The sequence below is a fragment of the Oncorhynchus kisutch genome, linkage group LG2, assembly GCF_002021735.2.
Source record: "Oncorhynchus kisutch isolate 150728-3 linkage group LG2, Okis_V2, whole genome shotgun sequence".
Taxonomy (NCBI): Eukaryota; Metazoa; Chordata; class Actinopteri; order Salmoniformes; family Salmonidae; genus Oncorhynchus; species Oncorhynchus kisutch.
Window position 1 is genome coordinate 69247145 of NC_034175.2, and position 72089 is coordinate 69319233.

Below are 72089 nucleotides of genomic sequence, written 5' to 3' on the forward strand. Positions count from 1 at the left end.
TCCACACAAAGAAGTACTGAGTGCTTCTTGGACACCGGCCGGTCTAAACTCACAATACAGAGCAACATGTCTCTCCCATGTTTAGCTGTGTGTTTGTTTTACACATGGTGTGTGTGTGTTCCATGTTTGTGCAGCCAGGTCACCTGTGATACAGTATTCAACAACAGCCCATGTCTGAGGTAGTCGGGAGATTAGGTGGAAACTGTCCACTGGGGGCGACAGTGAGCTCTGTCACCTTCAAGTAGGTTTCGGTTTTGCCAGGGCGTTTGGTTTTGTTGTGGTTAGGGATGGCGGACAGGCGTAAGCATCTGATTCCAAAGATTGAAAGTTTGAATCCAGTGATAGAAAGTAATTTTTGTTTTAACCTATCCCAAACCTTAATCCTTACCTTAACCATTCTGAGAAAATGCCTAACCTTAAGAATTTGGAGTTAATGCCTGACCTTAACCCTAACCTTAACATTTCAAAACTTAACCCTAACCTTAACAATTCGGAACATAACCCTAACCTTAAATCAAATCAAATCAAATGTATTTATATAGTCCTTCGTACATCAGCTGATATCTCAAAGTGCTGTACAGTAACCCAGTCTAAAACCCCAAACAGCAAGCAATGCAGGTGTAGAAGCACGGAAAAACTCCCTAGAAAGGCCAAAACCTAGGTAGAAACCTAGAGAGGAACCAGGTTTGAGGGATGGCCTGTCATCTTCTGGCTGTGCCGGGTGGAGATTATAACAGAACATGGTCAAGATGTTCAAATGTTCATAAATGACCAGCATGGTCAAATAATAATAATCACAGACAGAACAGTTGAAACTGGAGCAGCAGCACGGCCAGGTGGACTGGGCACAGCAAGGAGTCATCATGTCAGGTAGTCCTGAGGCATGGTCCTAGGGCTCAGGTCCTCCGAGAGAGAGAAAGAAAGAGAGAAAGAGAGAATTAGAGAGAGCATACTTAAATTCCCACAGGACACCGGATAGGACAGGAGAAGTACTCCAGATATAACAAACTGACCCTAGCCCCCCGACACATAAACTACTGCAGCATAAATACTGGAGGCTGAGACAGGAGGGGTCAGGAGACACTGTGGCCCCATCCGAGGACACCCCCGGACAGGGCCAAACAGGAAGGATATAACCCCACCTACTTTGCCAAAGCACAGCCCCCACACCACTAGAGGGATATCTTCAACCCCCAATTTACCATCCTGAGACAAGGCTGAGTATAGCCCACAAAGGTCTCCCCCACGGCACAACCCAAGGGGGGGGGCGCCAACACAGACAGGAAGATCACATCAGTGACTCAACCCACTCAAGTGACGCACCCCTCCTAGGGACGGTATGAAAGAGCCCTAGTAAGCCAGTGACTCAACAATTCGGAACTCAACCCTAACCTTGAAAATGTGGAGTTAATGCCTAAACTTAAGCTTAAACACTTCAAAATGTGATTATTGGAACAACTTCAAAATTTTAGAAACATGGATGAACATCAAATGTTTAATTGACACTGTGACAGCTATTAGTGTTTGTGTGTGTGTGTGTCTGTCTTACCCATATATCCGAGGCTATGTTGACTTTGGCCCCAATCCTATTTTTTCCCTATTTTCCTATTTTGTCCACAATCCTATTAAGCTCAATAGTTTTTGAAGACCTGGGTGTTGGCTTGGTCCACACTCACATAGAGGCAAAAGCAGGAAACTGCTGATCAAAGGAAAATGAAGGGACATTTTGTTGACAACTAAATCAAAAATCCGTTTTTCCTTTTATGTTATAATGAATGTGATTACATGGACAGGGATCAGCACTCCTTCGCTGAGGCGCTTTGTGAATACAGGGCCAATTTTAGAGTGAAATACTAAAAGTGTTGCTAACTAACTTCTCAAAAAGCATGGCCTTCAAAAGAATGGACGTATAATCAGTTAGTGGCTAAGTGATACTCATTCTGAAACACAAACATGTTTTTTATTGAACCAGTGAATCACCCGTCTGCCTCTGTGTCTCAGGTAATTAACACAACCATCCATCTGGGTTTATGACTGGTGACGGCGGGAGAAACATGGCGTAGAAAGTGTTTGACTCTGCCAGAGACATTCTCCTTCTTTCTCTCTTCTCCTCCGCCACTCTTCAATCTGTCTGTCCAGGTCAGGCGTTCTCTGTGACATTGCTGCTGTAAGGTTTTTGCAGCTGACATTTGCTAAACTGGCTTTCCAGTTACACTGTGTCTTGGGTCACAGGCCAGAGAGATGTGATTGGATGGATGCCCGACCCTGACTGAGATGCTATTGGATAGAAACCAACAACCCACAGGTCCTCTCCTGCAGCCTCTGTTTCTGCAGATTTCTCATTTCTTATTCTTCTTAACCCCTGTAGGTCTAAGCCCAAACTACTAAGTTAAAATATGGAATTGTTTAAAGACTGTCATCAAATTGATCATTTAGACATTTGATTTTCAATTATAGGACACCTGTTGGTATAAAAAATATATATACAAAATGTATTTGATGAAATATTGAATTTGGCCTTTACTGCTATAGCCCATAGAAATGCATTGAATAACACATTCATAAATGGCAAAACAGACAATCAAAGAATAAATCATAAGGAACACGGTTTTAAATTGTCTGTCCTATATCTGAGAGAAACAAGAAATAATGTAGACCCATGTTCGGTCACATTATTCGTGGCACATTTTACCCCCTATGCACGTTGTGTAATTTTTAACGCGACACGTAATGGGTTATCTTCAGACGATTCCCCTGAAAGACTCCACTGAATCTTGTGTGAGTCGTAGAACAAAACATTCAACATTGTCACGTTCTGACCTTAGTTCTTTTGTTATGTCTTTGTTTTAGTATGGTCAGGGTGTGAGTTAGGTGGGTAGTCTATGTTCGTTTTTCTATGTTGTGGTTTTGTGTTTGGCCTGGTATGGTTCTCAATCAGAGGCAGGTGTCATTCGTTGTCTCTGATTGAGAATCATATTTAGGTAGCCTTTTCCCACCTGTGTGGTGTGGGTGATTATTTTCTGTTATGTGTCTGTCACCTTACAGAACTGTTTAGTGTTCTCTGTTTAATAAATATAATGATGAACACTTACCACGCTGCGCTTTTGTCCTCGCCTCATTCCAACGACGAGCGTCACAGAATCACCCACCAACCAAGGACCAAGCAGCGTGGTAGTGGGCAGCAGCCGAAATCTCTGGACTCATGGACATGGGAGGAGATTCTGGATGGAGAAGGACCCTGGGCACAGGCTGGCGAATATCGCCGCCCCAAGGCAGAGCTGGAGGCAGTGAAAGCTGAGCGGCGGTGGTATGACGAGGCAGCGCGGCAGCACGGCAGCGCAGCTGGGATGAGAGGCAGCCCCAAAAATGTATTGGGGGGGGGGGGCAAACGGGGAGTGTGGCTAAGTCAGGTAGGAGACCTGAGCCAACTCCCCTTGCTTACCGTGGAGAGAGGTGGACCGGGCTGCCAGAGTCTCCCGTCTGTCCTGAGCTGCCAGAGTCGCCCGTCTGTCCTGAGCTGCCAGAGTCGCCCGTCTGTCCTAAGCTGCCAGAGCCGCCCGCCAGTCAGGAGCTGCCAGAGCCGCCCGCCAGTCAGGAGCTGCCAGAGCCGCCCGCCAGTCCTGAGCTGCCAGAGTCGCCTGCCTGTCCTGAGCTGCCAGAGTCGCCCGTCTGTCCTGAGCTGCCAGAGTCGCCCGTCTGTCCTAAGCTGCCAGAGCCGCCCGCCAGTCCGGAGCTGCCAGAGCCGCCCGCATGTCAGGAGCTGCCAGAGCCGCCCGCATGTCAGGAGCTGCCAGAGTCGCCGGTCTGTCCTGAGCTGCCAGAGAGCCGCCCGCCAATCAGGAGCTGCCAGAGCCACCCGCCAGTCCGGAGCTGCCAGAGTCACCCGTCACTCCATTCGGGGCCCGCTGCTAGGGTCCCCAGTCTGAGGTCGGTGGCGAGGGTCGCCGCTCTAAAGGCGCCACTGAGGCGGGGAAAGAAGCGGGCAAAGACTATGGTGAAGTGGGGTCCACGTCCCGATACCCCCCAAAATGATACCCCCCACGTACAGATACCCCCCAAAATGACTTAAGCAGTACTTTAAAGTATTTTGTATAAGTACTTTACACCACTACATGATAGTTTGAGGGGTTTCAAGTGTTCTCCCAGTTAAAGTGCGGTTATCAGGGTTCAGCAGTGCAGGTATATTCCAAAACTCAAATTGAGGACTATGAACTTCACAGTAGGGTTATTTAGACTATGGCACTTCACAGTAGGGTGTTTTAGACTATGGCACTTCACAGTAGGGTGATTTAGACTATGGCACTTCACAGTAGGGTGATTTAGACTATGGCACTTCACAGTAGGGTGATTTAGACTATGGCACTTCACAGTAGGGTGATTTAGTCTATGGCACTTCACAGTAGGGTCCTTCTTAGTATGACTTCAAAACCTTCCAAAGAATGCCTAGATGAGAAGAACCCTGACTAGATGAGAAGAACCCTGACTAGATGAGAAGAACCCTGACTAGATGAGAAGAACCCTGACTAGATGAGAAGAACCCTGATTAGATGAGAAGAACCCTGACTAGATGAGAAGAATCCTGACTAGATGAGAAGAACCCTGACTAGATGAGAAGAACCCTGACTAGATGAGAAGAACCCAGATTAGATGAGAAGAACCCTGATTAGATTAGAAGAACCCAGATTAGATGAGAAGTACCCTAACTAGATGAGAACCCAGATTAGATGAGAAGAACCCTCACAAGATGAGAAGAACCCTGACTAGATGAGAAGAACCCTGACTAGATGAGAAGAGCTTTGACCAGATGAGAAGAACCCGGACAGGTACTGACTATGTTATGGAGCTTGAGAAACAGATTTCCTTTCTCCTCTCTGAAAAGTGAAATGATCCTTTCGGAGAACTTTGGTCTTTCACATCCACCGGCTGCAGACTGTAGAGCTGGAGCCTGCTAGCTGCCTGGGAACTAGGGATAAGAGTCAAGAAAATGACTCAGTAAAGGAATAACCCACTCACTGCTCCCTCAGGAATCTTGGCGTTCCGACCAAGACCGCTACAGTAAAGTAAGGGACCGGAGTGTTGGGAGTTGTTCAACTGGATTTAAATCACTTATAAAGCTTTAGCGACTATTTCCTCATTGACAACTTCTGAAATGCACTTCTCTTCATTTTCTGACTGAGTATGGCAATGGAAATTATCTGTATAAACTGTAAGAGGCCAAATGTAAGTCTCAATATCATTTAAATGCCTGACTCTAGGCCAAAGCATGTTCTGTTGGCAGTGACTGATGGGAGTGTGAAGTACCACCCATCTCCCTCCTATATAACTGTGTTTTAAACTAAAGCAGAGTCTCAATGACCAGATGGTAGCCTCATAGCCTTGATTTGATAGTCGGACAGACGAAATGAGAGACAGACTGGAGAAATTAGTGGCAGACTGGTGTATCACCCCAGATCCTGACCTCATGTGCATGCCTTCTTTACACAGCTGATGTCACTGATAGTGGGAAGATTTACGTCTCATTTCTGAACATTCAGTCATGAAAGACTAGGCCAGAGGATATGAGGACATGTGAGATAAGTGATTTGTAGACGCTCGTAAAGCAATGTGTCGTATGTTTGCCTTTCATCCAATCATTGTGTGAATGAGAGTCATGCGCAAACCAAGATATACTTCTGCATGTGGTGCCATTTTTGTCATTGGATTTAGAATCCCCATTCACCAGGAAGTCATGTTGTCGTTGTGTAATGTAAACAGAAGTGAGGTCAGAGGAGCACAGATACAGCCTGCCCTCTCTGTTCCACAATGAGGCTCTGTGTCTCTGCGAGACACTGCAAAATATTTACAACTTGGGAAATCAAGTTTTTTATCAAAAAAAAAAATATAAAAAAAAAATGTATGCAGAAAGTGTATTAGAGAGATAAGGGTGGGAGAGAGAGAGAGAGAGAGGGCAGTTGCCTTAAATAAGTCGTTCAGGGTTTTGTAACATAGTGAACGTAAATCTGGGACACTCCATTTGGTAGGATATGTTATGTCCATCATCCATTTTTTGTATGTTATGTTCCGAAATACAATTCATTAGATATGTTACGAATTCCAATTTGTTGTGGCTAACGTTAGCTAGGTGGCTAGGTGGCTAATGCTAACGTTAGCTAGGCCATGAGTTAGGGGTTAAGGTTAGGGTTAGGGTTAGAGGAAGGTTTAGCTAACATGCCAAGTAAACTCAGCAAAAAAAGAATCGTCCTCTCACTGTCAACTGCATTTATTTTCAGCAAACTTAACATGTGTAAATATTTGTATTTCTAACAAGATTCAACAACTGAGACATAAACTGAACGAGTTCCACAGATATGTGACTAACAGAAATGGAAAAATGTGTCCCTGAACAAAGGGGGAGGGGTCAAAATAATAAATAACGTATTCTGGTGTGGCCACCAGCTGCATTAAGTACTGCAGTGCATGTCCTCCTCATTGACTGCACCAGATTGGTCAGTTCTTGCATTGAGATGTTACCCCACTCTTCCACCAAGGCACCTGCAAGTTCCCGGACATTTCTGGGGGGAATGGCCCTAGCCCTCACCCTCCGATCAAACAGGTGCCAGATGTGCTCAATGGGATTGAGATCCGGGCTCTTCGCTGGCCATGGCAGGACACTGACATTCCTGTCTTGCAGGAAATCATGCACAGAACGAGCAGTATGGCTGGTGGCATTTTCATGCTGGAGGGTCATGAAGCAGGATGTGTACCACATGAGGGAGAAGGATATCTTCCCTGTAACGCACAGCGTTGAAATTGCCTGCAATGACAACAAGCTCAGTCTGATAATGCTGTGACACACCGCCCCAGACCATGACGGACCCTCTACCTCCAAATCGATCCCGCTCCAGAGTACAGGCCTCGGTGTAACGCTCATTCCTTCGCCGATAAACGTGAATCCGACCATCACCCCTGGTGAGACAAAACCATGACTCGTCAGTGATGAGCACTTTTTGCCAGTCCTGTCTGGTCCAGTGGGTTTGTACCTATAGGCAACGTTGTTGCCGGTGATGTCTGGTAAGGACCTTCCTTACAACAGGCCTACAAGCCCCGATTCCAGCCTCTCTCAGCCTACTGCAGACAGTCTGAGCACTGATGGAGGGATTGTGCATTCCTGGTGTAACTCGGGCAGTTGTTGTTGCCTTTCTGTACCTGTCCTACAGGTGTGATGTTCAGATGTACCGATCCAGTGCAGGTGTTGTTACACGTGATCTGCCACTGCGAGGATGATCACCTGTCCGTCCTGTCTCCCTGTAGTGCTGTCTTAGTAGTACAGTATGGACATTGCAGTTTATTTCCCTGGCAACCTCTGCAGTCCTCATGCCTCCTTGCAGCATGCCTAAGGCATGTTCACGCAGATGAGCAGGGACCCTGGGCTTCTTTCTTTTGGTGTTTTTCAGAGTCAGTAGAAAGGCCTCTTTAGTGTCCTAAGTTTTCATAACTGTGACCTTAATTGCCTACCGTCTGTAAGCTGTTAGTGTCTTAACGACCGTTCCACAGGCGCATGTTCACTAATTGTTTATGGTTCATTGAACAAGCATGGGAAACAGTGTTTAAATCCTTTACAATGAAGATCTGCGAAGTTAGTTAGTAACATCCAAATATCTTTGAAAGACAGGGTCCTGAAAAAGGGACGTTTCTTTTTTTGCTGAGTTTAGTTGTATGATAGCTAAAAACTATTAAATAGTTGTAAATGGCTAATTAGCTAAAAATATTTAAGTTGTCCGTGATGAGATTTGGGTTGCTAGACATTTGCGTTATACATCGACCCATCCACCCCAACCAATGTTGTTTGCTGTCCTCATACCAAACATCTAGTCTATGAGACAAGGCTTGATGTGAGGGGTTATAGAGTGTTTGTGATTAAACAAGAGAACCAGTTGCATGTGCGTTGGAGGTTCCTAGTTTAAAATGCCTTTGTGCGAAGGGGTGATTCAAGGGGCAGGTTGAATGTTATGTTCACCCAAACGTTCCCAAATAGCATTATCTGTTCCGTATGGTACTATTCCTGCGGGATAACACAAGTTAATCTCTTTCTCCATGGAACATGTCTTTATGTTAACATCATCTTTCATAGGGAAGGGAAGGGAAATGTGCTGAAGCTTTGGGCTTCTTGCTGTCAATTTGTAGTCTACAAATGATTTGTAATTATGTTCTGTCCCGTTGACCATCTGCTCAAGAAAGAAATCGGCACACAGCTGAATCTAGTTGACATACAGTATGGATCGTGTATTTAGGGTTGGGGACAGGTAAGTTAACACATGGGGCAGGTTGATCAACTTTTTAAAAAAAACTCTGATTTTATCAAAGATGTTGATTGATCAAACCCCCATCCAGCCCTTAGACTGCCTCAGGAGCTGCTGGCCGTATGTTTTCATTTTCTCTACAATTACATTTAAGTCATTTAACAGATGCTCTTATCCAGACCGACTTACAGTAATGAGTGCGTACATTTTCATACATTTTTCATACTGATCCACTGTGGGAATCAAAACCAACAACCCTGGTGAAGCAAGCCAACTGAGCTACACGGGGCACAGATCTGAACACAGGAGAAAACCCCAGACACCTGCACTGTGGGAATCAAAACCAACAACCCTGGTGAAGCAAGCCAACTGAGCTACACGGGGCACAGATATGAACACAGGAGAAAACCCCAGACACCTGCACTGTGGGAATCAAAACCAACAACCCTGGTGAAGCAAGCCAACTGAGCTACACGGGGCACAGATCTGAACACAGGAGAAAACCCCAGACACCTGCACTGAGGGCAGGCACTGGAGGGGTGAACGGACTGAACCTATGTGGTGTGCTAGCTAGGAGAATAATAGTATATTGTTGAATATCAATGAATGAATGATCCAGGCTGTGTAATGTTTGAACTGGACAGAACATGTAAAGTTGTATTGGTGACTGTAGTCTGTTTGTCATTTACAAACCCACAGTCTCTAAAAGCCACTGAATACAGAGCATTCATAATACTAAATATGTAGCCCATGCAAAAACACATGCTTGTCTCTTACATCTACGCAGTAGATAGTGTAATGTGAGAGCTCAGGACATGTCCTGCCAAGACCTAAGGGGATGGAAAGAGCACTTTTCCCTCTGTAGCACTTGGCTGAACATCAAGTTTCTACACCTCCTCTGTGTGTGTGTGTGTGTACATGCCTGTGTGTGTGCCTTGGTGATGTGCATATGTGTGTGTTTTCTCCTTGTTCTCTCCCTTCATTGAGCTGGTATTAGGGCCCCATTCACCAAGCCCCAGACATTAGTCTGCTCGAGTGGAGTGGTATATTCACCATGTCCCAGTCAGAGATCAGTACTGTCTCTGTGCCTGGCGGAGGTTAGACAAAGCAGCCAGCCGGAGGGGGACTTGGCACTAGGAGACACTGGGGAGACACTGGGGAGACACTGCAAGGCTGGGGCTCTGAGCTGGCCTGTGCAAACATCCTTAATCCCCCTCAAAGTCAACCTGTCATCCTCCGCAGGCAGTGGCAAGGCTCTTGGAAGAGTGTGTGTGTGTGTGTCTATATTTGATCCTCTTAAAAGTAAACCTGTCACTGTCCAATGTGTCCTCAGTTCACACCAGACAGGAAGAGAGGGTTTCTCACTCAACAGCAGTCCCCTTCTTCTAAAATAGTTGAAGTGGTCCTTCTCACCATCTTCTTTGGGCCTCCTGATATCATTACCAGTTTCATTTTCATTCATTTCATTAAAAATGACGTGGAAACAACGCTGATTCAACCATTGTGTGCTCAGTGGATGGTCTATATTTCTTCTATATATTTGACATTGTTTTAGAAAGTTGTGGTCATGGTGATAAGAAAACACATGAATGAAACATATGAGCATTTCAACACGTAGCCAACATATGTTTGTCTACAACAACTCCATTCAGAATAAACAGCAGCCTACACGCTCGTTGTAGCCTACCCCTTCTCATTTAGCTAACTTAATTCCATAATTTTCAATTCTATTGATTAGAGATCTCCCTCTTCACCTTGCTGCACATGGAGCGTCTGACTGGTGCCAACAACAGCAAGCTACATGCGTGAAACCTGTGTAGGCTACCGGTATCTCTTTTTTATGGGGTGCACGTTATAAAAAACTATGTTCAAAAGTTTGTTGTTTTATTCAATTCATGCTATATATCCTTGTGTGTAGGAATGTCACATAGATCATTTTATTTATTTGAGAGAAAACCTTTTCATTGTTAAATTAGGCCTATGATTTGTTTCCTAAAAAAACAAATACTCTCGCAAGTATTTAAATAGTAACGTCCGTTTGGATATTCTAATAACCGTGCCCATCCCTATGGAACATAGACAACCTCTCACTGCAAATACTTGTGTGTGTGTGCGTGTGTGTGTGACAATTGGCCTGTAGGTTGTTACTGTAGGTTGGTTGGTGGACATTGGGGCCAGTGGTGTAAAGTAATTAAGTAAAAATACTTGAAAGTACTGCTTAAGTCATTTTTGGGCTATCTGTACTTTACTATATATATTTTTTGACAACTTTTACTTTTACTTTACTACATTCCTTAAGAAAATTATGTACTTTTTACTCCATACATTTTCCCTGACCCCCAAAATACTCATTACATTTTGAATGCTTAGCAGGACAGGAAAATGGTCCAATTCACGCACTTATCAAGAGAACATTTCTGGTCATCCCTACTGCCTCTGATCTGACGGACTCACTAAGCACACATGCTTCATTTGTAAATGATGTCTGAGTGTTGGAGTGTGCCCCTGGCTATCTGTAAATTATGTCTGAGTGTTGGAGTGTGCCCCTGGCTATCTGTAAATGATGTCTGAGTGTTGGAGTGTGCCCCTGGCTATCTGTAAATTTTACTTTTACTTGAGTCATTTTCAATTAAGAAATCTTTTTACTTATTTTTTTGTTTTACCTGAAAGCCCTGTTCAACCACTGTAATATGTACCCATACACACACACACACACACACACACACACACACACACACACACACAACACTTATGCAAGTTTTAAGTACTGTCATGTTTTGGGACTGTTCATAAATCCTATCATTATTAGCTGTGTCTTGCAAGATAGTCAGTACTTCTGACCAGTGAGCACAGATCTAACACCGCTGATGTGTGAATCTGTTAGAGTTTAATGATATCTTTCTCAGAGAACCTTTGCTTCTTCCAGGACTGAGAGCACAGACCTAAAATCAGGAATGGATATTTTAACCCAAACTCTTTTTACAGCTTAGAACCACAACACAGAGAGAGTAGGGAGTAGGGAGAGTGGTAGAGAAAGAGAGAGAGGGTCAGAGAGTGAGAAAATAACCAAGAGAGGGAGTGAGAGAGAAAAGAACCAAGAGAGTCAGAGTGAGAAAAGAACCAAGAGAGGGAGTGAGAGAGAAAAGATCCAAGAGAGGGAGTGAGTGAGAAAAGAACCAAGAGAGGGAGTGAGAGAGAAAAGAACCAAGAGAAGGAGAGAAGAACCAAGAGAGAGAGAATAACAAATAACCGAGAGAGAGAGAGAGAGAGAGAGAGAGAGAGAGAGAGAGAGAGAGAGAGAGAGAGAGAGAGAAAGAGAGAGATTAGACATTTGTCCATGTTTGTCAAACTTCGAAGTTGTTCCAAACATCACATTTCGAGGTTAAATGTATGCATTAACTCTGAAATCTGAAGGTTAGGTATTAGCTCTGAAATCTGAAGGTTAGGTATTAACCCTGAAATCAGAAGGTTAGGCATTAACTCTGAAATCAGAAGGTTAGGCATTAACTCTGAAATCAGAAGGTTAGTCATTAACTCCGAAATCAGAAGGTTAGGAATTAACTCAGAAGGTTAAGGTTTGGGATAGGCTGAAAAACAAAATCTCAAAAATAACTTTCCATCTCTTTGAACATGTGACCTTTGGCACCAGAGGCAGATGCTTACTCCCATCTGGCATGCCCGGCCACAACGCCCTAGCAAACCCAAACATTCTAGAAGGTAACAACGCTCACTGTTGCCCCTAGTGGCCCCTACATCATCTCCCGACGACGTCCTCAGACATGGATGGATGTCAAAAACTGACTTATATCACTGGGTGACCTGGCTGGTTCCCTCAGTCTGGGAAGAGAAAGGGGGAGACCTAGTCAGCTGTACAACTGAATGCATTCAGCTGAAATGGACTTTACTAAAATGTGAATGTGTAATACACACACACACACACAAGCACGTGTCACTTATTGCCCTTCCTTGTTCTTCCCCAAATTGGAGACCAGTCCTTTTTTTTGTATTTATCATGTATTTAGAGTTTTTACTTGGCATAATTGAACTTGGTTTGCTGTGTTCTCTTCCTTGTTGTCTGAATGTATTTATTGTAGACTCCACCCCCTTGGCTGTTCGCCTTGGAGAAGAGAATTGGCTGAGGTCTGCCACACTTGGGTCTCATTGACTAACGAGCAATCTGAACTTCTTCAAATGGAATTTCCATTTCTTTCTGGGGTTGTCTGCTAGAGGAGGAGACTACCGCCAAACTGATGCTGCTACAACAACAACAACAACAACAACCAGCCGCCGATGTCCTAGCCGCCGATTCTTCTTGCCAATGTCTAGTCTCTTGACAACAAGGTTGATGAAATCCAAGCAAGGGTAGCATTCCAGAGGGACATCAGAGACTGCAACGTTCTTTGCTTCACGGAAACATGGCTCACTGGAGAGACGCTCTCCGAGGCGGTGCAGCCAACGGGTTTCTCCACGCATCGCGCGAACAGAAACAAACATCTCTCTGGTAAGAAGAGGGGCGGGGGCGTATGCCTTATGGCTAACGTGACATGGTGTGATGAAAGAAACATACAGGAACTCAAATCCTTCTGTTCACCTGATTTAGAATTCCTCACAATCAAATGTAGACCGCATTATCTACCAAGAGAATTCTCTTCGATTATAATCACAGCCGTATATATCCCCCCCCAAGCAGACACATCGATGGCTCTGAACGAACTTTATTTAACTCTCTGCAAACTGGAAACGATTTATCCGGAGGCTGCATTCATTGTAGCTGGGGATTTTAACAAGGCTAATCTGAAAACAAGACTCCCTAAATTTTATCAGCATATCGATTGCGCAACCAGGGGTGGAAAGACCTTGGATCATTGTTACTCTAACTTCCGCGACGCATATAAGGCCCTGCCCCGCCCCCCTTTCGGAAAAGCTGACCACGACTCCATTTTGTTGATCCCTGCCTACAGACAGAAACTAAAACAAGAGGCTCCCATGCTGAGGTCTGTCCAACGCTGGTCCGACCAAGCTGACTCCACACTCCAAGACTGCTTCCATCACGTGGACTGGGACATGTTTCGTATTGCGTCAGATAACAATATTGACGAATACGCTGATTCGGTGTGCGAGTTCATTAGAACGTGCGTTGAAGATGTCGTTCCCATAGCAACGATTAAAACATTCCCTAACCAGAAACCGTGGATTGATGGCAGCATTCATGTGGAACTGAAAGCGCGAACCACTGCTTTTAATCAGGGCAAGGTGTCTGGTAACATGACCGAATACAAACAGTGCAGCTATTCCCTCCGCAAGGCTATCAAACAAGCTAAGCGTCAGTACAGAGACAAAGTAGTATCTCAATTCAACGGCTCAGACACAAGAGGCAAGGGGCAGGGTCTACAGTCAATCACGGACTACAGGAAGAAATCCAGCCCAGTCACGGACCAGGATGTCTTGCTCCCAGGCAGACTAAATAACTTTTTTGCCCACTTTGAGGACAATACAGTGCCACTGACACGGCCTGCAACGAAAACATGCGGTCTCTCCTTCACTGCAGCCGAGGTGAGTAAAACATTTAAACGTGTTAACCCTCGCAAGGCTGCAGGCCCAGACGGCATCCCCAGCCGCGCCCTCAGAGCATGCGCAGACCAGCTGGCCGGTGTGTTTACGGACATATTCAATCAATCCCTATACCAGTCTGCTGTTCCCACATGCTTCAAGAGGGCCACCATTGTTCCTGTTCCCAAGAAAGCTAAGGTAACTGAGCTAAACGACTACCGCCCCGTAGCACTCACATCCGTCATCATGAAGTGCTTTGAGAGACTAGTCAAGGACCATATCACCTCCACCCTACCCGACACCCTAGACCCACTCCAATTTTCTTACCGCCCAAATAGGTCCACAGACGATGCAATCTCAACCACACTGCACACTGCCCTAACCCATCTGGACAAGAGGAATACCTATGTGAGAATGCTGTTCATCGACTACAGCTCAGCATTCAACACCAGACCCTGGGTCTCGACCCCGCCCTGTGCAACTGGGTACTGGACTTCCTGACGGGCCGCCCCCAGGTGGTGAGGGTAGGCAACAACATCTCCTCCCCGCTGATCCTCAACACTGGGGCCCCACAAGGGTGCGTTCTGAGCCCTCTCCTGTACACCCTGTTCACCCACGACTGTGTGGCCACGCACGCCTCCAACTCAATCATCAAGTTTGCGGACGACACAACAGTGGTAGGCTTGATTACCAACAACGACGAGACGGCCTACAGGGAGGAGGTGAGGGCCCTCGGAGTGTGGTGTCAGGAAAATAACCTCACACTCAACGTCAACAAAACTAAGGAGATGATTGTGGACTTCAGGAAACAGCAGAGGGAACACCCCCCTATCCACATTGATGGAACAGTAGTGGAGAGGGTAGCAAGTTTTAAGTTCCTCAGCATACATATCACAGACAAACTGAATTGGTCCACTCACACAGACAGCATCGTGAAGAAGGCGCAGCAGCGCCTCTTCAACCTCAGGAGGCTGAAGAAATTCGGCTTGTCACCAAAAGCACTCACAAACTTCTACAGATGCACAATCGAGAGCATCCTGTCGGGCTGTATCACCGCCTGGTACGGCAACTGCTCCGCCCTCAACCGTAAGGCTCTCCAGAGGGTAGTGAGGTCTGCACAACGCATCACCGGGGGCAAACTACCTGCCCTCCAGGACACCTACACCACCCGATGTTACAGGAAGGCCATAAAGATCATCAAGGACATCAACCACCCGAGCCACTGCTTGTTCACCCCGCTATCATCCAGAAGGCGAGGTCAGTACAGGTGCATCAAAGCTGGGACCGAGAGACTGAAAAACAGCTTCTATCTCAAGGCCATCAGACTGTTAAACAGCCACCACTAACATTGAGTGGCTGCTGCCAACACACTGACAATGACACTGACTCAACTCCAGCCACTTTAATAATGGGAATTGATAGGAAATGATGTAAATATATCACTAGCCACTTTAAACAATGCTACCTTATATAATGTTACTTACCCTACATTATTCATCTCATATGCATACGTATATACTGTACTCTATATCATCGACTGCATCCTTATGTAATACATGTATCACTAGCCACTTTAACTATGCCACTTTGTTTACATACTCATCTCATATGTATATACTGTACTCGATATCATCTACTGTATCTTGCCTATGCTGCTCTGTACCATCACTCATTCATATATCCTTATGTACATATTCTTTATCCCCTTACACTGTGTATAAGACAGTAGTTTTGGAATTGTTAGTTAGATTACTTGTTGGTTATTACTGCATTGTCGGAACTAGAAGCACAAGCATTTCGCTACCCTCGCATTAACATCTGCTAACCATGTGTATGTGACAAATAAAATTTGATTTGATTTGATTTGCCACCAGAGGTGGACCATACATGTGTGGTGGAATACTTCTGTTCAGAATGGCTCCTTGCTCATGTGTGTTTTCCTCTCTATAGCATACCGGACTGGACCGGACCGTGGGCTGGGTGCCACAGACGCTTGACTACAACGGAAGACGACGAGTGGCTGCCAAACAAACAATTCAACCAACAGATGAGCAACCGACTTGAACAATCCTCCAGCAGGTCAGACATTATCTCCGGGACTGATGCTGAGTTCATAACAAAGTGGGAAGGTGATATTTACCACCTACGACTGGGAAAATCCACTTCAACTGACACTATAAACGGGTGATTTTTAAACTGATAATTTTAAATAATTAAACAGGGTAAACACCCATCTGTGTGTGCATGTGCTGGTAGTCCTCTCTCACTGACCTGCCAGGGGTCAATAATGTCTACAAATGGGACATGGAGGTCATTACTTGGAAATAACTTGTTTTTTCCGCATGCACATTGCTATTGAGGGCTTCCAGCATTTTAAAGTAGTCAACTGGGTGAGGATTCCAATGGGTTGGGAGCAATCAGCAAATCTGAGTATTACCTTTATTGGTTTGTAAATAGCTTTAAATGTTACCACACAATACATTAAGCCACTGAGTTCTTCAGTAAGGCCAATGTTTGTCTATGGAGATTGCATGGCGGTGTGCTCGATTTTTATACACCTGTCAGCGACGGGTGTGACTGAAATAGCTAACTCCACTCATTTGAAGCGTTGTCCACGTTCTTTTGTATATGTTGTCTATATCAACTCCATCTACTGTCCACCATACATGAACAACAAAATATTTGGTTCGTAAGTCACCAATATTAGCTTTACACTTTTCAAACGTCAAAAGAAGAAAATGGACTACTTTAAAATAGAGATACAACATTATCTCTATGGCATGGGAGAGTAGACAGGACATACTGGGTGACAAAACCTTACTGCTGTTGATGTGTTAGTGGGGCTCACTGTTGCTTGACTCAAGGTGATTGTACACTAACAGGTGCAACATGTCATTGGCTGCTTCTCTATATTGTGGATAGTAAGTCAACCATGAGACACACGCCAGAGGGCTGTCTGTTTGATACCACCCATATTAAAGCTTTCATGGGGCTGTTGAAAAACAAAAACGTTTCCTTCCTCTTCTGTAGAATGAAACATATGAGAACTCTCCATGCCTTACTCTGTAATTACAACCAACATTCAGTGGAGAATCACTGGGTTTCAGCCCACTACAGAGACTACACACTTTGAATCAGCCTATATCAACCCCGACTGAACCATGTACTTTAATTCCCATCCGGTTTTTAATACAGATGTTACACGCCCACACACACAGTTCACTCGAGTACAGGCTTCACTGAGTAAACAACAAAGATGAAATGCAATCTAAGATGTGACGGCAAGTAGCCCTTTTTATCAAAATAATATACGTTACTTACCAGAGAGAAGTGGCACAGCGAAGCAACAATTGGATCTAAAGTTTAAAATCAATGAATTAGATGGAAAAGAGATGGAACAAAATAAAAGTGAGATTATGCTGTAATAGAAAGTATTATATGAAATGTAATACCGGCATGGCGAGCCGGTAAAATACCACGTACGCTTTAATGTGATTTGTATAATAAAAAGTCATGATTGGTTGAGATAATGGAGGCAGATGAAGATAGTATTCTGGTTGGCTTCTCTCTACTATGAATCCTGTGTTAGAATCAGACTACTCTACTACTGACACATACATACAGTCATCCGGACATCTCATGTTCTACTCAACGACCTGTGTGTGTGTCATGCCCTGACCATAGAAAGCTTTTCATTCTCTATGTTGGTTATGTCGGGGTGTGACTAGGGTGGTTCATCTAGGTGATTTATATTTCTATGTTGGCCTGGTTTGGTTCCCAATCGGAGGCAGCTGTTTATCGTTGTCTCTGATTGGGGATCATATTTAGGCAGCCATTTCAACTTTGTGTTTTGTGGGATCTTGTTTTTGTGTAGCTGCCTGTGAGCAGCCCAGAATGTCACGTTTAGTTTTTCTTCTGTTTTGTTTGGTGAGTTTATTAATTATTAAACATGTGGAATTCTACACAATCTGCGCGTTGGTCCAATCATTTCGACGAGCGTGACAGAAGATCCCACCAACAATGTACCAAGCAGCGTGCCCAGGAGGAAACCCAGGAGTGGAGGACATCCTGGGCGTGGGAAGAGATTATGGCAGGAGACAAAAGCCTGCCATGGAAGCAGGCGGAGACAGCGAGGAAACAACAGCGACGACGCCAGGGTTCGCGGCCACGACACAAGCCCAAAAGACAGCCCACATTTGGTCGGCGAAGTTGAGGGGTGAGTCAGAGACTGTCGAGAAGTTAATGGACAAATTGGAGGAGAGTGAACAGAGGGGAGGGTTAGAGAACTTCGAGGAGTTATTGGACAAATTGGAGGAGAGTGAAGAGAGAGAGCTGTTGGTTTGGCGTAGTATGCACGGCATTCGCCCTGAAGAGCATTAGCTGTCCAATGCCACCTGTGCCAGTTCCTCGCACTTGTCCTGAGAAGTGTGCTAAAGTTCCGGTACAATTGATGCTGGCTATACACACCAGGTCTCCAGTGCGCCTTCACAGCCCAGTACGTCCTGTGTCAGGTCCTCGCACTTGTCGTGCTAAAATGGGTATCTGTCCAGGACGGGTTGTGCTGTATCAGCGCTCCTTGTTTCCAGTGCACCTCCAGGGTCCAGTACATTCTGCGCCGATCCCCAGTGCGCCTTCACAGTCCAGTGCATCCTGTGCTAGCTCCCCGCACTTGCCGTGCGAGGGTTGTCAGCCTCCAACGGCGCTTCATAGTCTGGAACCTCCAACGACGGTCCACGGTCCTGAACCTCCTGAGACGGTCCACAGTCCGGAACCTCCGGAGGCGGTCCGGAACTTCCTGAGATGGTCGGCGGTCCGGAGCCTCCTGAGGTGGTCCAGAGCCTCCAGAGACAGTCGGCGGTCCGGAGCCTCCAAGGGAGGTTCTCAGTCCACAGCCTCCTTGTGAGGGTTCCCAGTCCAGAGTCCACGGCGAAGAACCACGGTCCGGAGTCCCCTGGGAAGGTCCACGGTTCGGAACCTCCTGAGGCGGTCCACGGTCCGGAACCTCCTGAGAAGGTCGGCGGTCCGGAGCCTCCTGAGAAGGTCGGCGGTCCGGAGCCTCCAGCGACGGTCTGCGGTCCGGAGCCTCCAGCGACGGTCTGCAGTCCGGAGCCTCCTGCGAGGGTTCCCAGTCCGGAGCCTCCGGCGACGATCTACGGCCCGAAGTCCCCGGCGACGAACCACGGTCCGGAGTTCCCGGAGACACGATGACCCATGGTCCGGTTCCTCCGGCGACAATCCACGGTCTGGAGCCTCCAGGCGACGATCCACGGTCTGGAGCATCCAGCGATGATCCCCGCACCAGAGCCTTCATTGAAGATGATGACGTATCTGCTAGCGGAGTGGGTACTTCGCCACGCACCGGAGTCACCCCCGGCAGTATATGTATATGTAATTATACAGCACATTTTCCAAAAAGTAGTAGCATTAGTCACGTAAACACAGAAATAAACAAATGGCACATTGGACTCCTAATTTTAAAAATAAGTGGTGCTTTTCTCACCGAGGAGACAAAGTTAAAGAAGTCAGGTTTTGGGGGGGGGGGGGGGTGGTACTGTCACACCCTGACCATAGAAAGCTTTTCATTCTCTATGTTGGTTAGGTCGGGGTGTGACTAGTGTGGGTCATCTAGGTGATTTACATTTCTATATTGGCCTGGTATGGTTCCCAATCAGAGGCAGCTGTTTATCGTTATATTTAGGCAGCCATTTTCCGTTTGTGTATTGTGGGATCTTGTTTTTGTGTAGCTGCCTGTGAGCAGCCCAGAATGTCACGTTTCGTTTTTCTTGTGTTTTGTTTGGTGAGTTTATTAATTATTAAACGTGGAATTCTACACACGCTGCACCTTGGTAAAATCATTTTGACAAGTGTGTGTGTCTGCACTAACATCCCCAGTTCTTCCTCAGAATACTCAGAACACTCTGAGTCAAGATACTGATAGTTTCCTTTCCTATCCTCTATAAAACATGTACGCTGGCCAGCTGTGTGTGCGTGTGTGTGTGTGTCTATTGAAGTTCGGAGTGATCATATTGGGGTACACAGGGCTGGCCCATAGCTGGCCCTGGGAGTTTTAATTGGTTCAGCATCAGTGGAAAGAAAAAGGGAAAGGGTTGGGGGTTAACTGCCTTGCTCAAAGACACAGTAGAGGAATGTTCATCATTCCCAGCTGCTCTCCCCTTCTTCACTACAGTCAGCATCAGGGCTTTGAGATAAAGTTCTATTACTAGGGTGAATAAAGATAGAGAATGGCTTTCTATGTCTTTGTACAGAGGTCAATGATTGTATTCTTGCATGGCTGTAAAGCTGTATTGCTCTGTGATACTGTCTAACACACACACACACACACACACAATGTAGCGGATATTCGGAGGATATCTGAAACAGGGCTAGAACCAACCATCTTGCAGCTACAGGGCAATCATACTACTGGAACTAAAATGGTATTCATATTTTTATATATTTATACACTACCAGTCAAAAGTTTTAGAAGACTCATTCCAGGGTTTTTATTTTTTTGTACTACATTATTCATTGTAAAATAATAGTGAAGACATCAAACCTATGAAATAATATATATCGAATCATGTATTAACCAAAAAAGTGTTAAACAAATCATAATATATTTTATATTTGAGATTCTTCAAAGTAGCCACCCTTTTCCTTGACGACAGCTTTGCACACTCTTAGCATTCTCTCAACCAGCTTCAAATGTAATGCTTTTCAAACAGTCTTGAAAGAGTTCCCACATATGCTGAGCACTTGTTGGCAGCTGTTCCTTCACTCTGCGGTCTGACTCATTCCAAACCATCTCAATTTGGTTGGGGTCGGTGATTGTGGAGGCCATGTCATCCGATGCAGCATTCCATCACTCTCCTTCTTGGTCAAATAGCCCTTACACAGCCTGGAGGTGTGTTGGATCATTGTCTTGTTGAAAAACAAACTGATAGTCCCACTAAGCACAAACCAGATGGGATGGCGTATTGCTGCAAAATGCTGTGGTAGCCATGCTGGTTAAGCGTGCCTTGAATTCTAAATAAATCACAGAGCGTCACCAGCAAAGCAAAGCAAAGCAAAGCAACCCCACACCATACCACCTCCTCCATGCTTCACGGTGGGAAATACGCGGAGATCATCTGTTCACCCACATCACGTTTCACCGAGACAAGGCAGTTGGAAACAAAAATCTTCAATTTGGACTCCAGAACAAAGGACACATTTACACCAGTTTAATGTCCACTGCTCGTGTTTCCTGGCCCAAGCAAGCCTCTTATTATTGGTTGTATTTAGTAGTGGTTTATTTGCAGCAATTAGACCACGAAGGCCTGATTCACACAGGCTCCTCTGAAAAGTTGATGTTGAGATGTGTCTGTCACTTGAACTCTGTGAAGCATTTATTTGGGCTGCAATTTCTGAGGGTGGTAACTCTAATGAACTTATCCTCTGTAGCAGAGACATCTCTAGGTCTTCCATTCCTGTGGCGGTCCTCATGTGAACCAGTTTCATCATAGTGCATGATGGTTTTTGCGACTGCACTTGAAGAAACTTTCAAATTTATTGAACTGATCCGTATTGACAGACCTTTATGTCTTAAAGTAATGATGGACTGTCATTTCTCTTTGTTTATTTCAGCTGTTCTTGCCATAATATGGACTTGCTATTTTACTAAATAGGTCTATCTTCTGTATACAACCCCTACCTGTATACCACCCCTAACACAACTGATTGGCTCAAATGCATTAAGAAGGAAAGAAATTCCACAAATTAACTTTTAACAAGGCACACCTAGTAACTGAAATGAATTCCAGGTGACTACCTCATGAAGCTGGTTGACAGAATGCCAAGAGTATGCAAAGATGTCATCAAATCAAAGGGTGGCTACAGTGCCTTGCAAAAGTATTCGTCCCTCTTGGCATTTTCCCTATTTTGTTGCATTAAACCTGTAATTTAAATTGATTTTTTTATTTGGAATTCATGTAATGGACATACACAAAATAGTCCAAATTGGTGAAGTGAAATGAAAATAAATATAAAAATATTAGAAATGTTGAACATCCCACGGAGCACCACTTAATCCATTATTAAAAAATTTAAAGAATATGGCACCACAACAAACCCATCAAAACTCAAGGACCAGTCAATGAAGGCATTAATCAGAGAGGCAACAAAGAGACCAAAGATAACCCTGAAGGAGCTGCAAAGCTCCACAGCGGAGATTGGAGTATCTGTCCATAGGACCAGTTTAAGCCATACACTCCACAGAGATGGGCTTTACGGAAGAGTGGCCAGAAAAAGCAATGGCTTAAAGAAAAAAATAAGCAAACACATTTGGTGTTCACCAAAAGGCATGTGGGAGACTCCACCAACATATGCAAGAAGTTACTCTGGTCAGATGAGACTAAAATTGAGCTTTTTGGACATCAAGGAAAATGCTATGTCTGGTGCAAACCCAGCACCTCTCATCACCCCGAGAACAGCATCCCACAGTGAATATGGTGGTGGCAGCATCATGCTGTGGGGATGTTTTTTATTGGCAGGTACTGGGAGTCTGGTCAAAATGAAAGGAATTGATGGATGGTGCTAAATACAGGGAATTCTTTAGGGAAACCTGTTATAGTTTTCCAGAGATTTGAGACTGGGACGCATGTTCACTGTTCAGCAGGACAATGGCCCCAAGCATACTGCTAAAGCAACACTCGAGTGGTTTAAGGGGAAACATTTAAATGTCTTGGAATGGCCTAGTCAAAACCCAGACCTCAATCCAATTGAGAATCTGTGCAATGACTTAAAATTGCTGTACATCAGAGGAACCCATCCAACTTGAAGGAGCTGGAGCAGTTTTGCATTGAAGTATGGGGTGAAACCCCCAAGCTTATAGAGACATACCCCAAGAGACTTGCAGCTGTAATTTCTGCAAAAGGTGCCTCTACAAAGTATTGACTTTGGGGGGTGAAGAGTTATGCACGTTCAAGTTTTTCGTTTTTTTTGGTCTTATTTCTTGTTTGTTTCACAATAAAACATGTTTTGCATCTTCAAAGTGGTAGCCGTGTTGGGTAAATAATATTATACAACCCCCCCCAAAATCCATTTCAATTCCAGGTTGTAAGGCAAGAAAATAGGATAAATGACAAAGGGGCTGAATACTTTTACAAGCCACTGTACTTTGAAGAATCTCATATATAAAATAGATTTGGATTTGTTTAACACTTTTATTGGTTACTACATGATTCTATATGTGTTATTTCATAGTTTTGATGTTTTCACTATTATTCGACAATGTAGAAATAGTAAAAATAAAGAAAAACCCTGGAATGAGTAGGTTTGTCCAAACTTTTGACTGGTACTGTGTGTATGTGTGTGTACATATATATACACTGTAATTGAAGTGTTACAGTTGCACATGGACTGATAGTTTGCACTTTTCCTGCTACGTTGTATAGTTCCATACAGAACTGATAGATTATATCTCATCAGGTGTCCCTGTCTGATGAAGAACTATTGCAGCGGTGCACTCACTCACTCGCTCGCTCACTCGCTCACTCACTCACTCACTCACTCACTCACTCACTCACTCACTCACTCACTTGCACGCACGCACACACGCACGCACGCACACACGCACGCACACACCTTTGCAACTTTCATCTTGAAACACTTCTGGAAATATAAGCATGGCAGAGAACCCATGAGAGATGAGGCAGTAAACGTGGCTACAAACCAGGTTGTTCAACCCATGTTGGCAATGAGCTAAGCGGTTGAAAAAACTCCTGTGGGCTAAATTAGAATCGTATAAAGAGGTTATAATGCATTGTAATTATATTTTATGAAGTATACAGAGGGATACATATCATAGTTACACAACTTGACTCTGTGGAGGCTTACAGTAATAATATGTAGCCTACAGTTTAGAGGAGAATAGATGCACTGCCAAAGTCTCAGTCTAAATTTACCACAGCTTTCAGTTCTTAAATGAGCCAAAAGTCTATTGATCTTTAATGCGCCGTGTATTTATTATTGTTGCCATTGAACAAGTCTTACATGGGGAAAGCCCCGGCTATTTTGGAACATTTCAAAGGGAATGGATGTGGGCAATAGAAGCCGTTCCTCATTACAGTTTATGGGAGGAACTTGACATTGAGATTAGCTATGGTCAGTTCTCTTCCCAGAGTGTTCTCTCCGGATGGGTTGCCAGTTGTGACTAAAATCCTAACTTCAAATTGAATTAAAATCAGCAGTAAAAGTAAAATAAATTCATAAATTAGATATTGTATTTTGTGAATCATTTGGTGTTTTACAAGAGTAGTTTTATTCAGAAGGGTTTCCTAAAAGACTGATAGACTACAACATTTCCAGATAAAGAGATTTAGTTTGCAACTGGCAACCCGCTGTGCAGGGGCTGGTGCTGTGTAGCGCTGCCGAGTCGAAGGCAGGGCAGATGGTTTGTGTGGACATTACTCGGATAGCGCCAGAGTTTTAGGTTGGGAAATCAGGAGACTGGAGATAGAGATGCGTTTCCCATACAGAAGAGCCACTCTCTACAGGTTTTCATCTTGAATCCGGAAAAAACTTCTATGCCTAAAACTCCCAGCTTTTTAGATGGCTTATTTGGACAGTTGGACAGTCTTTTCAAATAACGGTCAGAGAATGAAGTAAAACGCATTCATTTTCAAGAGTGCTCTATCAGTTAACTTGTTAACTTGTGGATGTTAAAATGCTGTGTACACTTGGAGTGTATAACTGATATGCAAAGAAATTCAGGTAGGGCAAAGTCAGCGTCTTTTCCTAAATAGTGTGGTGATTTGGAGAGCTGAACTTGGAGGTTTGGAATAACGGTTTCTAATACTCGGAATGATTTTTAGGAATTGCTGACTCCGTCAATGAGTGGCAAATTTGTTGAGTTTTCCTGTCTGCGTTTTTGTGCAGCTGTCATGTTGATAGCAGGCTGGTGAAGCAGTGTGTTGGGTTATCTGCTGTTCCACTGCGAAAACTAAAGGCATGCTTTGAAACACAACACTGAAGTGTTTGCCTCTCTCTTGCACTCTATTTTTTACTGCGCTGTACTGTATTTTTTATTTGCTGAGAATAAATGTTCTAAATAGGCATACAGGTCCCATGTGTACTATTGGATATTTATCACTCTGTCAGATTGTTCATTGTAATTGACAGCTTCCCATAATGCGGGGAGCGTTTGTTCTGGGTCTGTTCCTGCTCTGTCTGCTAGCGTGGGCAGGACACGCAGACAAACAGACCCATCTCAAACAGATGCGCATACTCAACAATGGGCGTCTGCAGCCGGGCGCAGACGAAAGAAAGCACATTGTCGGAGGGAGAGGGACCTCCCGCCCTGGACCCAGCTCAGCCTCGGTGCCCACCGGTCTCAGCGCTAGGCGCGGGGAGGACATGCAGGCAGACCAGGCCTCTGTTCCTCGGGCCAGGACTGGGGCTGGACAAGGCAGAAGAGGTGGAGCGCTGGCAGGGGCAGTAGGGAGAAGGGCAGCCGGGCAGGGCGTTCCTCTCCAGCCTGTCATGCTTCAGGATGAAGGCGCTCTCGGGGTGAGGACCAGACAGACCCGCATACCAAGCAGTGCAGGCTCACCTAACCTCCTGGCGAGCTTTGCAGGGAAAAACCGAATTCTGGTGATTTCTGCCCCCCACGACTCAGACGGTTACTACCGGCTAATGATGACACTGCTGAAGCCAGACGTGTACTGTGAGCTGGCGGAGCGGCATGTGCAGCAGATCGTGATATTCCACCAGGAGGGGGAGATGGGTGGGAAGGTGAGGCGGATCACCAGAGAGGGGAAGGTGATGGAGGAACCTTTGGACACAGCGCTCATCCCCCGCCTCATGACCTTCCTCAAACTGGAGAAAGGTAAAGGCATGGTCCTATCTGATAACTATCCCCTACTCCTTTAGTGTTGGCAGATCTGTCACTCCTGTTCATCATGATAAGTTTGTATATGACAAATGAAAAATGTCCTTCCTTTTACATTACATATTCCAATAACATTATTGTTTACATATCCCAGCATTGGGATATGCATAGGATCTTGAGGAACTCTGATACTTTCAAGCTTCTTTAAAACTACAAAAGTGTTCAGTATTAATATGTGATAACAATTACAACAGAACAGATTAACTGGAATGGGATTTACTGTCACAGGTGCCCAAAATGAACTATATCAAAGCCAAGCCCCTACTAAGCAACATCTCTTCTGATCTGAGCCACTTGGTCATGTCTCAATCACAGGAGGTTGGTGGCACCTTAATTGGGGAGGGCGGGCTCATAGTAATGGATGGAGCGGGAATAGGTTGAATGGTATCAAATACATCAAACAGTTGGTTTCAATTAGAGGTCGACCGATTAATCGGAATGGCCGATTAATTAGGGACGATTTCAAGTTTTCATAACAATCGGTAATCTGTATATATTTTTTTTACACTTTTATTTTACCTTTATTATACTAGGCAAGTCAGTTAAGAACACATTCTTATTTTCAATGACGGCCTAAGAACAGTGGGTTAACTGCCTTGTTCAGGGGCAGAATGACAGATTTTTACCTTGTCAGCTCGGGGATTCATTTTTGCAACCTTCCTGTTACTGGCACAACGCTCTAACCACCTGCCTTACATTGCTCTCCAAGAGGAGCCTGCGTAGCAGGCTGACTACCTGTTATGAGAGGGCAGTAAGAAGCCAAGGTAAGCTGCTAGCTAGCATTAAACTTATCTTATAATAAACAATCTATCTTAACATAATCACTAGTTAACTATACGTGGTTGATGATATTACTAGTTTATCTAGCGTGTCCTGCGTTGCATATAATCGATGCGGTGCCAGTTAATTTCTCATCGAATCACAGCCTACTTCGACAAACTGGTGACGATTTAACAAGCGCATTTGCGAAAAAAAGCACTGTCGGTGCACCAATGTACCTAACCATAAACATCAATGCCTTTCTTTAAAATCAACACACAAGTATATATTTTTAAACCTGCATATTTAGTTAATATTGCCTGTTAACATGAATATCTTTTAAAATTAACAAGGGAAATTGTGTCACTTCTCTTGCGTTAGGGTATATTTAGCAGTTTGAGCCGCCTGGCTCATTGCGAACTCCTATTCCTAACTAAGACTAACTAATTTTGCAGAATTGTACATAATTATGACATAACATTGAAGGTTGTGCAATGTAACAGCAATATTTAGACATAGGGATGCCACCCGTAAGATAAAATACTGAACGGTTCCATATTTCACTGAAAGAATAAACTTGTTTTTTTCTTTTTCGAAATTATAGTTTCCGGATATCACCATATTAATGACCAAAGGCTCGTATTTCTCTGTGTTATTATGTTATATATATATATATTTAATTATTTTATTTCACCTTTATTTAACCAGGTAGGCTAGTTGAGAACAAGTTCTCATTTGCAACTGCGACCTGGCCAAGATGAAGCATAGCGATTCGACACATACAACAACACAGAGTTACACATGGAATAAACAAAACATAGTCAATAATACAGTAGAACAGAAGAAAACAGAAAGTCTATATACAGTGAGTGCCAGTGGTAAGATAAGGGAGTTAAAGCAATAAATAGGTCATGGTGACGAAGTAATTACAATATAGCAATTAAACACTGGAATGGTAGATATCCAGAAGATGCATGTGCTAGTAGAGATACTGGGGTGCAAAGGACCAAGATAAATAAATAAATAAATACAGTATGGGGATGAGGTAGATAGATGGGCTGTTTACATATGGGCTATGTACAGGTGCAGTGATCTGTGAGTTGCTCTGGCACTTAAAAAGCTAGTGAGGGAGATACAGTGCCTTGCGAAAGTATTCGGCCCCCTTGAACTTTGCGACCTTTTGCCACATTTCAGGCTTCAAACATAAAGATATAAAACTGTATTTTTTTGTGAAGAATCAACAACAAGTGGGACACAATCATGAAGTGGAACGACATTTATTGGATATTTCAAACTTTTTTAACAAATCAAAAACTGAAAAATTGGGCGTGCAAAATTATTCAGCCCCTTTACTTTCAGTGCAGCAAACTCTCTCCAGAAGTTCAGTGAGGATCTCTGAATGATCCAATGTTGACCTAAATGACTAATGATGATAAATACAATCCACCTGTGTGTAATCAAGTCTCTGTATAAATGCACCTGCACTGTGATAGTCTCAGAGGTCCGTTAAAAGCGCAGAGAGCATCATGAAGAACAAGGAACACACCAGGCAGGTCCGAGATACTGTTGTGAAGAAGTTTAAAGCCGGATTTGGATACAAAAAGATTTCCCAAGCTTTAAACATCCCAAGGAGCACTGTGCAAGCGATAATATTGAAATGGAAGGAGTATCAGACCACTGCAAATCTACCAAGACCTGGCCGTCCCTCTAAACTTTCAGCTCATACAAGGAGAAGACTGACCAGAGATGCAGCCAAGAGGCCCATTATCACTCTGGATGAACTGCAGAGATCTACAGCTGAGGTGGGAGACTCTGTCCATAGGACAACAATCAGTCGTATATTGCACAAATCTGGCCTTTATGGAAGAGTGGCAAGAAGAAAGCCATTTCTTAAAGATATCCATAAAAGTGTCATTTAAAGTTTGCCACAAGCCACCTGGGAGACACACCAAACATGTGGAAGAAGGTGCTCTGGTCAGATGAAACCAAAATTGAACTTTTTGGCAACAATGCAAAACGTTATGTTTGGTGTAAAAGCAACACAGCTCATCACCCTGAACACCCTATCCCCACTGTCAAACATGGTGGTGGCAGCATCATGGTTTGGGCCTGCTTTTCTTCAGCAGGGACAGGGAAGATGGTTAAAATTGATGGGAAGATGGATGGAGCCAAATACAGGACCATTCTGGAAGAAAACCTGATGGAGTCTGCAAAAGACCTGAGACTGGGACGGAGATTTGTCTTCCAACAAGACAATGATCCAAAACATAAAGCAAAATCTACAATGGAATGGTTCAAAAATAAACATATCCAGGTGTTAGAATGTCCAAGTCAAAGTCCAGACCTGAATCCAATCGAGAATCTGTGGAAAGAACTGAAAACTGCTGTTCACAAATGCTCTCCATCCAACCTCACTGAGCTCGAGCTGTTTTGCAAGGAGGAATGGGAAAAAATTTCAGTCTCTCGATGTGCAAAACTGATGGTGGCGCTACAAAGTATTAACTTAAGGGGGCTGAATAATTTTGCACGCCCAATTTTTCTGTTTTTGATTTGTTAAAAAAGTTTGAAATATCCAATAAATGTCGTTCCACTTCATGATTGTGTCCCACTTGTTGTTGATTCTTCACAAAAAAATACAGTTTTATATCTTTATGTTTGAAGCCTGAAATGTGGCAAAAGGTCGCAAAGTTCAAGGGGGCTGAATACTTTCGCAAGGCACTGTATGAGTCTCCAGCTTCAGAGATTTTTGCAGTTCGTTCCAGGCATTGGCAGCAGAGAACTGGAAGGAAAGACGATCAAAGGAGGAATTGGCTTTGGGGGTGACCAGTGAGATATACCCGCGTGCTACAAGTGGGTGCTGCTATGGTGACCAGTGTGCTGAGAAAAGGTGGGGCTTTACCTAGCAGGGACTTGTAGATAACCTGTAGCCAGTGGGTTTGGCGACGAGTATGAAGAGAGGGCCAACCAACGAGAGCGTACAGGTCGCAATGGTGAGTCGTGTATGGGGCTTTGGTGAAAAAAGGATGGCACTGTGATAGACTCCATCCAGTTTGTTGAGTAGAGTGTTGTAGGCTATTTTATAGATGACATCACCGAAGTCAAGGATCGGTAGGATGGTCCGTTTTACGAGGGTATGTTTGGCAGCATAAGTGAAGGATGTGTTGTTGCGATATAGGAAGCCGATTTAATTTTGATTGGAGATGCTTAATGTGAGTCTGAAAGGAGAGTTTACACTCTAGCCAGACACCTAGGTATTTGTAGTTGTCCACATATTCTAAGTCCGAACCGCCCAGAGTAGTGATGCTGGACGGGCGAGCAGGTGTGAGCAGTGATCGGTTGAAGTGCATGCATTTAGTTTTCCCTGTGTTTAAGAGCAGTTAGAGGCCACTGAAGGAGAGTTGTATGGCATTGAAGCTCATCTGGAGGTTAGTTTACACAGTGTCCAAAGAGGGGCCAGAGGTGTACAGAATGGTGTCGTCTGCGTAGAGATGTATCAGAGAATCACCAGCAGCAAGAGCAACATCATTGATGTATACAGAGAAGAGAGTCGGCCCGAGGATTAAACCCTGTGGTTTAATCCTCAGAGGTCTGGACAACAGGCCCTCCGATTTGACACACTGAACTCTGTCTGAGAAGTAGTTCGTAAACCAGGCAAGGCAATCATTTGAGAAACCAAGGCAGCCGAGTCTGCCAATAAGAATGTGGTGATTGACAGAGTCAAAGCCTTGGCCAGGTCGATGAATACGGCTGCACAGTAATGTCTCTTATCGATGGCGGTTATGATGTCGTTTAGAACCTTGAGCGTGGCTGAGGTGCACCCATGACCAGCTCTGAAACCAGATTGCATAGCAGAGAAGATACGGTGGGATTCAAAATGGTTGGTGATCTGTTTGTTAACTTGGCTTTCGAAGACCTTAGAAAGACAGGGTAGGATAGATATAGGTCTGTAGCAGTTTGGGTCTAGAGGGGGATGACCGCGGCAGCTTTCCAATCTTTGGGAATCTCAGACGATACGAAAGAGGTTGAACAGGCTAGTAATAGGGGTTGCAACAATTTCGGCAGATAATTTTAGAAAGAGAGGGTCAAGATTGTCTAGCCCGGCTGATTTGTACGGGTCCAGATTTTGCAGCTCTTTCAGAACATCAGCTATCTGGATTTGGGTGAAGGAGAAATAGTGGGAGCTTTGACGGATTGCTGTGGAGGGTGCCGGGCAGTTGACCGGGGTAGGGGTAGCCAGGTGGAAAGCATGGCCAGCCGTAGAGAAATGCTTATTGAAATTCTCAATTATAGTGGATATATCGGTCGTGACAGTGTTTCCTAGCCTGAGAGCAGTGGGCAGCTGGGAGGAGGTCCTCTTATTCTCCATGGACGTTATAGTGTCCCAGAACTTTTATGAGTTAGTACTACAGGATCAAAATTTCTGTTTGAAAAAGCTAGCCTTAGCTTTCCTAACTGCCTGTGTATATTTGTTCCTAACTTCCCTGAAAAGTTCCATATCACGGGGGCTGTTCGATGCTAATGCAGAACGTAGGTTCATTGATCATTTGTGTGCGATTGAGGGCATCAAGCTTGGATTGTAGAATGGCCGTGGTGTTAAGCATGTCCCAGTTTAGGTCACCTAGTAGCACGAGCTCAGAAGATAGATGGGGGGCAATCAATTCACATATGGTATCGAGGGCACAGCTGGGGGCAGAGGGAGGTCTATAGCAAGCGGCAACAGTGAGAGACTTGTTTCTGGAAAGTTGGATTTTTAAAAGTAGAAGCTCAAATTGTTTGGGTACAGACTTGGATAGTAATACAGAACTCTGTAGGCTATCTCTGCAGTAGATTGCAACACCGCCCCCTTTGGCAGTTCTATCTTGGAGGAACATTTTACAGTTAGCAATGGAGATTTCAGGGTTTTTGGTGGTTTTCCTAAGCCAGGATTCAGACATGGCTAAGACATCTGGGTTGGCAGAGTGTGCTAAAGCAGTGAGTAAAACACACTTAGGGAGTAGGCTTCTAATGTTAACATGCATGAAACCAAGGCTTTCACGTTTACAGAAGTCAACACATGAGAGCTCCCGGGGAGTGGGAGTGGAGCTAGGCACTGCAGGACCTGGATTAACCTCTACATCACCAGAAGAACAGAGGATAAGTAGGATAAGGGTACGGCTAAATGCTATACGAACTGGCCGTCTAGCACGTTCGGAACAGAGAGTAAAAGGAGCAGGTTTCTGGGCACGATAGTATTGTTTCAAGGCATAGTGTACAGACAAAGGTAAGGTAGGATGTGAGTACATTGGAGGTAAACCGAGGCATTGAGTAATGATAAGAGAGATATAGTCTCTAGAGACGTTTAAAGCAGGTGATGTCATCGCATATGTAGGAGGTGGAACAACATGTTTGGTTAAGGCATATTGAGCAGGGCTAGAGGCTCTGCAGTGAAATAAGACAGTAAACACTTACCAGGATAGTAATGTATGAGGCATATTGATATTAGAGAGAGGCCTGCATAGCCAAGTGAACATATGGGTCCAGTGAGTGGTTGGGCTGACTGGGGACACGGCGATTCAGACAGTTAGCAGGCCGATGCTAACACGCTAACAGTTAGAAGACCGGGGCAGGCAAGCTAGCAGTTAGCAGAACGGGGCAGGCAAGCTAGCAGTTAGCAGAACGGGGCAGGCAAGCTAGCAGTTAGCAGAACGGGGCAGGCAAGCTAGCAGTTAGCAGAACGGTGCAGGCAAGCTAGCAGTTAGCAGAACAGGGCAGGCAAACTAGCAATTAACAGACCGGGTCTAGCAAGTTAACCTGTGGGGGACGTCGCGATGGGGGTAAGTCTGTTTTTGCCTCTTCGTGCGGTGACGTCAATACACCAGTCGTGGAATTAGTTGGGATCCAAGTAGCTCTAGGTAGCTAGCAGGCCTAGCAGCGGACATCGCGCCTGAGGGGCATGTTGGAATCCTCGGGCAGATTATGTCGGTATTCCAGTCGTAGAGGATAGGTCGGGTCCCGTGCCACGTATCGGCAGTAGAAGGGGTCCGGGTATTGTAGCCCAGGAGTAAGCCGGGAGATGGGTCTAACATGGGCTAGCCACAGGCTAGTTGGTGCTAGCTCCGGGACAGAAACGTTAGCCAGGAGTAGTCAACCTGGGTTGCGGTTAGCTAGCTGTGATGATCCAGATGAAAAGGTTCAGAGTTTGTGGTAGGAATTCGTGGATATGTAGAGAAAAATAGGTCCGGTATGCTCTGGTTTGAAATGCACGAACTGGAGAGAGCTTTCCAAGCTAAAGGTTAGCTGATGACCACTAGCAGTGGTTAGCTGACTGATAGCTGGTAGCTAGCTAGCTTCAGTTGAGGTATTCCAGTTCGGAGGTAAATAGAAATACTTTAGGAAAAAAACAGATCCACACCACATTGGGTGAGGCGGGTTGCAGGAGAGTATTTTGAAGTTGAGGTTTAGGAAAAATATAAAAAAGAACGCGAAGAAAAATATATATACACATGGGACGAGACAAGACAAAGACAAAGACGTCTTGGATTTGTTGTTCGATAATTAAGTCTATGATTTGATATTTGATAGAGCAGTCTGACTGAGTGATAGTAGGCAGCAGCAGGCTCGTAAGCATTCATTCAATCAGCACTTTCGTGTTAAACACGTGTTAAACACTCTGCTTATGACTTCAAGCCTATCAACTCCCCAGATTAGGCTGGAGTAACCGATGTGAAATGGCTAGCTAGTTAACGGGGTGCACTCTAATACTGTTTCAAACGTCACTCGCTCTGAGACTTGGAGTAGTTGTTCCCCTTGCTCTGCAAGGACCGCAGATTTTGTGGAGCGATGGGTAACGATGCTTCGAGGTAGGAGGTAGGAGCGAGGAGAGGGACGAAAGCCATACTGTTACACTGGCAATACTAAAGTGCCTATAAGAACATCCAATAGTCAAAGGTATATGAAATACAAATCGTATAGAGAGAAATGGTATAGAGAGAAATAGTCCTATAATTCCTATAATAACTACAACCTAAAACTTCTTACCTGGGAATATTGAAGACTCATGTTAAAAGGAACCACCAGCTTTCATATGTTCTCATGTTCTGAGCAAGGAACTTAACATATTAGCTTTTTTACATGGCACATATTGCACTTTTAATTTCTTCTCCAACACTTTGTTTTTGCATTATTTAAACCAAATTGAACATGTTTCATTATTTATTTGAGGCTAAATTGATATTATTGATGTATTATTTTAAGTTAAAATAAGTGTTCATTCAGTATTGTTGTAATTGTCACTATTACAAATAAATACAAATAAAAATCGTCCGATTAATCGGTATCAGCTTTTTTTGGTCATCCAATAATCAGTATTGGTATCGGCGTTGAAAAATCATAATCGGTCAACCTTTAGTTTCCATGTGCTTGACTCCATTTACTCCGTTCCAGCCATTATTATGAGCCGTCCTCCCCTCAGCAGCCTCCTGTGATGTCAATAACCCAGCATCAATAACCCAGCACCCAGCATCAATACCCCAATAGTTTTAAACAAAACAAACCAACTTAGTGACACAACGCCAACAACCCAGCAATGAACCATCACCATACTGGTCACACCTGTCCTAGTCCATTCAAACCTGTCAGCTGTTTGATGTGGGGGTTACAGGGGTGTGTGGTGTTGTGGCTATTTGCATGTTTTGCTGCATATGATATGCTGAAAAGCAGTGAACATGAAAATTAAATTATGAGGGAAAAAACATCAATCTGAGTCTTTCCAGGTTTGGGATGCTTACACCGTGCTTGGTGAGATTGTCTCCATTCTGCATGTTGATTGTGGCCAAAGCCATGAAATCCAGACTATTTTATGAAGTAAATGTATTCTCTTATCTGTCACCCTGTCCTGTCCAGGTAAGTTTGGAATGGTACTCCTGAGGAAAACCCTCCAGGTGGAGGAGAGGTATCCCTATCCAGTCAGGCTGGAGGCCATGTACGAGGTCATCGACAAGGCACCAATGAGGAAGTTTGAGAAGATCCGACAGAAAGGATTCGTCCAGAAGTGTAAAGGGGCAGGAGTAGAGGGCCAGGTGGAGGAGGGGGGCGGAGACTCAGGGACGGTAGTGGAAACAGGAGGACAGGTAGACCCGCCCCCAGAGAGGAAGCCTGTGAGAAAGCCAATGAGGAGACCCACGACAACCACCACTGTTACCACAATGACAACGAGGCCAACGACAACTACCACAGCGACAACTACCACAACTATGAGACCCACAAGGACCACGACAAAAGCCACCACGACAAAAGCCACCACGACAAAAGCCACCACGACAAAAGCCACCACGACAAAAGCCACCACGACAAAAGCCACCACGACAACCACACCAAAACCCACAACAACCACAACTAAACAGACTACAACGACCACAACTAAACAGACTACAACCACACGACAGACCACCACTGCTTCTACCACCACAACCCAGAGACCCACAAAAGCCCAGACCACCCCTGACTGGCTGCCTGTCCCTAGGACCACGGCTGAGCCATATTACTATAACGGCAGAGACAGGGAGAGGGACAGGTACGCAGCCACGACCACCCCGTCTGGGGACAACCGAACAGACAAGGAGGGGAAGGAACACAATGGCCGTCAGCAGCCAGAAGTGGTGCCCACCCAGCACAAACCCGCCAAGGGCAAACCTACCAAGAGGAAGAATGAGATGGTATGCAGTGGACTTATTACATTTCACTTATTACATTGCTGTTGAGAATGTTGCATCAGCCTTGGTTTGGTGATCAATTAAATATTCTCCTCTCCTCTCATCCAGGTGTTAAATAATGAGTATGAGGAGAAGTTTGAATCTGGCCGGCCCACCGTCGGCGACCCAGAGACACAGACAGAGGTCAACACAAAGGTCAGCCCAGCCAAGAGGGGCAAGGGAAAACACGACAATACTGAGAAGAAGAAGAAAAAGAAGAAGGGCAAACCAGACAAGGCCGCCAAGAGGGACAAGGCCGAGAGGAGAGGAGCGAAGGCAGGGAAGGAGGGCAAAAACAACGGAAAGAAGAACGGAAAGAAGGTTTCGAAGAATCCTGAGAAAGAGGAGTACTACAAACCCACCAAGAAGCCTCCGCCTTCTAGGGGATCCCTGGCTTCCTTCCTGGACTACTTTGAGAACAGGAGACGACTCGTGGTAAGTGGCTTCCTTCCTGGACTGCTTTGAGAACAGGAGACGACTCGTGGTAAGTGGTTTCCTTCCTGGACTGCTTTGAGAACAGGAGACGACTCGTGGTAAGAAAAGTGTTTCCCCTTGTTTCTGGGTGTGGCGCCAGGATCCCCAGAGAAACCGCCAGGACTACAAACGCACCACTGAAACAAATAGAAGGCTTTAGAGAACTATTGAAGCAATATATGGGATATTGTAACTAATAACAAAAATATATTTGATTTAAATATAATTTGTTCCACATCCCAAGAACATATCAAAGCCACAATACAATAGCGGCAATAGCACACTGGCAGAAACGTCATAGCACTGACATAAGTGCTGTAGTAAACTGCCTCTCACTGACTTAACAGCTTTAGACTGTATAGTTGTGTTGTTATAGATTGGAGTATAGCCTTTCAAGATTTTGATCATAGGTGTGCAGCCAAGGGCAGTGTGGGAAATACAGTCCTCATCCTCTCCCTCCCCACTGTCTAATGTAAACATAATGTCAACAGCGGTGTGTGTAACCCGGTCTAACCCAGTCTTTCTTTCTCTGTGTGTGTCTCCAGATCATAACAGCCCCCAGTGAGGAGAGCACTATGTACCTGCAACAGAGGGATGAGTACCTGGAGACGGTGTGTGAGATGGCCATCAGGAAAGTCTCCATCATCACTATCTTTGGCACACTCACCAACTCCACCATGAAGATAGACCACTACCAGCTGGGTAAGTACCTTAAACCATCATACCACTACAGACAGGGTCGACACCACCATCTTAATGTGGTGTCAAATGGTTCGGTGAATGGAGGTGAATGGGGGTGAATGGAGGTGAATGGAGGTGAATGGGGCACTATAAACATTGAATGGTAAACAGTATACAGAGAGGATGTAAGATATGGAAGGCTTTCACAAAGACAGAGTCCAGTTCAGGAGGAGAAGACAGGGTCCAGTTCAGGAGGAGAAGACAGGGTCCAGTTCAGGAGGAGAAGACAGGGTCCAGTTCAGGAGGAGAAGACAGGGTCCAGGTCAGGAGGAGAAGACAGAGTCCGGGTCAGGAGGAGAAGACAGGGTCCGGGTCAGGAGGAGAAGACAGGGTCTGGGTCAGGAGGAGAAGACAGGGTCTGTGTCAGGAGGAGAAGACAGGGTCCGGGTCAGGAGGAGAAGACAGGGTCCGGGTCAGGAGGAGAAGACAGGGTCCGGGTCAGGAGGAGAAGACAGGGTCCGGGTCAGGAGGAGAAGACAGGGTCCGGATCAGGAGGAGAAGACAGGGTCTGGGTCAGGAGGAGAAGACAGGGTCTGTGTCAGGAGGAGAAGACAGGGTCCGGGTCAGGAGGAGAAGACAGGGTCCGGGTCAGGAGGAGAAGACAGGGTCCAGTTCAGGAGGAGAAGACAGAGTCCGGGTCAGGAGGAGAAGACAGGGTCCAGGTCAGGAGGAGAAGACAGGGTCTGGGTCAGGAGGAGAACACAGGGTCTGGGTCAGGAGGAGAAGAAAGGGTCCGGGTTCAGGAGGAGAAGACTAGGTCTGGGTCAGGAGGAGAAGACAGGGTCCGGGTTCAGGAGGAGAAGACTAGGTCTGGGTCAGGAGGAGAAGACAGGGTCCGGTTCAGGAGGAGAAGACAGGGTCTGTGTCAGGAGGAGAAGACAGGGTCCGGGTCAGGAGGAGAAGACAGGGTCCGGGTCAGGAGGAGAAGACAGGGTCCAGTTCAGGAGGAGAAGACAGAGTCCGGGTCAGGAGGAGAAGACAGGGTCCAGGTCAGGAGGAGAAGACAGGGTCTGGGTCAGGAGGAGAACACAGGGTCTGGGTCAGGAGGAGAAGAAAGGGTCCGGGTTCAGGAGGAGAAGACTAGGTCTGGGTCAGGAGGAGAAGACAGGGTCCGGGTTCAGGAGGAGAAGACTAGGTCTGGGTCAGGAGGAGAAGACAGGGTCCGGTTCAGGAGGAGAAGACAGGGTCTGTGTCAGGAGGAGAAGACCGGGTCTGGGTTCAGGAGGAGAAGACCGGGTCTGGATCAGGAGGAGAAGACAGGGTCTGGGTCAGGAGGAGAACACAGGGTCTGTGTCAGGAGGAGAAGACAGGGTCTGTGTCAGGAGGAGAACACAGGGTCTGGGTCAGGAGGAGAAGACAGGGTCCGGTTCAGGAGGAGAAGATAGGGTCTGGGTCAGGAGGAGAAGACAGGGTCCGGTTCAGGAGGAGAAGACAGGGTCTGTGTCAGGAAGAGAAGACAGGGTCTGGGTCAGGAGGAGAACACAGGGTCTGTGTCAGGAGGAGAACACAGGGTCCGGTTCAGGAGGAGAAGACAGGGTCTGTGTCAGGAAGAGAAGACAGGGTCTGGGTCAGGAGGAGAAGACAGGGTCTGTGTCAGGAGGAGAAGACAGGGTCTGGGTCAGGAGGAGAAGACAGGGTCCGGGTCAGGAGGAGAAGTTAGGGTCTGTGTCAGGAAGAGAAGACAGGGTCTGGGTCAGGAGGAGAACACAGGGTCTGGGTCAGGAGGAGAAGACAGGGTCTGTGTCAGGAGGAGAACACATGGTCTGTGTCAGGAGGAGAAGACAGGGTCTGTGTCAGGAGGAGAAGACAGGGTCTGGGTCAGGAGAAGAACACATGGTCTGTGTCAGGAGGAGAAGATCAACTTTCTGGTTGTACTGGTTAGATCATTCTGGTTTAGTGTCTTCCAGGTGATACTGAGCATTTCCATTGTAACAGACTGATGCTGAGACTCAGATTGTTTTACTTTAAAATATGTGCCAAACATAAACCAATGATTGCAAAGTTAAACAAACCGCACAGGGACTACCTTTAAAATGTCCACTGAATATTTGACAAAAAAACTAATTTACTTGAAGAACAGTGCAGATGCAATGTTTGATAACTGAATGGCAACACAAACAGCACAAACTATCATTCTGTTACCAAACTCTTCATCTGCACTGTTCTTCAAGTAAATGTATTTGTAAAATATTCAGCCCTACTGTAATTCATGTCTTAAATTCACTTGTACACATTTCCTCTAGTCCTTCATGTCCCCTAACTTACATGCCGAGTTCCAGATGGAAACTGAATAAGGACCTTGTGACTGTTGTATCCTTATTTCACCCCTTCTGTCTTAAACTGAAGGATTCCAGGTGTTTTTACAGTGTCTGCAGCACAGAGGCTCAAACGATGACACTGAACATACTGGTTATGATGACAATGTGACAGTGGCAAATACCTCTGGCTCCCATAGATGAGACGTAATGGCGTTTACTCTCTCATACCAGATGTGTGCTCAGTTGATTGGCCTCTGTATGTCACCGTAGACTATAATAGGCAGTTACAGGAAACTAACTGTGGGATCATTGACAGGAAATGAGCAAAACACACATTCAGGTTGGAACCCATGTCTCATTGGGCTGAACATTAAAGTGGAAAGAAGCAGATCTGGATTGATCTTTAAGTAAGCCTGGTGATAGGACAGAGCAAGTGAAAGTGATAGGGTACTGAGAGGAAAGACAGGCTTAAGCAGTGAGAATGTATCTTAACTAAGCTTTCTGAGGTAATCCTTCAGAGTCTATTGAAGCACCCATTGGTCAATCTAAGAGACATAAGAAAAAAATCCCCATCAAAATCTGTCAATTTAAGCTAGAGATATCTGTTTATGCATGCATCTCATTCCCAACAATAAGGGGTTAAAATATGTGTCCAAAAAAACACAAGCTGACCGTATTACCTCGAAGAGAATTATCTTCGGGTTACAGTCACAGCCGTGTATATTCCCCCTCAAGCCGATACCACAACGGCCCTCAAGGATCTACACCGGACTTTATGCAAATTGGACACCACATATCCTGAGGCCACATTTATTGTCACTGGGGATTTTATTAAAACACATTTTTGGAAAACGCTACTGAAGTTCTATCAATATATTGACTGTAGAACTCGCGCTGGGAAAACACTCAACCACTGATATTCTCTCTTGCGGGAAGCCGACAAGGCCCTCCCCCGCCCTCCCTTCGGCAAATCAGATCACGATTCCATTTTGTTCCTCCCTTCATGCAGGCAGAAACTCAAACAGGAAGTACTCATGCTAAGGTTTATTCAGCGCTGGTCTGACCAATCAGAGTCCATGCTTAAATATTGTTTTGATCACGTGAACTGAGATATGTTCTGGGTAGCCTCGGAGAATAACATTGATGTATACACGAACACGGTGACTGAGTTCATTAGAAAGTGTATAAGGGATGTTGTTCCCACTGTGACTATTAAAACTTACCCAAACCAGATAGGACTCAACACTGCTTTTCCTTAGAAACCATGTACCTACAGATATACTGTATGTAATCCAAGTGAAGGTGAAAATGTTTTCTGTAGAAAGGGTTTGATTTTGGGTTTAAAAAATCTTCATCTTCATATTGGTTATATATCGGTGTGAAACCTTTGTTGATACGGTACTAACATAATGCATTTCAGATGTTTTGGGTCCCTAATTAACATATCGTGTCAAAATCATCCTAGGTATGGAGAATGATCGGTTTACAGTCAAAACATACAGTAACTTAACATATAGTCACTACTGAAGACAGCCGTGGTCTTCTATCATCACCTGGTATTAAAGACAGCTGTGATCTTCTATCATCACCTGATATTAAAGACAGCTGTGGTCTTCTGTCATCACCTGATATTAAAGACAGCTGTGGTCTTCTGTCATCACCTCATAACAAAGAGAGCTGTGGTCTTCTATCATCACCTCATAACAAAGACAGCTGTGGCCGTCTACCGTCACCTCATATTAAAGACAGCTGTGGTCTTTTGTCATCACCTCATATTAAAGACAGCTGTGGTCTTCTATCATCACCTCATATTAAAGACAGCTGTGGTCTTCTATCATCACCTCATATTAAAGACAGCTGTGGTCTTCTACCATCACCTCATATTGAAGACAGCTGTGGTCTTCTAGCATCACCTCATATTAAAGACAGCTGTGGTCTTCTATTGTCACCTCATAATAAAGACAGCTGTGGTCTTCTACCATCACCTCATATTGAAGACAGCTGTGGTCTTCTATCATCACCTCATATTAAAGACAGCTGTGGTCTTCTATTGTCACCTCATAATAAAGAAAGCTGTGGTCTTCTACCATCACCTCATATTGAAGACAGCTGTGGTCTTCTATCATCACCTCATATTGAAGACAGCTGTGGTCTTCTATCATCACCTCATATTAAAGACAGCTGTGGTCTTCTGGGTGTTCTGGATTCAATTCGATAGGAGGAAAAAAATTGTGAATACATTTTTTGAGAAGGAATATCCATGTTAAAACAGAGTGAGAAATGCCTTAGATTTGAAGGAAATAAAAATAAGATAAACAATCTAGGTGTGCTTCTCCCGCTTCAGCCATCTTCCTTGAACTCTTTTTGAGAGAGGGAAGTGCCAGTGTAATAGAGAGGGTGTCAGTGTGAATGAGTGAGTGATTGACTGAGGTGTGTGTGCGTGTGTGTCTCTTCTCCGTAGAGGAAGCAGTAAACCTAGAGTAAACACACGATTGCCCTCCTTTTGGGTGGTAAATCTCTGCCCTTGAGATTATTTTACTGCTCATCAAAAAACAACTCTTAGTCCCTTCCACTTGTCTCCTCCATACCACTCTGAAGTTTGCAGAGCTGAAGAGACAGGCATAGGTGGAGTACTAATAATCTATCCCGAACATGCTGTGGACTAATATGGACCTATATTTACTATTGAGGCTGCACACGCCTTCTGGTCGGTCAATTGTCAACCAATCCGGTCCTCTGATTGGAAGGGGGTTGTCCAATCCGTGTTAAATGCTGACTCTTTCTTCATTTTCTCTCTCTCTATCTCTCTCTCTCTCTCTTTCTCTCTCACTCTGTCTCTGTCTCTGCCTCTGTCTCTGTCTCTCTCATTCCTCCCCTCTCAGAGAATGATAAGCCTATGAAGGGTCTTCGTCAGGAGGACCTGGTGAACCAGGATGTGATTACAGAGCTGAGGAAGGAGTTCAGTATGACCGTCAACCACTTCTACATGGTCGTCACTGACACTGACATGAGATTCAAGGTGGGGTTACCAATACAATTATGAATTATAACAATCATTTCATAGAAGTTCTATGGGGTTAACTCTCTGTCTATCAGTATCTCTTTCATTCTCTCTTGGTATCTCTTGCTCTCTCTGTATCTCTCTCTTTCTCTATCTCTCTCTTTCTGTTTCTCTGCATCTCTCTCTCTCTTTGTATCTCTCTCTTTCTCTGTATCTCTCTCTCTCTCTCTGTATCTCTCTCTTTCCTAATAGATGTGCTTAATTTAGCTCACCATTCCATTTAGACCTAAAGCCTGTACTCAACCCAATCGTCTTGCCAAGTGAACTAAATGGAGCACACACACCTAACCTCTCTGTTGAGCCCATTAGACCAATACTCATGTTGGTTGACCAGCCTTCACCATACTGTAAACCTCCTGCAGTGATCAAACACGGGTTCAATTCACACAACGTGACCTTCTCATAACAGCAGTGTGTAAATCGGCTGTTTTTAGACATATTCAACAAAGACTCCAGTGTTTAACCAACCCTCTACTGCTGTCAGTACAGACAGGACAGTCTATTACAGACAGGACAGTCTATTACAGACAGGACAGTCTGTTACAGACAGGAAGACTATTACAGACAGGACAGTCTATTACAGACAGGACAGTCTATTACAGACAGGTCAGTCTATTACAGACAGGACAGTCTATTACAGACAGGACAGTCTATTACAGACAGGACAGTCTATTACAGACAGGAAAGACTATTACAGACAGGACAGTCTATTACAGACAAGACAGTCTATTACAGACAGGACAGTCTATTACAGACAGGAAAGACTATTACAGACAGCTGTGTTGAACCCCATGGCCTGCTGTGTTGAACCCCATGGCCCGCTGTGTTGAACCCCATGGCCCGCTGTGTTGAACCCCATGGCCCGCTGTGTTGAACCCCATGGCCCGCTGTGTTGAACCCCATGGCCCGCTGTGTTGAACCCCATGGCCCGCTGTGTTGAACCCCATGGCCCGCTGTGTTGAACCCCATGGCCCGCTCTGTTGAACCCCATGGCCCGCTGTGTTGAACCCCATGGCCCGCTGTGTTGAACCCCATGGCCCGCTGTGTTGAACCCCATGGCCCGCTGTGTTGAACCCCATGGCCCGCTGTGTTGAACCCCATGGCCCGCTCTGTTGAACCCCATGGCCCGCTCTGTTGAACCCCATGGCCCACTGTGTTGAACCCCATGGCCCGCTCTGTTGAACCCCATGGCCCGCTCTGTTGAACCCCATGGCCCGCTCTGTTGAACCCCATGGCCTGCTGTGTTGAACCCCATGGCCCGCTGTGTTGAATCCCATGGCCCACTGTGTTGAACCCCATGGCCCGCTCTGTTGAACCCCATGGCCCGCTGCTCTGGTTGTGCTTCTCAGAAACATGCAGAGAATGCCTGTGAAGTCACAGCAAACTGGAACACATTGCTCAGTCTCTTGAAAACCCTGTATCCTGTATTCCAAGATTTTTCTAGGAATATTGGAATCATTATAGCATTTCTTACATTTCTCTCCTGACCACTAGAATAATATGTACACTCAAATCCTTCATTGGTTGGTTACCTTTTTGGTCCACTGACTTAATGACGTGTGTCCCTCCAACAGCAATCCTATGAGGTTCCCATTGCCATGAAGGCTGTGTTCGATTACATTGACACCTTCACCTCTCGCATCAGAGAGATGGAACAGCAGAAGAGAGATGGAGTGGCCTGCAAAAAGGAGGACAAACCAAGATCACTTGAGAACTTCCTCTCCAGGTAGTGTGTGTGTGTGTGTGTGTGTGTGTGTGTGTGTGTGTGTGTGTGTGTGTGTGTGTGTGTGTGTGTGTGTGTGTGTGTGTGTGTGTGTGTGTCACGCCTATGGTTGTGGCTGGGAATGGCTGGAATCTGAAATTTTGCTCCATATGAAACATACATTTTGCTCCATAGCCGGTGTGAATATTGCCTCATTCTGCCAGGTAAGGATCTGGCTGAGGATTGGTCAGAATTGACAGGTGGCCATGTCAACATTAATATTAACACTAACCAACCATTACGTTAAAAAAAATGCATGTACACATAACTGTAAGTCTCTTTGGATAAATGTGTCTGCTAAAATTAATATTTCATTTCCAGTATTGTAGGATACACTAACACCTTGCTCTTGGATCAATTGACTATGGTCCCGTTTATACACTACATGACCAACAGTATGTGGACACCTGCTTGTCGAACATCTCATTCCAAAATCATAGGCATTAATATGAAGTTGGTCCCCCCTTTGCTGCTATAACAGCCTCCACTCTTCTGGGAAGGATTTCCACTAGATGTTGGAACATTGCTGCAGGGACTTGCTTCCATTCAGCCACAAGAGCATTAGTGAGGTCGGGCACAGATTTTGGGCGATTAGGCTTTCCAATTTTTCCCAAAGATGTTCGATGGGGTTGAGGTCAGGGCTCTATGCAGGCCAGTCAAGTTCTTCCACACCGATCTCGGAAAAAAAAAACTTTCTGTATGGACCTCAATTATTGCATGGGGGCATTGTAATGCTGAAACCGAAAAGGGCCTTCCCCAAACTGTTGCCACAAAGTTGGAAGCACAGAATCGTCTAGAATGTTCTTGTATGCTGTAGTGTTAAGATTTCCCTTCACTGGAACTAAGAAGCCTAGCCCAAACCATGAAAAAGAGCCCCAAGCCATTATTCCTCATAAACCAAACTTTACAGTTGGCACTTTCAGGCAGGTAGCGTTCTCCTGGCGTCTGCTAAACCCAGATTGGTCCGTCAGACTGCCAGATGGTGAAGCGTGATTCATCACTCTGGATAAGGTGTTTCCATTGCAGAGTCCAGTGGCGGCGAGCTTTACACAACTCCAGCCGACACTTGGCATTGCGCATGGTGTGATCTAAGGCTTGTGGGCTGCTCGGCCATGGAAACCTATTTCATGAAGCTCCCGACGAACAGTTCTTGTGCTGATGTTGCTTCCAGAGGCAGTTTGGATCTCGGTATTGAGTGTTTTAACCTTAGGACATCGCTACGGACTTCAGCACTCGTTGGTCCCGTTCTGTCAACTTGTGTGGCCTACCACTTTGCGGCTGACTCTTTGTAGCTCCTAGACATTTCCACTTTAAAATAACGGAACATACAGTTGACAGGGGCAGCCCTAGCAGGGCAGGAGTTTGACAAACTCACTTGTTGTAAAATTGGCACCCTATGACCGTGCCAGGTTGAAAGTCACTGAGCTCTTTAGTAAGGTCATTCTACTGCCAATGTTTGTCTATGTAAATTGCATAGATGTGTGATCGATTTTATACACCTGTCACAAACAGGTGTGGCTGGAGTAGCCGAATCCACTAATTTGAAAGGGGTCCACACACTTTTATATATCTACAGTACCAGTCAAACGTTTGGACACACCTATAACACCCTACATTGTCACAACACAACTGATTGGCTCACAAACTGTTAAGTAGGAAAGAAATTCCACTAATTAACTTTAACAAGGCACACCTGTTCATTGAAATGTCTTCCAGATGGCTACCTCATGAAGCTGGTTGAGAGAATGCCAAGGGTATGCAAAGCTGTTATCAAGGCAAAGGGTGGCTACTTTGAAGAATTTCAAATCTCAAATATATTTTGATTTGTTTAATTAACACTTTTTTGGTTACTACATGATTCCATATGTGTTATTTCATAGTTTTGATGTCATCACTATTATTCTACAATGTAGAGAACAGTAAAAATGAAGAAAATCCCTTGAATGAGTAGGTGAGTCCAAACTTTTGACTGGTGCTGCATATTGTATTTAACTGAAATGTTTTAACCAGATTGACTGTGGTTTGTTGCCATGGAGACTAAATTCCAGTCTAATGACCGTGACCCACAGTGTTCAGACGGGAAATGACTTCCCACTGGGCAAAAACTGGTTGAGTCAACTGTGTTCCACATCATTTCAAAATAAAAAAAAGTTATATGTGATGACGTTGAATCAACGTGGAAAACTGATTGTAGAGTCATCAACGTAAATAAATTTATTTTTTCTCACATAACTTGTTACCGAAATCCAATGACATGGTGACATGTTTTGTTGAATTCACGTTAGTTGACAACTCAACCAGATGTAAATCTAAACTAGACGTTGAAATGATGTCAGTACCCAGTGGGTTGGTTGTTGGTTCTAATGACTCACAGTGTTTATACAGGAAGTGACCCTGGTTCAAGTCTTGAGGAAGTGCCTTGTAGGATCTTTAAATACGTGAGATTGATGACATCACCGTATAGTTTAATCCTACTGCATCTCATCGTCGTTCCGTCTTTGGGTTCTCAGGTTCCGTTGGAGGCGTCGCCTGTTTGTAATCTCCGCCCCCAACGATGAGGAATGGGCCTATCAGCAGCAGCTTCACGCCCTGACCAGCCAAGCCTGCAACCTGGGTGAGTATTAGAAGGAATCATTGAGTTATTACCATATTTACCATATTTATCTTATACTTTCAGATCAACAGGGAGACACGTTGTTTCTGAAGCAGGCCATAAACTGCTCACACGCACACAGGCACACACACACACACAAACTGGGCAGTTGTCAAATCAGAGCCATCCACTAGCAGCGTGCTGCCAGCAGTATCATCTGGGCTCTGTGTGGATCATCCCGTGGTCTCCCCATGGCCTCTGGAAAACTTGTAGCGAGGACACACTTTTCATACCACTCTTGATTTTGTTAAAAAATATATAATGACTGAAATATATTGACACTGGAATTGATTAATAAACACAATAGCTGACATAGACTGAGTTCATTTTTAATTAAGGCCTACGGTTGCATAGGGCGGGGCTACACGATGCCAACCTGAATAAAGCAAGCTCAGCCATTTTACTGTGCAATCATTTTGCTTTCTCTGTGTTTGTGTATAGGAAACCCTCGCTAGTCCTTCCTTAAAATCTAATTCATATTAACAAGAACACGGTGGCTGTAGCTGTAACAGGATTTTCATCCTTCCCAGGGGCAGGAGTTTTTCCAGGAGTTTTATTTTTTAAACCATGTGACCTGCTCTGGTTCCACCATTACCAATATTAAACCTTTTAACAACAAATTAATCATGTCCGTATAGGGTCAGGAGTTTTACCAGTCTGGGACTTGTTGTGCCAACCTCTGGTACACACACAACAGATATAAATCAGCACACACACACACACACACACACACACACACACACACACACACACACACACACACACACACACACACACACACAGCACCCTGTGGTTCCCAGCAGGTGTAAATCATATTAGATTTACAACAGCCTCCATTCAGACCTGACCTCATCTGGAGGAACACGGTCAACAACACTCGGGCTCTCAATTCATCTGTTACATTTTAGCTTGATAGGTAAACACGCTGAGGTAGTCATGATACATGTGTTGCTGCCGCTGAAACTGAGGAGGACCATGATAACTGCTTCTCACTCACTCACACACACATACACAACCACACACACACACAGACACACACACAACCACACACACACATACACAACCACACACACACACAGACACACACACAACCACTCACACACACATACACAACCACACACACACACACACGCACACACACGCACACACACACACAAAACCACACACACACACAGCATATACCCCTCAGAAAAGGTTCATGGAAGTGTAACTCCCTACTCATCTACCAGTTCTGTAGTCTCAGATCAAAAACTGTGATCCCCTCCTCTGTTTCTCTTGGCTAGGTGTGTGTGTGTTCAAACCTGGCTTCTCTGATAAACAAGGCTTCTCCTAGCTGCTGACTCTGCTTTTGGGTTTGTACCGCGGTATTCAGCTCTTGGCTCTCACCTTAGAGAGCAGTGTTTTCATGTGGTTACTGTGGTTTTTCTGTCTTCAGAACAACCATCTGTCTGGCTCAGCAGGACACAAGTCCTTCACATTCCCTCGCTATTATCACGACTAACTCACAGATGGTTCTAATCAGGAACAGCCGCATCCACATATTGAATAAATATGTTTAGAGATGAATATGAAACAAGTGGTTGAATTATATCCGTTTTTGGGGGAGGCTCCGACTCTGATCCTGGAGATCAAGGTCTTCTCTCTGGGCCGTTACTTAGCTGAATCAGGTGTGTGTTATTGCACGGGGTTGGATCAAAACCCTGCACACTCAGTGGCGCTACAGGTTTCTCTCTTACTAAGGAACACCTTCAATCTACAAAGATTTCCCTAACCAATCAACGTCTTCTTTCCTTATTGTTTACAGGTTGAAGAACCCTGACTTCGATGCTCAGTAGGAGACGTTTGACTTTACGTTGTAAGTTGTTGTTGTTGGGTGTTTTTGTTGTTCTAATGTGCTTCTACGGCCTCTCTGTTGTGGGTTTGTCTGTATGGTGGTGGTTTCCATGGTGACCCAGGCCTGAGACACATCTCCATCCTGAAGCTGGTCGGCATGGAGGCAGTGGATCAGGGAGGAGTACTAGAGCTCTATCCAATCAACGGTGAGAACCCTGTTGTCTCCACAGCGCCTATGTGTATCATACTTCATACAGGAAATGGCTGTGAAGATGAAACAAAACAGGAAACACATGGAGGGTACACCCATGCTGTTGAATGTCGGATGTTGTTTAATTGTCTTAGCAGGCAGGTAGCTCAACTTTAGCCCAAATTCCTGCTGTCTACCCCAGTCCAAGTCCCTATAGACCAGCCTCAGCCCTAACTCCTGCTGTCTCCCCCAGTCCTTGTCCCTATAGCCCAGCCTCAGCCCTAACTCTTGCTGTCTCCCCCAGTCCTTGTCCCTATAGCCCAGCCTCTGCCCTAACTCCTGCTGTCTCCCCCAGTCCTTGTCCCTATAGCCCAGCCTCAGCCCTAACTCTTGCTGTCTCCCCCAGTCCTTGTCCCTATAGCCCAGCCTTAACTCCTGCTGTCTCCCCCAGTCCTTGTTCCTATAGCCCAGCCTCAGCCCTAACTCCTGCTGTCTCCCCCAGTCCTTGTCCCTATAGCCCAGCCTCAGCCCTAACTCCTGCTGTCTCCCCCAGTCCTTGTCCCTATAGCCCAGCCCTAACTCCTGCTGTCTCCCCCAGTCCTTGTCCCTATAGCCCAGCCTCAGCCCTAACTCCTGCTGTCTCCCCCAGTCCAAGTCCCTATAGACCAGCCTCAGCCCTAACTCCTGCTGTCTCCCCCAGTCCTTGTCCCTATAGCCCAGCCTCAGCCCTAACTCTTGCTGTCTCCCCCAGTCCTTGTCCCTATAGCCCAGCCTCAGCCCCAACTCCTGCTGTCTCCCCCAGTCCTTGTCCCTATAGCCCAGCCTCAGCCCTAACTCTTGCTGTCTCCCCCAGTCCTTGTCCCTATAGCCCAGCCTTAACTCCTGCTGTCTCCCCCAGTCCTTGTTCCTATAGCCCAGCCTCAGCCCTAACTCCTGCTGTCTCCCCCAGTCCTTGTCCCTATAGCCCAGCCCTAACTCCTGCTGTCTCCCCCAGTCCTTGTCCCTATAGCCCAGCCTCAGCCCTAACTCCTGCTCTCTCCCCCAGTCCAAGTCCCTATAGCCCAGCCTCAGCCCTAATTCCTGCTGTCTCCCCCAGTCCTTGTCCCTATAGCCCAGCCTCAGCCCTAATTCCTGCTGTCTCCCCCAGTCCTTGTCCCTATAGCCCAGCATCAGCCCTAACTCCTGCTGTCTCCCCCAGTCCTTGTCCCTATAGCCCAGCCTCAGCCCTAACTCCTGTTGTCTCCCCCAGTCCTTGTCCCTATAGCCCAGCCTCAGCCCTAACTCCTGCTGTCTCCCCCAGTCCTTGTCCCTATAGCCCAGCCCTAACTCCTGCTGTCTCCCCCAGTCCTTGTCCCTATAGCCCAGCCTCAGCCCTAACTCCTGCTGTCTCCCCCAGTCCTTGTCCCTATAGCCCAGCCTCAGCCCTAACTCCTGCTGTCTCCCCCAGTCCTTGTCCCTATAGCCCAGCCTCAGCCCTAACTCCTGCTGTCTCCCCCAGTCCTTGTCCCTATAGCCCAGGCTCAGCCCTAACTCCTGCTGTCTCCCCCAGTCCTTGTCCCTATAGCCCAGGCTCAGCCCTAACTCCTGCTGTCTCCCCCAGTCCTTGTCCCTATAGCCCAGCCTCAGCCCTAACTCCTGTTGTCTCCCCCAGTCCTTGTCCCTATAGCCCAGCCTCAGCCCTAACTCCTGCTGTCTCCCCCAGTCCTTGTCCCTATAGCCCAGCCTCAGCCCTAATTCCTGCTGTCTCCCCCAGTCCTTGTCCCTATAGCCCAGCCTCAGCCCTAACTCCTGCTGTCTCCCCCAGTCCTTGTCCCTATAGCCCAGCCTCAGCCCTAACTCCTGCTGTCTCCCACAGTCCTTGTTCCTATAGCCCAGCCTCAGCCCTAACTCTTGCTGTCTCCCCCAGTCCTTGTCCCTATAGCCCAGCCTCAGCCCTAACTCCTGCTGTCTCCCCCGTCCAAGTCCCTATAGCCCAGCCCTAACTCCTGCTGTCTCCCCCAGTCCTTGTCCCTATAGCCCAGCCTTAACTCCTGCTGTCTCCCCCAGTCCTTGTCCCTATAGCCCAGCCTCAGCCCTAACTCCTGCTGTCTCCCCCAGTCCTTGTTCCTATAGCCCAGCCTCAGCCCTAACTCTTGCTGTCTCCCCCAGTCCTTGTCCCTATAGCCCAGCCTCAGCCCTAACTCCTGCTGTCTCCCCCAGTCCTTGTCCCTATAGCCCAGCCTCAGCCCTAACTCCTGCTGTCTCCCCCGTCCAAGTCCCTATAGCCCAGCCCTAACTCCTGCTGTCTCCCCCAGTCCTTGTCCCTATAGCCCAGCCTTAAATCCTGCTGTCTCCCCCAGTCCTTGTCCCTATAGCCCAGGCTCAGCCCTAACTCCTGCTGTCTCCCCCAGTCCAAGTCCCTATAGCCCAGCCTCAGCCCTAACTCCTGCTGTCTCCCCCAGTCCTTGTCCCTATAGCCCAGCCTCAGCCCTAACTTCTGCTGTCTCCCCCAGTCCTTGTCCCTATAGCCCAGGCTCAGCCCTAACTCCTGCTGTCTCCCCCAGTCCTTGTCCCTATAGCCCAGCCTTAACTCCTGCTGTCTCCCCCAGTCCTTGTTCCTATAGCCCAGCCTCAGCCCTAACTCTTGCTGTCTCCCCCAGTCCTTGTCCCTATAGCCCAGCCTCAGCCCTAACTCCTGCTGTCTCCCCCAGTCCTTGTCCCTATAGCCCAGCCTCAGCCCTAACTCCTGCTGTCTCCCCCGTCCAAGTCCCTATAGCCCAGCCCTAACTCCTGCTGTCTCCCCCAGTCCTTGTCCCTATAGCCCAGCCTCAGCCCTAACTCCTGCTGTCTCCCCCGTCCAAGTCCCTATAGCCCAGCCCTAACTCCTGCTGTCTCCCCCAGTCCTTGTCCCTATAGCCCACCCTTAACTCCTGCTGTCTCCCCCAGTCCTTGTCCCTATAGCCCAGCCTCAGCCCTAACTCCTGCTGTCTCCCCCAGTCCTTGTCCCTATAGCCCAGCCTCAGCCCTAACTCCTGCTGTCTCCCCCAGTCCTTGTCCCTATAGCCCAGCCTCAGCCCTAACTCCTGCTGTCTCCCCCAGTCCTTGTCCCTATAGCCCAGGCTCAGCCCTAACTCCTGCTGTCTCCCCCAGTCCTTGTCCCTATAGCCCAGCCTTAACTCCTGCTGTCTCCCCCAGTCCTTGTCCCTATAGCCCAGCCTCAGCCCTAACTCCTGCTGTCTCCCCCAGTCCTTGTCCCTATAGCCCAGCCTTAACTCCTGCTGTCTCCCCCAGTCCTTGTCCCTATAGCCCAGGCTCAGCCCTAACTCCTGCTGTCTCCCCCAGTCCTTGTCCCTATAGCCCAGGCTCAGCCCTAACTCCTGCTGTCTCCCCCAGTCCTTGTCCCTATAGCCCAGCCTCAGCCCTAACTCCTGCTGTCTCCCCCAGTCCTTGTCCCTATAGCCCAGCCTCAGCCCTAACTCCTGCTGTCTCCCCCGTCCAAGTCCCTATAGCCCAGCCCTAACTCCTGCTGTCTCCCCCAGTCCTTGTCCCTATAGCCAGCCTTAACTCCTGCTGTCTCCCCCAGTCCTTGTCCCTATAGCCCAGCCTCAGCCCTAACTCCTGCTGTCTCCCCCAGTCCTTGTTCCTATAGCCCAGCCTCAGCCCTAACTCTTGCTGTCTCCCCCAGTCCTTGTCCCTATAGCCCAGCCTCAGCCCTAACTCCTGCTGTCTCCCCCAGTCCTTGTCCCTATAGCCCAGCCTCAGCCCTAACTCCTGGTGTCTCCCCCGTCCAAGTCCCTATAGCCCAGCCCTAACTCCTGCTGTCTCCCCCAGTCCTTGTCCCTATAGCCCAGCCTTAACTCCTGCTGTCTCCCCCAGTCCTTGTCCCTATAGCCCAGGCTCAGCCCTAACTCCTGCTGTCTCCCCCAGTCCAAGTCCCTATAGCCCAGCCTCAGCCCTAACTCCTGCTGTCTCCCCCAGTCCTTGTCCCTATAGCCCAGCCTCAGCCCTAACTCCTGCTGTCTCCCCCAGTCCTTGTCCCTATAGCCTAGCCTCAGCCCTAATTCCTGCTGTCTCCCCCAGTCCTTGTCCCTATAGCCCAGCCTCAGCCCTAACTCCTGCTGTCTCCCCCAGTCCTTGTCCCTATAGCCCAGCCTCAGCCCTAACTCCTGCTGTCTCCCCCAGTCCTTGTTCCTATAGCCCAGCCTCAGCCCTAACTCTTGCTGTCTCCCCCAGTCCTTGTCCCTATAGCCCAGGCTCAGCCCTAACTCCTGCTGTCTCCCCCAGTCCTTGTCCCTATAGCCCAGCCTCAGCCCTAACTCCTGCTGTCTCCCCCGTCCAAGTCCCTATAGCCCAGCCCTAACTCCTGCTGTCTCCCCCAGTCCTTGTCCCTATAGCCCAGCCTCAGCCCTAACTCCTGCTGTCTCCCCCAGTCCTTGTCCCTATAGCCTAGCCTCAGCCCTAATTCCTGCTGTCTCCCCCAGTCCTTGTCCCTATAGCCCAGCCTCAGCCCTAACTCCTGCTGTCTCCCCCAGTCCTTGTCCCTATAGCCCAGCCTCAGCCCTAACTCCTGCTGTCTCCCCCAGTCCTTGTTCCTATAGCCCAGCCTCAGCCCTAACTCTTGCTGTCTCCCCCAGTCCTTGTCCCTATAGCCCAGCCTCAGCCCTAACTCCTGCTGTCTCCCCCAGTCCTTGTCCCTATAGCCCAGCCTCAGCCCTAACTCCTGCTGTCTCCCCCGTCCAAGTCCCTATAGCCCAGCCCTAACTCCTGCTGTCTCCCCCAGTCCTTGTCCCTATAGCCCAGCCTCAGCCCTAACTCCTGCTGTCTCCCCCGTCCAAGTCCCTATAGCCCAGCCCTAACTCCTGCTGTCTCCCCCAGTCCTTGTCCCTATAGCCCAGCCTTAACTCCTGCTGTCTCCCCCAGTCCTTGTCCCTATAGCCCAGCCTCAGCCCTAACTCCTGCTGTCTCCCCCAGTCCTTGTCCCTATAGCCCAGCCTCAGCCCTAACTCCTGCTGTCTCCCCCAGTCCTTGTCCCTATAGCCCAGGCTCAGCCCTAACTCCTGCTGTCTCCCCCAGTCCTTGTCCCTATAGCCCAGCCTTAACTCCTGCTGTCTCCCCCAGTCCTTGTCCCTATAGCCCAGCCTCAGCCCTAACTCCTGCTGTCTCCCCCAGTCCTTGTCCCTATAGCCCAGCCTTAACTCCTGCTGTCTCCCCCAGTCCTTGTCCCTATAGCCCAGGCTCAGCCCTAACTCCTGCTGTCTCCCCCAGTCCTTGTCCCTATAGCCCAGGCTCAGCCCTAACTCCTGCTGTCTCCCCCAGTCCTTGTCCCTATAGCCCAGCCTCAGCCCTAACTCCTGTTGTCTCCCCCAGTCCTTGTCCCTGTAGCCCAGCCTCAGCCCTAACTCCTGCTGTCTCCCCCAGTCCTTGTCCCTATAGCCCAGCCTCAGCCCTAACTCCTGTTGTCTCCCCCAGTCCTTGTCCCTATAGCCCAGCCTCAGCCCTAACTCCTGCTGTCTCCCCCAGTCCTTGTCCCTATAGCCCAGCCTCAGCCCTAACTCCTGCTGTCTCCCCCAGTCCTTGTCCCTATAGCCCAGCCTCAGCCCTAATTCCTGCTGTCTCCCCCAGTCCTTGTCCCTATAGCCCAGCCTCAGCCCTAACTCCTGCTGTCTCCCCCGTCCAAGTCCCTATAGCCCAGCCCTAACTCCTGCTGTCTCCCCCAGTCCTTGTCCCTATAGCCCAGCCTCAGCCCTAACTCCTGCTGTCTCCCCCGTCCAAGTCCCTATAGCCCAGCCCTAACTCCTGCTGTCTCCCCCAGTCCTTGTCCCTATAGCCCAGCCTTAACTCCTGCTGTCTCCCCCAGTCCTTGTCCCTATAGCCCAGCCTCAGCCCTAACTCCTGCTGTCTCCCCCAGTCCTTGTCCCTATAGCCCAGCCTCAGCCCTAACTCCTGCTGTCTCCCCCAGTCCTTGTCCCTATAGCCCAGGCTCAGCCCTAACTCCTGCTGTCTCCCCCAGTCCTTGTCCCTATAGCCCAGCCTTAACTCCTGCTGTCTCCCCCAGTCCTTGTCCCTATAGCCCAGCCTCAGCCCTAACTCCTGCTGTCTCCCCCAGTCCTTGTCCCTATAGCCCAGCCTTAACTCCTGCTGTCTCCCCCAGTCCTTGTCCCTATAGCCCAGGCTCAGCCCTAACTCCTGCTGTCTCCCCCAGTCCTTGTCCCTATAGCCCAGGCTCAGCCCTAACTCCTGCTGTCTCCCCCAGTCCTTGTCCCTATAGCCCAGCCTCAGCCCTAACTCCTGTTGTCTCCCCCAGTCCTTGTCCCTGTAGCCCAGCCTCAGCCCTAACTCCTGCTGTCTCCCCCAGTCCTTGTCCCTATAGCCCAGCCTCAGCCCTAACTCCTGTTGTCTCCCCCAGTCCTTGTCCCTATAGCCCAGCCTCAGCCCTAACTCCTGCTGTCTCCCCCAGTCCTTGTCCCTATAGCCCACCCTCAGCCCTAAGTCCTGCTGTCTCCCCCAGTCCTTGTCCCTATAGCCCAGCCTTAACTCCTGCTGTCTCCCCCAGTCCTTGTCCCTATAGCCCAGCCTCAGCCCTAACTCCTGCTGTCTCCCCCAGTCCTTGTCCCTATAGCCCAGCCTCAGCCCTAACTCCTGTTGTCTCCCCCAGTCCTTGCCCCTATAGCCCAGCCTCAGCCCTAACTCCTGCTGTCTCCCCCAGTCCTTGTCCCTATAGCCCAGGCTCAGCCCTAACTCATGCTGTCTCCCCCAGTCCTTGTCCCTATAGCCCAGCCTCAGCCCTAACTCCTGCTGTCTCCCCCGGTCCAGGTCCCTATAGCTCAGCCTTGTTTATTTATTCTCTCCATGCTACCAGATACACTTTTTTGATCTTTCCTCTGTGGTATGGGGCTCAACCTCAAAAACATGTTGGTGCTGCTGCCTACACCACACCATCAACACAAACACATACGGCCCTCCATCCATACACCCCTCACAGCTGCATAAGCACACAGACATTTGCTGTGGTGGGGGTGTTAGGGAGGAAATATGTAAACCCTCCCTTTAATTTCTCTGCCCATCCAAATAGCATTCATATGAGCTCTTTGGGGAGCTTTCCTTGAATGAAGTGGTAGCTTTGCAGGGGAAGAGATCGGGGCTGGGGCAGAGAGCTGGGGCAGAGAGGTGGAGCTGGGGCAGAGAGGTGGGGCTGGGGCAGAGAGGTGGGTCTGGGGCAGAGAGCTGGGGCAGAGAGCTGGGGCTGGGGCAGAGAGCTGGGGCAGGGAGGTGGGGCTGGGACAGAGAGCTGGGGCTGGGGCAGAGAGCTGGGGCTGGGGAAGAGAGCTGGGGCTGGGGAAGAGAGCTGGGGCTGGGGCAGAGAGCTGGGGCTGGGGCAGAGAGCTGGGGCTGGGGCAGAGAGCTGGGGCTGGGGCAGAGAGCTGGGGCTGGGGCAGAGAGCTGGGGCTGGGGAAGAGAGCTGGGGCTGGGGCAGAGAGGTGGGGCTGGGGCAGAGAGCTGGGGCTGGGGCAGAGAGCTGGGGCTGGGGCAGAGAGCTGGGGCTGGGGCAGAGAGCTGGGGCTGGGGAAGAGAGCTGGGGCTGGGGAAGAGAGCTGGGGCTGGGGCAGAGAGCTGGGGCTGGGGCAGAGAGCTGGGGCTGGGGCAGAGAGCTGGGGCTGGGGCAGAGAGCTGGGGCAGAGAGGTGGGGCTGGGACAGAGAGGTGGGGCAGAGAGGTGGGGTAGAGAGCTGGGGCAGAGAGGTGGGGCTGGGGTAGAGAGCTGGGGCAAAGAGCTGGGGCTGGGGTAGAGAGTTGGGGTAGAGAGCTGGGGCAGAGAGGTGGGGCTGGGGTAGAGAGGTGGGGCTGAGGCAGAGGGCTGGGGCAGAGAGGTGGAGATGTGGCAGAGAGCTGGAGCAAAGAGGTGGGCCTGGGGCAGAGAGCTGGGGCTTAAGCAGAGAGGTGGGGCAGAGAGGTGGTGCTGGGGCAGAGAGCTGGGGCTGGGACAGAGAGGTGGGGCTGGGGCAGAGAGTTGAGGCTGGGGCAGAGAGCTGGGGCAGAGAGCTGGGGCTGGGGCAGAGAGCTGGGGCAGAGAGGTGGGGCTGGGGCAGAGAGCTGGGGCTGGAGCAGAGAGGTGGGACAGAGAGTTGGAGCTGGGGCAGAGAGGTGGGGCTGGGACAGAGAGGTGGGGCTGGGACAGAGAGGTGGGGCTGGGGCCGCTTGGCCTAATTCCTTCTTTCTCTTGAGACGGGCAGCTTGGCCGTGGAGCGAGTCTGCCTCTCTGCCTCTTCAGTCAAAGACATCAATCGTACCAAAGGATATTGACTGACTCCTATCCATCTCTCTCTCCTCCTTCCAGGCAGTGCCACGGTGGATCGTGAGGGCCTCTCGGCCACCCTGGTCAAAGACATCCGCAACTACTTCCAGATCAGCCCAGAGTACTTCTCCATGCTGCTGGTGGGAAAGGATGGCAACGTCAAGTCGTGGTACCCGAGCCCCATGTGGTCCATGGCCATTATCTACGACCTGGTGGACTCTATGCAGCTCCGCAGGCAGGAGATGGCCATCCAGCAGTCACTGGGCATGCGCTGCCCGGAAGACGAGTACGGAGGCTACGGGTACCATCACCACGGCTACGACGGTTACCAGGACGGCTATCACCAGGGATACGGTTACTAAAGGGGGTGTCAATAGTCTATAAGCAATGATATGGTTACTAAGGGGTGTGTTACTTAATCTCAAATCAATCTCTTTTGCGTTTATCCCATGTATGCTTCTTGATGGCCCTTTGTAGATTCCAATGGATCAGATAGGTGTAAGCAGTAAGGTATGGCTCCACCTAGCCCCATGGTAGTCTAGATGGGCTGTACACCATGTTCCTTGTACTTAGCCACTGGTTTCGGATCTGTAGGCATCTGTAGGCATTAAAGTTCCTAGGGATAGGGGTTGATTTCCAATGGGAGAGGGGCATGAGTATAACCTTTGTCTCGCCTCTTGAACGGCGGTTTTTGTTTTCAGGAAGTTTATGGAGGGTTAAATGGTCTAGGGGTTAGCTCTGTGCTTCCTGGTTCCAGAATGAAATAAAGAAGGATTGGATAGTGATGTCAGCAATCTCTGTCTAATCCTTCTCTATATCAGTCTTGCTCTTTTGATATAAAGAATTACAATCAACAGTTGTTTTCCATTTCACGTGTTCGGTCGACTACATTTCCATTCTTGACCAAATGTACATGTTCACTTTCACAGTCTGAACCTTATTGTAGATAGAAGTGTAAGGATCAGTCAAACATTTAGTTTGTTTTGGATCTCTGTTTTTAACTTGTGGCTATAACGGTCTGTTTCTGCAATGAACTTTCAACTTCATTTCTGTTTTGTCATTTTCCTGTTGTTACATATTGTTCCTATTCATACTCTGTTGTGCATGAGAGACAGAGTCTCTGTTGTACTGTATATACTCTGTTGTGCATGAGAGACAGAGTCTCTGTTGTACTGTATATTTATGAGAAATAAAGCTGTTTCCTGACAACACTTTTCTCTCAGTTTTAATCTCAGTACTTTGTATTGTCGACAAACGTTCTTTAGGCGCAGAATTACAAACGTATCATGTTACACCTCCCCCTGTTGGTTCAAGTTTAACAATACAGATTGAACAATACAGACCAACAGAATGGAAAAATACAGTCAGCAACTAAAACAAAATGTGTCTGTTTGGTAATCTATAGACTATTTTGTGTGAGAAACTGAGCAGTTATGAACTGAATAATGATGCACTGTATCATAACAAAATACATGTTATTAACCCGGTGTTCATTGCCTTAAAGATGTGCAGTATAACTATAATAACACACCAGAGACCCCAGTCACACAGAGTCATAGCCTCATTATAGTTTTGGTTTTTAACTTTAGTTTATTTGTTAAATATTTTTTTTAATCTTCTTGAACTGGTTGGTTAAGTGCTTGTAAGTAAGCATTTCACGGTAAGGTTGTGACAAATAAAGTTTGATTTGATTTATAAAATGATATTACTGATAACCACTTCATATCCACTCCACAAGAAGCTTTCTGTGAATACATGGCAGAAGTGTTAATTCTATGGGACAATAAGTATGTATAGGAGAGTAAACAGAGCGTTGAACACTTGTCATTTCTATAGCTGTGGGTTTCTGTAACCAGGAGGGAAGGCAGTTGGTCCCTGTGTGTAATGTAAACCACAACCTTATATGTTCTACCATCATGTCATCAAATATGGTTTTCTGAATGTAACATGGACCCCTGTGACCAGAGTTAATCACATGGGCCTTATGAGGTTACTGTATGGTCTGTGTGAGGTTACTGTATTTAAATTTTAAAAAATAATAATTTAATTTTACCAGGCAAGTCAGTTAAGAACATATTCTTATTTTCAATGACAGCCTGGGAACAATGGGTTAACTGCCTGTTCAGGGGCAGAACGACAAATTTGTACCTTGTCAGCTCGGGGGTTTGAACTCGCAACCTTCCGGTTCTTAGTCCAACGCTCTAACCACTAGGCTACGCTGCCGGTCCGTGTGAGGTTGTGGTCTGTGTGAGGTTACTGTATGGTCTGTGTGAGGTTACTGTATGGTCCGTGTGAAGTTACTGTATGATCCGTGTGAGGTTACTATATGGTCCGTGTGAGTTTACTGTATGGTCTGTGTGAGGTTACTGTATGGTCTGTGTGAGGTTACTGTATGGTCCGTGTGAGGTTACTGTATGGTCCGTGTGAGGTTACTATATGGTCTGTGTGAGTTTACTGTATGGTCTGTGTGAGGTTGCTGTATGGTCTGTGTGAGGTTATTGTATGGTCTGTGTGAGGTTGCTGTATGGTCCGTGTGAGGTTACTGTATGGTCTGTGTGAGGTTGCTGTATGGTCCGTGTGAGGTTGCTGTATGGTCCGTGTGAGGTTGCTGTATGGTCTGTGTGAGTAAAGAATAACGGTAAGGCTAGCATTCCCTACCGCTGCATGTTTATGTTTGACCATCAGAGAGATAAATACATTTAGCGGCCAACAGTACAAAGTGGATTTCTTATGACATCACAGGGTTGAGCCATTATGATGTCATAATGGGTGGCTCCTTTGATTCGCTGTCTGTGTTGGGCTTGGTCAGCATCTCCAACTCCTCCTCATAAACAACACAAAACACAAGGGACGCAGAGAGGAAGACAAATGTCTTAAAGCAGTGTGTTGCCGCGGCCTGTCAGCGGTTACCTGCCGGGTGTCAACGAACGGCGAAAATTTAACATGTAGAATCGACAGGAAATGAACCTGAAATTGACGGCCAATGTTCTGTGGTCAAAGACAATAGGATGGCCACCTGCTGTTTTTAAGTACACTCGTCCATCCGTTGATCTGGTGTGTTTTCCCTCTTTGGGTGGATTATCACATACAGCAGGACTCAACATTAACACTTGTCCGGGGTCAAGTAAAACAAATTGTCGTACAAGCAGATTATAGATTCAAAAGTGAGACAAAATCAGGTAAAAATCACAATATCAAACAATTAGGCTACTCCAATTAGAATTACATTAGTGTGTCCTTTGGATAAGATGCATCTCTCTTCCCAATCTCTGCAGAGCTCATCACAGTAGACTTATTCTAGGCTTGCATTGCCAGGCACCATGCAGTCTATCAATCACGCAGTTGTCAGATACGTTTGTGAGATCAAAGCAAGTGTGCACATTTGTTGATATTCGTTGCTAGTTAGTTATTTGCCCAGTTATAGCACATTTTTGGTCATTCAATACTGGCCATGTAACGTACTTCGGACAACGTGAAAAATATATATTATTTGAATAGACTAATTGACAAGTAACTGCTATGCTGTCAAAATCTGAAAATGTAATATTTTAGCCTTACAAATAGATAAAAATGTCTTAGTTAGCTACCTTTCTTTGAAGTCGCCCACCTTAGCCATTTCATCCCTGGTTCATTGAATGAGGGAAAGTATTTGGTTCAAATTGTAATGTTGCGGGCTCACAGTACCAGTCAAAAGTTTGGACACACCTACTAATTCAAGGGTTTTTCTTTATTTTACTATTTTATACATTGTAGAATAATAGTGAAGACATCAAAACTATTAAATAACACATATGGAATCATGTAGTAACCAAAAAAGTGTTAAACAAATCAAAATATATTTTAGATCTTAGATTCTTCAAAGTAGCCACCCTTTGTCTTGATGACAGCTTTGCATGGTCTTGACAATGTTTCTACAATGTAAAACATAGTAAAATAAAGAAAGACCATTGAATGAGTAGGTGTGTCCAAACCTTTGACTGTTGCTGTATATAACAACATTCTAATCTTGTTTAGGATTATCTAGTCCAATTGTGGCATGTTTTCACTATTTTTATTCATTTCAATGGGGGACATTAATTTTGAAGGTGAACCGCAGATTCCACAATTTTTTTCTCTCACTAATGTTGTTCACGACACACACGTTTACATTTAGGCCTCAACAGTAGCCACATTTAACTCGTCCACCTCCCAATCAACAACATCTTAGTCACAGATAAGGTTGAAATATCTTCTCCTCCCTTAAGCCACAGGATATTTTTTATTGAACCTTTATTTAACTAGGCAAGTCAGTTAAGAACAAATTCTTATTTACAATGATGGCCTAGGAACACTGGGTTAATTGCCTTGTTCAGGTGCAGAACAAAAGATGTTTAATTTGTCAGCTCGGTAATTTTATCTAGTAACCTTTTGGTTATTGGCCCAATGCTCTAACCACTAGGGTATCTGCCATCCCATGACCTATATACAGTAACTAGTGTTGTCCTGTTGCTTCCTGTTTGTCTAGCTGATCAGGGTCTTCCTGTTTGTCTAGCTGATCAGGGTCTTCCTGTTTGTCTAGCTGATCAGGGTCTTCCTGTTTGTCTAGCTGATCAGAGTCTTCCTGTTTGTCTAGCTGATCAGAGTCTTCCTGTTTGTCTAACTGATCAGTCTTCCTGTTTGTCTAGCTGATCAGTCTTCCTGTTTGTCTAGCTGATCAGAGGCTTCCTGTTTGTCTAGCTGATCAGAGGCTTCCTGTTTGTCTAGCTGATCAGTCTTCTTGTTTGTCTAGCTGATCAGAGGCTTCCTGTTTGTCTAGCTGATCAGTATTCCTGTTTGTCTAGCTGATCAGTCTTCCTGTTTGTCTAGCTGATCAGTCTTCCTGTTTGTCTAGCTGATCAGTCTTCCTGTTTGTCTAGCTGATCAGAGTCTTCCTGTTTGTCTAGCTGATCAGTCTTCCTGTTTGTCTAGCTGATCAGAGGCTTCCTGTTTGTCTAGCTGATCAGTATTCCTGTTTGTCTAGCTGATCAGTCTTCCTGTTTGTCTAGCTGATCAGAGTCTTCCTGTTTGTCTAGCTGATCAGTCTTCCTGTTTGTCTAGCTGATCAGAGGCTTCCTGTTTGTCTAGCTGATCAGTATTCCTGTTTGTCTAGCTGATCAGTCTTCCTGTTTGTCTAGCTGATCAGAGGCTTCCTGTTTGTCTAGCTGATCAGTATTCCTGTTTGTCTAGCTGATCAGTCTTCCTGTTGGTCTAGCTGATCAGAGTCTTCCTGTTTGTCTAACTGATCAGTCTTCCTGTTTGTCTAGCTGATCAGTCTTCCTGTTTGTCTAGCTGATCAGAGGCTTCCTGTTTGTCTAGCTGATCAGAGGCTTCCTGTTTGTCTAGCTGATCAGTCTTCTTGTTTGTCTAGCTGATCAGAGGCTTCCTGTTTGTCTAGCTGATCAGTATTCCTGTTTGTCTAGCTGATCAGTCTTCCTGTTTGTCTAGCTGATCAGTCTTCCTGTTTGTCTAGCTGATCAGTCTTCCTGTTTGTCTAGCTGATCAGTCTTCCTGTTTGTCTAGCTGATCAGAGTCTTCCTGTTTGTCTAGCTGATCAGTCTTCCTGTTTGTCTAGCTGATCAGAGGCTTCCTGTTTGTCTAGCTGATCAGTATTCCTGTTTGTCTAGCTGATCAGTCTTCCTGTTTGTCTAGCTGATCAGAGGCTTCCTGTTTGTCTAGCTGATCAGTATTCCTGTTTGTCTAGCTGATCAGTCTTCCTGTTGGTCTAGCTGATCAGAGGCTTCCTGTTTGTCTAGCTGATCAGTATTCCTGTTTGTCTAGCTGATCAGTCTTCCTGTTTGTCTAGCTGATCAGTCTTCCTGTTTGTCTAGCTGATCAGTCTTCCTGTTTGTCTAGCTGATCAGTCTTCCTGTTTGTCTAGCTGATCAGAGGCTTCCTGTTTGTCTAGCTGATCAGAGGCTTCCTGTTTGTCTAGCTGATCAGAGGCTTCCTGTTTGTCTAGCTGATCAGTCTTCCTGTTTGTCTAGCTGATCAGAGGCTTCCTGTTTGTCTAGCTGATCAGTATTCCTGTTTGTCTAGCTGATCAGTCTTCCTGTTTGTCTAGCTGATCAGTCTTCCTGTTTGTCTAGCTGATCAGTCTTCCTGTTTGTCTAGCTGATCAGTCTTCCTGTTTGTCTAGCTGATCAGAGTCTTCCTGTTTGTCTAGCTGATCAGTCTTCCTGTTTGTCTAGCTGATCAGAGGCTTCCTGTTTGTCTAGCTGATCAGTATTCCTGTTTGTCTAGCTGATCAGTCTTCCTGTTTGTCTAGCTGATCAGAGGCTTCCTGTTTGTCTAGCTGATCAGTATTCCTGTTTGTCTAGCTGATCAGTCTTCCTGTTTGTCTAGCTGATCAGAGGCTTCCTGTTTGTCTAGCTGATCAGTATTCCTGTTTGTCTAGCTGATCAGTCTTCCTGTTTGTCTAGCTGATCAGTCTTCCTGTTTGTCTAGCTGATCAGTCTTCCTGTTTGTCTAGCTGGTCAGTCTTCCTGTTTGTCTAGCTGATCAGAGTCTTCCTGTTTGTCTAGCTGATCAGAGGCTTCCTGTTTGTCTAGCTGATCAGTCTTCCTGTTTGTCTAGCTGATCAGAGTCTTCCTGTTTGTCTAGCTGATCAGTCTTCCTGTTTGTTTAACTGATCAGAGTCTTCCTGTTTGTCTAGCTGATCAGTCTTCCTGTTTGTCTAGCTGATCAGTCTGCCTGTTTGTCTAACTGATCAGAGTCTTCCTGACCATTGTTGTGCGTGGGTTATTGAACTGTCAGTCCCTGGGGATCAATGAACACGACCAGGCTTATCTGGAATTTTTCTGGAGAATCATCTGTGGGACACCCATGGTGCACAGTAAAGAATCAAATGTTCTCTTGAGTCTGAGGTCAGGAACAGTTCTGATTAAATATTCAAACAAGAGGGCCATCTCCAGTGCAGTGTAACATGTGTGATGGAAATTACTTCACTGGGAGTGTCTAGCAGTAAACACATGGTTTCAATTAACAAGGGAACAACATGAGCAATGCCCTGGTTGGTACTTGTTTTGTGCGTGTGTGAGTGTGTATGTGCAAGTCTGTGTGCCATATTCTGTTTGAGCATACAATGTGTGCGTGTGTGCGTGCATGCGTGCATGCGCGTGTGTGTGTGTGTGTGTGTCTGCTGTCTGTGTCCTGTGATAAAACACAGAGGGGACTATATTTTTCAGCTTTAAATTCCTATAGGATTCAGCCTTTAGTTCCTATAGGATTCAGCCTTTAGTTCCTATAGGATTCAGCCTTTAGTTCCTATAGGATTCAGCCTTTAGTTCCTATAGGATTCAGCCTTTAGTTCCTATAGGATTCAGCCTTTAGTTCCTATAGGATTCAGCCTTTAGTTCCTATAGGATTCAGCCTTTAGTTCCTATAGGATTCAGCCTTTAGTTCCTATTGGATTCAGCCCTTTGTTCCTATTGGATTCAGCCCTTAGTTCCTATTGGATTCAGCCCTTTGTTCCTATTGGATTCAGCCCTTAGTTCCTATTGGATTCAACCCTTAGTTCCTATAGGATTCAGCCTTTAGTTCCTACAGGATTCAGCCTTTAGTTCCTATAGGATTCAGCCTTTAGTTCCTATTGGATTCAGCCCTTTGTTCCTATTGGATTCAGCCCTTTGTTCCTATTGGATTCAGCCCTTAGTTCCTATTGGATTCAGCCCTTTGTTCCTATTGGATTCAGCCCTTAGTTCCTATTGGATTCAGCTCTTAGTTCCTATAGGATTCAGCTCTTATTTCCTATAGGATTCAACCATTTGTTCCTATCCCCTTTTCTTTCTACTGTGTTATTGACTTGTTAATTGTTTACTCCATGTGTAACTCTGTGTTGTCTGTTCACACTGCTATGCTTTATCTTGGCCAGGTCGCAGTTGCAAATGAGAACTTGTTCTCAACTAGCCTACCTGGTTAAATAAATACTATCCAACCTGTAGTTCGTATATTATTCAGCCCTTAGTTCGTATTGGATTCAGCCGTTAGTTCCTACAGGATTCAGCCGTTAGTTCCTACAGGATTCAGCCGTTAGTTCCTACAGGCTTCAGCCCTTAGTTCCTATAGGATACATACAATAATACTGCCTTATAGATTAAGAAGTAGCCTATAGCTTAATAGGTAGTATAATATATATTTCTGTATGTTGTCTTTAAACATTGTGTTTTGTATAATAAATGAAACTAAATAATTTACATTCTCTGCCAAATAAAAAAGTATGTCGCTGTTATTTTGTTGTCAGTCATATCCCTTTCATACACAGACTGAAATCCCACTCATTTACAGTACCTGCTTCTTTTTGCTTGCTATGTTTGTGTATCTGAAAGGGGAAGGTGGGAAAAAACAAGGTCAAATAATACTCACCTAAAGACCTAGTCATGATTGCTCCATTTTCAAACACCCTGTAACCAGAATCCAGCTATCAGGTCTGTGTGAATTGTTCTCTGATTTTGTGCAGGTAAATTCATTAACACCTCCATTGTTTAACACCTCCCTAATCTGAAATGCAAACAGCCCTGATTTAATAATCCCCCCCCCACTGCAGACAGTGAGTAACGTGGCCATGACTTGCCATATAAAGCAGACAGACGGGAATCAAGGCATTCAGTTACTGTTTGATTGAACGTTAGAAAGGGAAAAACGAGTGACCTAAGCGACTTTCAGCATGGTTTGATGGTCGGTGCCAGACGCACCGGATCCATTATCTCAGAAATGGCCACCCTCCTGGGTATTTGACGCAAGGCGGTGCCTAGGGTTTTAGAATGGTGCGACAAGTCAAAAACATCCTGTCAGCGGCAGTCCTGTGGGCCAAAACAGCTTGTTGATGAGCGAGGTCGAAGGACAATGGCAAGAACCGTGCAAGCTAACAGGAGGGCCACAAACAGACAAATAACGGTGCAGTACAACAGTGTTGTGCAGAACGGCGTCTCAAAACGCACATCTTGACGATCCTTGTCACGGATGCAGCAGACGACCACACCAGGTTCCACTCCTATCAGCTAAAAAGAAGAATAAGCGGCTCCAGTGGGCAACGCCATCACCAACACTGAACAAATGAGGACTTGAAAAACATTGCCTGGAACATGACAGTGAGTTCAGTTTACCTGAGTGGCCTGGTCAGTCCCTAGACCTCAACCCAATACAGCATCTATGGGATGACATGGAACGGGCTGGTCACAGCATGAATATACCACCGTCCAATCTGCAGCAACTGCGTGATGCTGTGGAACGTTTCAGGCACCTTGTAGAATGCCCCGAATAATTCATGCTATTATGGAGGCAAAGGGGGATTCGACCCGGTACTAAAGAACTCAAGGACACCTGGATTGTACAATCTTTGCACATTATTCTTTTAAAGATTCTTCAAGCTTTTTCAAGATAATTTTTTATCATTGTATAAAGCTATTTTTATGTCTTGCAAATAGATTTTCAAGTTGATTTAAGTCAAAATTGTAACTAGGCCACAGTGTATATTTGGCCTTAGGTATTTAGGTATTGTCCTGCTGAAAGGTGAATTTTTCTCCCAGTGTCTGTTGGAAAGCAAACTATAGCAGGATTTCCTCTAGGATTTTGCCTGTGCTTAGCTCTTTACCATGGCACTTTGAGATGTATTTTAAACTGCAAAACCCTTACTCACCACTGCACCTTCTCTAGTCACTCGGAGGCTCAGTCACTGGTATACTTTTATTTACAAAGCCATTTTGGTTTTACTACCTTTTTATTTGTGCATTTTTATTGTTCAGAAATGTGGTGGGTACTCTCTTCGTTCGCTGGACTTTATCCTGCTAACTGTTGCAAATGTCTGAACTGAATTTGGTAAAAGGGCTTTCATGTACTCTGCGCCATCACCTTGGAACACCTTAGAAAATACTTTTAAACTGGAAGAACTTGTCCTGATTGGTGTTTTTAAATCACTGATGAAGGATTTTGAGGCTGATTCCCTGACCTGTCAATGTTTGTAATTTGCTGTTTTATATTCTTGTGAATTCAATGGTTTTTACTAGATTACTTGTGGTTTCATGTTGTCTGTCTGTAATTTTTTTGTAATGACTTGGTGCTGCCTATCTTGGTCAGGGCGCTCTTGAAAAATATATTTTAATCTCAATGAGCCCATCCTGGTTAAATACAGGTTAAATCAAATTAAAATAAATAGAACCATTCTGTTTAATTTTAGTTTAAAAAAAACTCCCTAGTCCTTGTCGATGACAAGCATACCCATAGCATGATGCAGCCACCACCATGCTTGAAAATATGAAGAGTGGTACTCAGTGATGTGTTGTGTTGGATTTGTCCCAAACATAATGCTTTGTATTCAGGACATAAAGTTAATTTATTTGCCATATTTTTTGCAGTATTACTTCAGTGCCTTGTTGCAAACAAGATGCATGCTTATTCTGTACAGGCTTCCTTCTTTTCACTCAATTAGGTTTGCATTGTGAAGTAACTACAATGTTGTTGATCCATCCTCAGTTGTCTCCTATCACAGCCATTAAACTCTGTAACTGTTTTAAAGTCACCATTGGCCTCATGGTGAAATCCCTGAGCGGTTTCCTTTCTCTCCAGCAACTGAGTTAGGAAGAACGCCTGTATCTTTGTAGTGACTGGGTGCATTGATACACCATCCAAACTGTAATTAATAACTTCACCATGATGAAAGGGATATTTAATGTCTGCCTTTTTACCCATCTACCAATAGGTGCCCTTCTTTACGAGGATTTGGAAAACCTCTCTGGTCTTTGTGGTTGAATCTGTGGTTGACATTTACTGCTCGACTGAGGGTCCTTACATATAATTGTATGTATTGGGGTACAGAGATGAAGTAGTCATTAAAAAATCATGTTAAACACTATTATTGCACACAGAGTGAGTCCATGCTACATATTGTGTGACTTGTTAAGCACATTCTTACTCCTGAAGTTCTTTATGCTTGCCATAACAAAGGGGCGGAACACTTATTGACTCAAAACATTTCAGCTTTTCATTTTTAATTCATTTGTTTATATGTCTGATAACATTACTCCACATTGACATTGTGGGGTATTGTGGCCCAGTAGTGGAGGCCAGTGACACAAAATCTCAATTGAATCTATTTTAAATTCAGGATTATTCAGTGTATTGTTGCCTTGTTATTGTTATTTTCTTGTGTACTTTGTTTTTACTCTAGTTTATTTTGTAAATATTTTCTTAAACTCTATTTTCTTAAAACTCCATTGTTGGTTAATATGGTAAGTAAGCATTTCATTGTAAGGGCTACATCTGTTGTGTTCAGCGCATGTGACAAATACAATATGATTTGATTTTACATAAAATAATGCAAAGTTGGCTAGAAGCTAGCAACAGGGCGACCGTGTCTGTCGGCACCATCTTGGCTGAGACAGGAGAGTTTATGCTAAATGAGACAGCATCCTGATTACACTACGTGGCGTAACCAGCAGACAGAAAACCTTTCTATCTGCAATAAAAAATGTATCTATCTTTAAAATCCCTTGCTGTGTTTGAGAAACTGTTTACATTGCAGATAGGTCAAAGGTCATCACAGGCTGTTCACCAAGAAAGTGAAAGTGAAAGTGTGCAAGCTCTTATTTGAGAGCCTTGAAGCGAGGGTACTGAAAAAGTAGTGAGCACTTTCAAAACCATGGGCAAACTGTGTGTCTTTTTGTTAGTTATTTCATTTGACACTATTGTAAACGCAGGTAAGATGGATGTTTTATTCTCTGGTGTATATCACATTTAATTATAAATCAGCTGCTAGGATCAATATTCATAACATAGATAACAGCAGGGAAGGGAAACGACAGGGTCAAATGTCACTAGTCAAAAGTGCAGCCAAAACTATCAGCAACTATCAGCAACGTTCTTGTAGTACAGCCTATATACAGTAGACTATCGGCTATACTACAGACATAACATACCTATATACAATAGACTATTGGCTATACTACAGGATTTTCAGACATAACCATTGTGAAAATATTCACTGATCTTGTTTTCACCCTCTCTCAGGTTCAGGATCCCATTCTCTGTAGGCAATTGCAACATATATCTCAGGAGACACCTTTCCCTGTTTTTACTGTTGTGTTGATGCTGGATGACACATTCACATTGTGGTGGCAGTGTAGACTAGTGGTTAGAGCATTGGACTACTAACCAAAACTTCCAAGTTCAAATCCCCCAGCTGACAAGGTAAAAATCGATCTTTCTGCCCCTGAACAAGGCAGTTAACCCGCTGTCATTGAAAATAAGAATTTGTTCTTAACTGACTTGCCTAGTTATAGAAAGGTAAAATAATTTTTTAAAAGTTGGTTACTTTGACTCCAACATTAAACGCTATATCCACAAGGGTTATAATGCCTCTGAGGAAACAGAGGTTGAAGAAGCTTATCACATAGCTTTTATATTTGGGGCCATGTCCTTCAGCTTGAATTATGAAATATATATACAGTATATATATTTATTTAACCAGGTAGGCCAGTTGAGGACAAGTTCTCATTTACAACTTACCTGGCCAAGATAAAGCAAAGCAGTGTGACACAGACAACAACACAGAGTTACACATGGAGTAAACAATAAACAAGCCAATAACACAATAAACAAGTCAATGACACAGTAGAAAAAAGAAAGTCTATTAACAGTGTGTGCAAAATAAATACAATTTAGCAGATTAGAACTGGAGTGATAAATGAGCAGATGATGATGTGCAAGTAGAGATACTGGTGTGCAAAAGAGCAGAAAAGTAAATAAACATATGGACTATGTTTACAGATGGACTATGTACAGCTGCAGCGATCGGTTAGCTGCTCAGATAGCTGATGTTTAAAGTTGTAGCGAGGGCCAGCCGACTAGAGCATACAGGTCGCAGTGGTGGGTGGTATAAGGTGAGTTGGTAACAAAATGGATGGCACTGTGATCGACTGCATCCAGTTTGCTGGTAGAGTATTGGAAGCTATTTTGTAGATGACATCGCCAAAGTCAAGGATCGGTAGGATAGTCAGTTTTACTAGGGTAAGTTTGGAGGCGTGAGTGAAGGAGGCTTTGTTGCGAAATATAAAGACAATTCTAGATTTGATTTTGGATTGGAGATGCTTAATATGAGTCTGGAAGGAGAGTTTACAGTCTTACCAGACACCTAGGTATTTATAGTGGTCCACATATTCTAGGTCGGAACCGTCCAGGGTTGTGAGGCGGGTGCGGGCAGCGAATGGTTGAAAAGCATGCATTTGGTTTTACTAGTGTTTAAGAGCAGTTGGAGGCCACAGAAGGAGTGTTGTATGGCATTGAAGCTCGTTTGGATGTTAGTTAGCACATTGTCCAAGGAAGGGCCAGAAGTATACAGAATGGTGTCGTCTGCGTAGAGGTGGATCAGGGAATCGCCCGCAGCAAGAGCAACATCATTGATATATACAGAGAAAAGAGTCGGCCCGAGAATTGAACCCTGTGGTACCCCCATAGAGACTGCCAGAGGTCCGAACAACATGCCCTCCGATTTGACACGGACAAATCACAGGTGTTGATTGGGAGAGCTAGCTAAGACAAACAACAGGTAAAATGGTGATGAATGGGCATAGAGGGTCGGGTTAACTACACACAGAGCTTGAAAGCGAGATCATCAGAGCTGAAGCGCTTCAATTCCACCAAAGGTATTCATGTTCAACATATGCTGGCTGCGTGTGAGATGTCGGACAATGGAGAACCGGCACTTATCATATCGAAGGACAGTTTCAATGGAATTTATGCAGATTTAGCAATATATTCCAACATGACACATTATTCATACAATTCTGGAAACCTCCTGCCGCCATGGAGTAAGGTGCATCAAACATATGTAAAAGGCCTTTATCAGACCATTTACCTGAACATGGCCACTTTAAAAACGTTCCTGGAGAAAGAGAAAAAATGTATAATGCATAAAGTGCCTCCCAGAGTCAGGATCATACAGAAAGCCATGTCTGGACGGGTCCAGCAGTCTGGCGTTTGGTTTCTATCCCCGCCACATCAACCTGACCCTGCTGAGAGACGGTCAGCCAATAGCAGAACAGGCTTTGAATACGAGGCAGCTGCTGCCCAATGGAGACGGCACGTATCAGCTGAGGAAGAGTCTGGAGGTCAGTACAGAGGAACTGAGAGAGAGACGCAACTACACCTGCACTGCCTCCTACCTCAGTCTGGACAACAAGCTGGATGTCAACTGGGTACCTGAGTGTGAAGCAGACAGATCTGTCTATCCTGTCAGCTCTACTGATAATGGTGTCCATAACTATTCTAATCTGCATTTCTGTTTGCCTAAGGAGGAGAAGAGAGGCTGGCTCCGAGACATTGTCACAGCTCTCCAACCCTGTTGATGCCCAAGTGGCCGAGCACATCAGCCTGTTTTCACATTCTGAGGGCTGCTATATTTACTGCTGCCACTCATGCACTGACTTTCTCAATTCAAGCTCATCGACAATATGTACAGTAGCCTAATAAAGACAAGTCTTTGTTTTTTATGATACAGTAGTGCATTAACGTTCCAAAAACATGTACTCTCATTGCTATGACACTGATTTGTTTGTGATATGTAAAATAAATGTTCTATTAATATTCATGATACAAATAGATCATTAGAGTTTAGTTAATTAGCAATGAGCAGAGGGAAATCTTACCTGGAAGCAAAATAAAAATACCAGGAACTCCAATCACACCCTGTGATTTACACCAGAATACCAGGAACCCCAATCACACCCTGTCTTTCACACCAGAATACCAGGAACACCAATCACACCCTGTCTTTCACACCAGAATAACAGGAACCCCAATCACACCCTGTCTTTTACACCAGAATACCAGGAACACCAATCACACCCTGTCTTTCACACCAGAATACCAGGAACACCAATCACACCCTGTCTTTCACACCAGAATACCAGGAACCCTATCACACCCTGTCTTTCACACCAGGATACCAGGAACACCAATCACACCCTTTCTTTCACACCAGAATACCAGGAACCCCAATCACACCCTGTCTTTCACACCAGAATACCAGGAACCCCAATCACACCCTGTCTTTCACACCAGAATACCAGGAACACCAATCACACCCTGTCTTTCACACCAGAATACCAGGAACCCCAATCACACTTGATGGATTGTGTTTCATGAGAGTAGCATACAAAAGCGAGCTGCAGTGGCTGCAACTCTACTTCCTATCAGAAGGTGTCACTCCACACTCAAATGAGGCTACTACCAGCAGCTGCTGGATTTATGAATGTACTTCTGGTTCCACTTAATTCTGGCATAGACCACAATGGCACATTTGGGGCAGTTGAAATATGCGAAAATAAAAGATGTAGCGACAAGTCTCACAATTGACTTTATTTTTGAAAGACTATTGCCAAATCTTAATATTAAGATTGATATTGTAGACATTTCCAATAATCAATTGGTAAATACATTGTTTGTTAGCTTCATTTTCACTTTAAAATTTGTTTAAACAGTTTGACCAATTCTGTTCAAAACCTGCCCAGTGATAAAAGATGGAAAGCTCAGGGTCAGGGATATAAATAAAAAGTCAAGGAAAGTATTATACGAATACCAGACAAGCATTCA

At 46.0% G+C, this 72089-nt stretch overlaps 1 protein-coding gene and 1 pseudogene across 1 annotated transcript; both read left to right on the forward strand.

The window, feature by feature from the left end:
- The first annotated feature begins 24229 nt into the window (after positions 1-24229).
- LOC109870701 (coiled-coil domain-containing protein 80) lies at positions 24230-57700 on the forward strand. Its single transcript, XM_031800810.1, has 9 exons — positions 24230-25695; positions 34399-35210; positions 35316-35681; positions 36266-36422; positions 41602-41738; positions 43355-43506; positions 46053-46156; positions 48151-48234; positions 56532-57700. The coding sequence occupies exons 1-9, from the start codon at positions 24999-25001 to the stop codon at positions 56849-56851; spliced, it is 2829 nt and encodes a 942-aa protein (XP_031656670.1). The 5' UTR covers positions 24230-24998; the 3' UTR covers positions 56852-57700.
- A 10439-nt stretch (positions 57701-68139) lies between these two features.
- On the forward strand, positions 68140-71095 carry LOC109905207 (major histocompatibility complex class I-related gene protein-like; annotated as a pseudogene).
- Positions 71096-72089: the final 994 nt, after the last annotated feature.

Bases quoted from the DNA above. Each gene is read 5' to 3' on its own strand.
- LOC109870701 (XM_031800810.1), top strand. From the start codon at position 24,999: ATGCGGGGAGCGTTTGTTCTGGGTCTGTTCCTGCTCTGTCTGCTAGCG. The intron at 36,423-41,601 runs GTAAGTACCTTA...CTCCCCTCTCAG, and splicing joins GATAGACCACTACCAGCTGG to AGAATGATAAGCCTATGAAG. The intron at 46,157-48,150 runs GTGAGTATTAGA...ATGGTGACCCAG, and splicing joins CAGCCAAGCCTGCAACCTGG to GCCTGAGACACATCTCCATC.